This window comes from Rutidosis leptorrhynchoides, chromosome 3 (assembly GCF_046630445.1).
Source record: "Rutidosis leptorrhynchoides isolate AG116_Rl617_1_P2 chromosome 3, CSIRO_AGI_Rlap_v1, whole genome shotgun sequence".
Classification (NCBI taxonomy): domain Eukaryota; kingdom Viridiplantae; phylum Streptophyta; class Magnoliopsida; order Asterales; family Asteraceae; genus Rutidosis; species Rutidosis leptorrhynchoides.
Window position 1 is genome coordinate 459,785,770 of NC_092335.1, and position 72,089 is coordinate 459,857,858.

The following is a 72,089-nucleotide window of genomic DNA, read 5'->3' on the forward strand; positions in this document are numbered from 1 at the left end:
CAAAGATGATGTCATCAACATAAGCCTGCACAAGCATGAGATGCTGTCCCTTTTTCTTAATGAAAGGTGTCTGATCAATGACACCTCTCCTAAACCCATTTTCCAGCATGTAGTTGGAAGATGTAGCATACCACACCCTAGGGTCTTGATGAAGCCCATACAGTGCTTTATCAAGTCGATAAACCTTCTCGGGAAAATAAGGATCTTTGAAACCAGGCGGTTGCTCAACAAAAACCCTTTCATTAATTTCACCATATAAAAAAGCACTCTTAACATCCATATGATAAACTTTAAAACCCATGAACGACGCAAACGTCAAGAAAATTCTGATTGCCTCCAGTCTTGCTACTGGAGCAAACACTTCATCATAGTCAATCTCAGGGATTTGATGATATCCCTTCACCACCAGTCTTGCCTTATTTCTGATCACTATACCCTCTTCATCCTTCTTATTCTTCAGAACCTAACGAAGACCATAGGGTTGACAACCATGTGGTGAATTTTCAAACCTTCAGATGCTTAAATTGTAATAGCTCTTTTGCATAGCACTTACCCATTCATCATACTATAATGCCTCGTAGGCATCTTTGGGTTCAACTTGAAAATCATAGCAGGATTGCGCATGCACGAACACTCTCCCCGTCTTATTCAAGGAAGAATAGAAAGCTGTCACTACATTTGCCCTCAAAGTTTCTTCATCTTCTGACGTATTTGGACTTTCATTTGCAACTAGAACTTCTGATGTAGATTGAACTCCAGACGTCGACGCTTCATTTGTAAAAGCATGAGGAATACTGATATGAGGAATACCCGTTGGATCAACAAGATAATCGTCTAGACGTTTAGGATGAATGATAACATGGTTTGATCTACGAACACCTCCTGCTTTAGTAGACTATTAAGATACTGTCATAGTTGATGGCTGATTGAAAAGAGGATTAACATGTTCCTTATTCAACTGTGTTGGATTTACTTCCTCTAATTCGTCAAAGTCACTATCGTCATCAGTCTCATACACTATTTCCACATTAGGATCAGTATTACCTTGAACACTCTGCGGACTCGGATTTGAACTCGTAATCGGATTCTGAATCTGACTTGGAATAGTAACAACATTATCTATAGAATTCTGAGCATCATACAACATCTAAGTAATCACATCATCATCAGTAACTTCAGGTGGAAGATTAAAAGAGTCAAATAACTTATCATATTTAAAGTGCCATGTGAATCCTTTGCTAACACAAGCTGGAGTGTTGCGTATAACGTCCACTTCAAAATGCTCTTCAACACATTTAGATTTAGTATTGTATACTCTCTTGTTAGGATTCCCATACCCCAATAATACACCAGAGACTGCCTTCAGATGAAACTTCTTACCAGTGTCCCGTACCAAAATTGTACATAGAGCACCAAAGGGTTCTAGATGTTTAATGTTAGGCTTTCTCCTGTGCAACAGTTCATAACACGTCTTTCCATGTCTTTTGACTATCAACACTCTATTCATTACATAACAAGCTATACTCACAGCTTCACCCTAGAAAGTAATGGGCATACACGAATCAGCTAACATGGTTCTTGTAGTCTTGATCAACGTTTGTTTTTCCTTTCTGCAACACCATTTGACTGCAGAGTGTAAGCAGGACTGAACTGTTATTGTATTCCCTTTTTATTGCAAAAATTCAGCATCTGTTGATTCTTGAACTCCGTACCATTATCTGTACGTATCTTTCTCACCTTTAACTTGTATAAACTTTCAAGCTTCAAAATCAAAACTCTAATGTGCACAAAAGTATCTGATTTATTCTTTAACATCACAACCAAAGAGAAACGTGAATACTCATCAGTAACCACCAAGCAGTAAGCATCTCCAGAAATAGTTTTACGATTTATCAGACCGAAGAGATCTATGTGCAACAACTCTAGAGGAATATTAACAGAATGATGCTTCTTGGTAGCATGAGATTTTTTGGTCTGTTTCCCGTTCTTACACGGAAGACAGCCTTTAGAAATATGAGAACTCTTAATATTAACACCTTCAACTAGTCCATTGTGGACTAGAGTATTCATCTTCCTTAGATTAAGATGACCCATACGCTTGTGCCATAAGATAGACTCCTGTTCAGTAGCTTTAGAAATGAAAGCTTGATGGCCTGTAGCTGCTTTCACATTTGCCTTTCTCATATCAAGTATATAAAGATCTTTGCACCTTAAAGCAGTCATCAGAATTACGTCTTCTGGAATCACAAACTCTTTTCTCAAAGTATAACAAAACTTATCATCAAAAGCAACCGTATACTTTTTTGTCAGCAACCTGTGAAACTGAAAGCAGATTGTTCGACATCTACTCAACAAAATTAACCTTATCAAAACTGACATTCTCATTAGCAATCACCCCCTGAGCAGTAATATAGCCTCCTTCATTTCCTGCAAAAGAAACTGGTCCACCATCTAATGCTTTGACATTAGAAAGTAAAGACAAGTTCCCTGTCATGTGTCTGGATGCCCCACTATCAAAAATCCATGTACTATAGCGTGGATTGTAGTCGACCTGCACATGTAAAATAGGAGATTAGTTTGAGAGGGAGACCCATGCCCTAATGGCAGTGGGTTTCCCATCAACACCAACTACTGGAAACTCTACCTATTATCCTTAATATCCAGAAGGACCTTCAGAATTCTGGACACCCTTTACTTCTGACTTTCATCTCCAAACCATGTTTTTAGGTAATGGTTTCCTGTAATAATCATTGGTCTAAAAAACTTTAACTTCATTTGATTGAACAGAAGATGATTTTGACAAAGGTGAAGATGATCTCTTATTAAAAGTGCATTTAGGACTAAGATCAATCTTCATATGTGGTGTCTGATTAATAGGTTTGCAATTCACAGCCCTATGTCCCAACATTCCATAGTTAAAACATTTAACATTATCAAAATAATTAGAATTAAACACTTGACTCCTATAAGGTGAGAACTGTCTCCTAGGTAGTATGGTTGGCTGTCTAGTCGGTGAGGGTGTTGATGCTTGTTGCTTAAAATTCTGTCTACGACTAGGGGGAACATACTTCGGCACACTACTGGCATTTGAACTTTCACCCGTTGGTGGAGGTTCACTCTTAGGAACAACAATCTCTGCCTTTTCTCCATTACTTTCCTTTTGGAACTTAACAGGAGTCAGTGGAGTAGACTTACTTCTTTTCTTCCTAGTCTTCTCAACAGTTTTCTTTGGAGTTTTCTGACTGTCACTAACCCTACGAGCATTCTTAGGATTTTTCAAAATGGTAATGGGTTTAGTCACAAGTTAAAACAGTTTACTATCCTTCTCAGTGTCTATATCAGTATCTGACTATGTTTCATAGACACTCTCAAGCGGTTTCTTAACCTCTACTTCCTCACTCTTATTCTCAGGCTTAACAGATATCTCATTAGACTCACTATATTGCTGCTCAAGAATTTCATCCTTACACTTCTTAATAGGCTTTGAGATGTATTCATTCCTAAGAGGAGGTGCACACGAGTTGTAACACGACCCTACCTGATAAGGCTTGTACGGGCACATGACCCTACCTGATAAGGGTAGTGTCTACCGATAGTCCATCCTGCTGAATCAGTACACAAACAACAAGATATGGACCCAACTTTTCTAACTCGGTTGACCTCATACGAACCTTAACCTTTCTGACTCGGTGGGTCCTCAACCTTTCAGACTCAGTTGGTGTCAAACACAGTGCGAACATAATATCACACAATCACAATAAGAATGCAATCATCTAAATAGCATGAAAATCATTATCTAATCATGGCAATTGTTAGGGGAGAATGTTGGTTTATGCTTAACGGTAATATTAATCTTAACTGACGATAATAAGTGTTATGATGATGACACACACATAACCAAAAGTAATGATAGACATCTTGACATAAATATACAAGTTCACTAATCCATACTTACTTTAGTAAATGATCGAACCAAATGAAGCTTATAGTGAAAACATTAGGTAAGAAAAAAGAATATAAAACTCAGATAAGTGCACGGTTTGGGTCCATGATCGACCGCAGGTCTAACCGTGGGTGTCCTGTACCATAGCTTCTGAGAAACATGGTACACGGTCGACACCACGGCTGACCGTCATTCGACCACAGTTCCTCTGTACAAAATTCTTGACCAAGTAATGTTTAACCACTTCGGGGCATCTATAATTCACGAAACCTTTTTCGACATACTTAGAATAGTTGCCCCTTTCATATTAAAGAGAGTTTTGATCACTAGAACGCTAATCTTGGTTAATCACACCTAATGACATCTTAATGAAGTTTTAGCCTTGATTAAGGTTAACACATAAGTGTTACAAAATAAGTTGTGCTCCTAAAATGTATCTAGATATATTTAGGATGGTCATCAAGTCCCAACCAAGAGTTTCTATTCACTTGTACATGTGTTAGACATTAATGTATACTATTGGGGGAGAATGTGGGTTAATACGGGATTATGCTTAATGACTATACTAATCTTAACCCATAACAATAAGTGTTTTGATGATACCATATGCACATAACTAAAGTTGATGGTAGACATTTTGACATAAATATACAAGTTCACTAATCCACACTTACTCTAGCAAAAGACCAAAACCAAATAAAGCTTAAAAGGAAAACGTAAGGTACACAGTTAGGTCCACGTTCGACAGCAGGTCAGACCGTAGAGCCTTGCACCCTGATTTGCAAAATCAGGGGTGCAAGGTCGACCTCACGGTCAACCGTAAAAGGTTATGTCCTTAATCCCACCGATTTTAGTTCGACCACTTCGGGGCATCTATAATTTATGAAACCTGTTCAAACATGCTTTGAATAGTTGTCTCCTTAATACCCAAAGGAGTTTTGGTCACTAGAACACTAATCTTGGTTAATCACGCTTAATGACACCTTAATGATGATTAAACCTTAATTAAGGATAACACATAAGTGTTATATGAAAACATGTACATCTAAAATGTATCTAGACATACTTAGGATGGTCACCAAGTCCCAACCAAGAGTTGCTCCTTCCTTGTACATGTGTCGAACATTAATGTATACTTATACATTAATCTTGCAAATGCCACTTTACAAGTAAAACTTACATAGCCTTTGTTCAATACTATGTTACCACTATGTGTTTAATCCTAGATTAATTAGTTATCTCTTGCTACTCATTACATGAATATTACTTGACTACCTGCTATTAATACATGTGTATTATTTGACTAAGTGCTAAGTGCTAAATGCTAAGTAGTTACTTAATATGTATATGTATCAACCTTGTCTTGCTATGTGTTACAAGTTGGGATTTCACCAACTAGTATTTGGACTACTTCAATATATGCTTATGCTATTTGGATAATGCTTAATATGTCATAATCTAGCAATCTTAAAAGACAATGATTCATTAACACACATAGGATTGCATATTAAGTTTATGAATGGTTTAAACTTGATTTAACTTGATGTCTTGCCGCATGCTTAATTGATATTACTTGCTTAAATTGTCAAGACATTATTAACACACTTAATTACAAAGAAGTTCAATTTTGAATACTAGCATGCTGTGTGATTGAAGTGGGTGGTTGTCATCAATGACATGTTGACCAACCAATAGGGATTTAGCAAATGTGTTAATTACAAATAAAGGATTATGACAAAACTGAGATTGCCTCAAATGATTATCATAACTTGTATCCAAGAATGTTAGTCTTTCTACTTTGAGCATGACAAGTCACTATCAAGGCAATACATCTAAGGTAAATGAATATTTAATGCATATAGTACTTGTATAGGATGTTGGGCATCTTTTGCAGGTGTTAAATGAAGTAAAGAGTCCAAAGATTAATGTTCAAAACTGATTAAAACGGCTATACAACGGATAAGTGTTTTGGACTGGACCGCGTGCAGTCGACCCACGGTCGACCATGGTCCCAGCCTTAGCAACGACTACTTTTTTTTTTATCTCTCCATATAAATAGCAAGGAATGGAGAAGTTTGAAGACTTAGACCTGTTGCATGCTACAACTCAAAATCATCAGCGAATCACAAGAACATAACACTTATACATATGTTTGTGATTAGTAAGAGAAGTTCTATAATCTCATAGATTACAGAAGGGGTTGTAAACTTACTTTCAAATTACTATCTTTGTGAATTTACATAGTGTTGTAATAATCCTTAGAATTGTTTTAGGAGTGTCATCACTAGAAAAGGGTAAGTCTTTGTACTTTGTAATTAGAAGCATATGCTAGCTTAGCTATCATTTTCCTTAAAGGGAAATAGGGAGTTGATTAATCTCATTGGAGGTTAATACTTGTCTAAGTTGAAGACAAGTTGATCTAAGTTTGTAACAACCCTGCTATTTCCGTTAAGCTTCGTTAATTGACCGTTAAGTTATTTAACGAAACTTACTTGAATTTTGTATATTTAATCTAATTAAGTGCATACTTAGTTCTTTGAAGACTACTATAACTAATATGAGAATATATTAATCAGAAAACTTATTTCATGTTTTGAAATAATGAGAAAACGATACGGTTTTGAAAACTGCAACAGAGGTCCCGTGAGACTGCGAAACGCTCGATTTTTAATAAAATAATTATGTATAATAATTCTTAAATTTAAGAAAAACTTATTTAATTTATTATATATTTAATGAATTAAACTTGGTGGGATGCGTTTTTACGACCGGTTAACATTCCGGGAACTCGGTATGGTTAACGGCAACTAGAAATGAACCACACTTAGCGTACTAGCGAGCCAAAACATAACGTAATTCACTTTTAATAATTATTTGATATAATTATTTTGTTTTAAAATTACTTTCAATTTATTAGAAATTTTACAAATTAAAAATGCGAAAAATTAACGTTTAGCGATTCGATTTGCGTTTTTGGCTAACGACACTTAATGGGTACACTTAGGAAACTTTCCTAGCAAGTTTTTGAGCCCAAGGAGCCTCTCTTTCCAGCCTTGGTCGAATTTCTCAAGGGGGAGGCCCTTCTTTGATTAATTTTGGGCTAGTTGTATTTGAGTCCATCTAAATTAGGCCCTAACTTATCCCTAAACCTAATTTAATCAAAACAAAAGCTGCCATTTGATATCGGCTAAAAAGTCACGTTTTCACCCCGGTATTAAGGCCCAAAAAAAAGAAATATTCGAACTTTATTGGCAAAATACCCATTTCGTTGGTTAGAATTGAAGAGCAAGTAATTACGAAGACGTTGCAAAAAGAATCAAGAGAATCGGAGCTAAAACGAAGATTCTAGAGCGAAAACGGTGAAAGACAAGAAATCAAGTTACGATCCAGTGAATCAGCAAGCCAAACGGCCTGCCAAACGACTTGCCAAATGGCTTTCCTGGCTTCCAAATGGCCTGCCACACGCCCAAGTTAAACGGCCCCTGCAAACGGCCTGGCCTGGCAAACGGCCCCTGCAAACGGCCTGCCAAATGGCCTGCTAAATGGCCTGCCAGCTGTTTGCAGGCAAATTTCAAGCTTATTTAAAGGGTCTTTGTCATTCATTCCAACACACACTTCAATTAACTTCTTTCTCTCTCTTGTACAATATTAGTCATACTTTCAAGGTCTTCGACTCCGTGCTGGAAACCTAGTACCCGGAGAAGAACGCCGAAGATTGTATTAGGAGCGGTCTGGAGTTTGAAGTTGTCACTTTCGTATTTTGAACTCGTTTAATCTACTGGTACTTCTATTCTTTATCTTTATATAATGTCTTCTATCATTATGTTCTATGATGTTGCTGCCATGATTTGCGAGTAGTTATCTTTAGTGTATGCTATGATGTAACCAGTTATAATGCTGAAATAATGTTATGGTTTGTGTATGTTGTTAAAATGCTTTCCGATTATGCTTTAAACTCAATCGCTTTTCCAACTATAGAATGTAGTTATTGGCTCTGTTATTGGGAAGTCGCGAACCCCGATTCAGAGTACACTATCTGTGTCACCCCTTGGTAAGAGAAGTCTATTAGATACAATGTAAGATCGACTGAGGCACACCGGTTGTAGTAAGTCTATCAAGCTTTGTATTCCGACTGAGGACTTTTTCGTAGTGAAACATCTAACTAGACCCTTAGTACATTGTCGATCCCAGACCATGCTAGTGTAGTCACCAAGCATATAAACTTCGGACGTGCATGCTGAAGCATAACGGTTGTTGTAAGCTGTACCTCTGCTAAGTAAGGCCATGGAACCCGGTCAGTTTTGATCAGTACACTGCACCATAATGTGGTCTCAAGCATTGCACCCTGCTTGAGGGATTCTTAGTTAATTAAGGAACTGTTTGTTTAAACACAGAAAGGATTGGACCGTTAGGATAACCGAATGTGTTCATGGAAGTCAACCTGACTTGACCATGGTGTTCTTTATGGTTGAACTCTTTTTAAGTGCCTAACTACCCTTTAAAACCAATCATTAACGAAAGCATTTAAATACATCACGCCTCTCGGATATGGTAAACCCTGTATTCTATTATGTTTAAGAAAGTTTAGATCTTCGTGGAATGTTAATACGTCACCCAACCGAGTCGCTCAATTGGATGAGCCGTCTGAATGTGTATGCCTATACTCAGACTGCACGGGCGTCGGGGGTAAGGGACGTTGCTGTCTATTCAGAATCTTCAAGCCTATCTCATTGCCCAGTGACATGTCTTACGACAGGGGGGTTTAGGACCAGTGTAATGAATACAAGGCCTCTACCTATTCATGAGCCAGCATTCCATAATCTCGGCAGAATAACTGATGAAATCATAGTATGCACTTGTTTTAACCTTATTTGAATTACGAATTTTATTGCATTTACTTTATCTGTCTTATAAACTTGAAAACCCCAAAATTAGGTAACCACTACTCCTTCATAACTATCTTAAGCTTTAAATATAGGTTCGATTCTACTGATATCTTAAATATACGACTCTAGGTCATACTTCCCTTACTTATAATAAGGAGTAGTACGATTTAGGCCCCGCTAAATATAAATTTAAAATAGTACCCTCCTCTTGGTGGCTGATTCAACGTGTTGGGACCTAACGACACCGCACAAATAAAACTGTCTGTTTCGGCCATATCAAGGGGAAGTATAGTTTTTGGCGCCGCTGCCGGGGAACTGGTATCAGATAATACTTCTCTCTATCAAACTTATTCACAAGCATTTAGTGGTGTCTAAGAAAGACAATTATACACGGACTTGGTTGTTGGATTTTACGAACAGTCTCTAATTATATTAGAACTAAAAGGATCCTGCCTCTCCGTAGTCGGCCTGGCCACTTGGTTTGTTGAATAGTTCGTGCGGAGCTCTGTTATCGAAATATCAGGGAATCGGTAGCCAGAACCAAAAACATATTCAACCGTAGGATAGTTAGCTTATCTTAGACTAAATTAGATTACTTTAAATTAGACTACCTTAGATTAAGATTACCTTAGATTGCATTAGGATTATCTTAGAAATTTAGTTCATCTGTTTAAAATTAAAAACAAAAAGGCATACCCAGTGTATGACCCAAACCCGATCTAGACCAGGGCCGTTGTTATTTGTACTTGATCCATACGCAATAATCTCTAAAGCACGCAAGGAAACACAAATCAGAAATCAAATGGCATTATGTGTTACTTTAGCAGAAAATACCAAACCCTCGATTGAAGGTTGAGGAGGACCAATTAGATTTCCAGAGATTCAAGGACACTCGTTTGAGTTAAAACATCACATCATCTAGCTCATCCAAAATAGCTGTCAGTTTCATGGATTACTGAATGACGATCCTAATTCTCACCTTGATAAATTCACATCTCTTTCGAACTCCTACAAACAGCCAGGGATAGGACAAGATATAGTCCGGCTATACTTGTTTCCCTATTCTCGCACTCATCATGCTCAAACATGGTTCGAAGGACTGGAAAAATATTCCATCACGTCATGGACGGAGATGGTTACTAAATTCCTAACCAAATATTTCCCTCCTTCTAAACAAACCAAACTAAAGAATGACATCATTAACTTTAAACAAAGTTATGATGATTCTCTTTACACTGCATGGGAGCGATTCAAAACCCTGCTGAAGAAGTGCCCTAATCACCAGCTAGAATGGTCAGCTCAAATCTATACCTTCTACAATGGTCTTACGGTAAATCATAGGACGACGATCGATGCAGCAGCTCAAGGAAATCTGATGAACCAAACCGCAGACGAAGCATGGGAATTGCTCGAGAACATGACAATGCATCATCATGACTGGAACAGTGGTGAAACAACTTCATCATCTGCCCCACTCTCCGCACTTAACAATCAAACAAAGGCCATCAAATCCCTCACAGATGAGATGGAATATTTAGCTAAACTACTCGGAGAATTGAAGACGCAGCCGCAGCAGGTCAACCAAGGTCAGGCCTGTGTTAATTGTACCAACCCACAACCCACTGAAGAATATCAATTTGAGTACGAAAACCCTGAATGTTCAGTCTATTACGTTCAATACCCAGCTCGTCAACCAAATCCCGGATTCAATCAACAATCTAGGGTTAATCAATTTCAACGAAACAACCAGCCTTTTCGCTATCGCTACCCACCTTATCCAACCCAACAATCTCAATTGTCCCACGATCAACCACTTCCACTCACTGATCCATCAGTCGAGGAAAATTTCCAAGCTACCCAAATTATAAAAGTAACCAACCCCGCTCTCGGAGCTGATGATCAGTTGACTCAGTTCATTCAAGGACAACAACAGCTAAATCAGAGAACTGCATCCAGACAGGACCAGACAGAGATACTAATGAGAAATCAATTGGCTCTGTTCAAAAGTCTAGAGACACAGCTCGAACATTTATCACAACGCTTTGAAACCCGACCAAAAGGAAGGTTACCCAGTAATACTATCCAAAATCCCCACATAGAGGAAGCTAAGCAAATGGATTCCGTATCCCAGAGGAAGAACCACGGAGAAGGTTGAAATTTCCCGTTCTTATTGATTAAAAACGTTCCATATTAATTGATTTCGTTGCGAGGTTTTGACCTCTATATGAGACGTTTTTCAAAGACTGCATTCATTTTTAAAACAAACCATAACCTTTATTTCATAAATAAAGGTTTAAAAAGCTTTACGTAGATTATCAAATAATGATAATCTAAAATATCCTGTTTACACACGACCATTACATAATGGTTTACAATACAAATATGTTACATCGAAATCAGTTTCTTGAATGCAATTTTTACACAATATCATACAAACATGGACTCCAAATCTTGTCCTTATTTTAGTATGCAACAGCGGAAGCTCTTAATATTCACCTGAGAATAAACATGCTTTAAACGTCAACAAAAATGTTGGTGAGTTATAGGTTTAACCTATATATATCAAATCGTAACAATAGACCACAAGATTTCATATTTCAATATACATTCCATACATAGAGATAAAAATCATTCATATGGTGAACACCTGGTAACCGACATTAACAAGATGCATATATATAAGAATATCCCCATCATTCCGGGACACCATTCGGATATGATATAAATTTCGAAGTACTAAAGCATCCGGTACTTTGGATGGGGTTTGTTAGGCCCAATAGATCTATCTTTAGGATTCGCGTCAATTAGGGTGTCTGTTCCCTAATTCTTAGATTACCAGACTTAATAAAAAGGGGCATATTCGATTTCGATAATTCAACCATAGAATGCAGTTTCACGTACTTGTGTCTATTTTGTAAATCATTTATAAAACCTGCATGTATTCTCATCCCAAAAATATTAGATTTTAAAAGTGGGACTATAACTCACTTTCACAGATTTTTACTTCGTCGGGAAGTAAGACTTGGCCACTGGTTGATTCATGAACCTATAACAATATATACATATATATCAAAGTATGTTCAAAATATATTTACAACACTTTTAATATATTTTGATGTTTTAAGTTTATTAAGTCAGCTGTCCTCGTTAGTAACCTACAACTAGTTGTCCACAGTTAGATGTACAGAAATAAATCGATAAATATTATCTTGAATCAATCCACGACCCAGTGTATACGTATCTCAGTATTGATCATAACTCAAACTATATATATTTTGGAATCAACCTCAACCCTGTATAGCTAACTCCAACATTCACATATAGAGTGTCTATGGTTGTTCCGAAATATATATAGATGTGTCGACATGATAGGTCGAAACATTGTATACGTGTCTATGGTATCTCAAGATTACATAATATACAATACAAGTTGATTAAGTTATGGTTGGAATAGATTTGTTACCAATTTTCACGTAGCTAAAATGAGAAAAATTATCCAATCTTGTTTTACCCATAACTTCTTCATTTTAAATCCGTTTTGAGTGAATCAAATTGCTATGGTTTCATATTGAACTCTATTTTATGAATCTAAAAATAAAAAATATAGGTTTATAGTCTGAAAAATAAGTTACAAGTCGTTTTTGTAAAGGTAGTCATTTCAGTCGAAAGAACGACGTCTAGATGACCATTTTAGAAAACATACTTCCAATTTGAGTTTAACCATAATTTTTGGATATAGTTTCATGTTCATAATAAAAATCATTTTCTCAGAATAACAACTTTTAAATCAAAGTTTATCATAGTTTTTAATTAACTAACCCAAAACAGCCCGCGGTGTTACTACGACGGCGTAAATCTGGTTTTACGGTGTTTTTCGTGTTTCCAGGTTTTAAATCATTAAGTTAGCATATCATATAGATATAGAACATATGTTTAGTTGATTTTAAAAGTCAAGTTAGAAGGATTAACTTTTGTTTGCGAACAAGTTTAGAATTAACTAAACTATGTTCTAGTGATTACAAGTTTAAACCTTCGAATAAGATAGCTTTATATGTATGAATCGAATGATGTTATGAACATCATTAATACCTTAAGTTCCTTGGATAAACCTACTGGAAAATAGAAAAATGGATCTAGCTTCAACGGATCCTTGGATGGCTCGAAGTTCTTGAAGCAGAATCATGACACGAAAACAAGTGCAAGTAAGATCATCACTTGAAATAAGATTGTTATAGTTATAGAAATTGAACCAAAGTTTGAATATGATTATTACCTTGTATTAGAATGATAACCTACTGTAAGAAACAAAGATTTCTTGAGGTTGGATGATCACCTTACAAGATTGGAAGTGAGCTAGCAAACTTGAAAGTATTCTTGATTTTATGAAACTAGAACTTTTGGAATTTATGAAGAACACTTAGAACTTGAAGATAGAACTTGAGAGAGATCAATTAGATGAAGAAAATTGAAGAATGAAAGTGTTTGTAGGTGTTTTTGGTCGTTGGTGTATGGATTAGATATAAAGGATATGTAATTTTGTTTTCATGTAAATAAGTCATGAATGATTACTCATATTTTTGTAATTTTATGAGATATTTCATGCTAGTTGCCAAATGATGGTTCCCACATGTGTTAGGTGACTCACATGGGCTTCTAAGAGCTGATCATTGGAGTGTATATACCAATAGTACATACATCTAAAAGCTGTGTATTGTACGAGTACGAATACGGGTGCATACGAGTAGAATTGTTGATGAAACTGAACGAGGATGTAATTGTAAGCATTTTTGTTAAGTAGAAGTATTTTGATAAGTGTATTGAAGTCTTTCAAAAGTGTATAAATACATATTAAAACACTACATGTATATACATTTTAACTGAGTTGTTAAGTCATCGTTAGTCGTTACATGTAAGTGTTGTTTTGAAACCTTTAGGTTAATTATCTTGTTAAATGTTGTTAACCCAATGTTTATAATATCAAATGAGATTTTAAATTATTATATTATCATGATATTATCATGTATGAATATCTCTTAATATGATATATATACATTAAATGTCTTTACAACGATAATCGTTACATATATGTCTCGTTTAAAAATCATTAAGTTAGTAGTCTTGTTTTTACATATGTATGTAGGTTTTCCGTATGCCCGAGAGATATATATATCAAATTAATGTGGCTGACATGTTATGATCCAAGTCGGGTCATACCCAATAACAAGCTTACCGACACCTTATACGATTTAAACTTAACGATTGGTTCGTTAAATAAATTCGCGACACTTGGATTTTAGAAAATTGGGTTTCTGAAATATTATCACTTGGGATAAATTATTTGGATAATTTATATTTAATTATTTATTGGTTTAAATAATTAAGTTGTGTTATATTTTATAAAATGGTTTATAAAATAAAAGAAACTTAACAAAAGCATTATATTTATAACAAGTTTTATATAACTTTGAATAAGTTTTATAAATTTATTTTAAATATAAGTAATGGGCAGTTTTTTGGGACTCCAAGGACTTCACCCATGCTTGTTTCTTTGATGCTTTCAATTACACAATCCCATAGGTGCATGCTAGATACTTGTACCAAGACTTGACCACTTTCTTCCAAGTGAAAAATATAGATGCAATAGCTTAAAAAAACTGCTCAAAACAGTCTCCTTTTCCCAGCTGCTGGCCGTGGCCCTTTTGCTCAAAATAGGAGTTCAAATTTTGTTTTTGCAAGCTTGCATCTAGTGTCAATTAAATCCTAACTAATTACAAAGGTGTTGGGGTTATTGCTTGGGGTATGCAACACTTGAGGCTTCAAGTTAGAAGCTAATATTCATCACATTCATCATCATTTTGAGCTGCACCAGGCTGCTGCTGTTCGAATTTTATCAGGGCAGAAAACTGGTTTTCTAGCTTAGTTAACAAGGGTTTATTGGTTCCAAAGTATTGCCAAGATTAAGGGTGGTGTTGGAGTACAAGAGATTAGGGTTCTATACACTTGAAGGTTCAAGTTAAGAGCTCATTTCATCATCATCTCCTTCAAACTTTCTGCTCATTTTGAAGAACCCTCAAACTTGTTTTGAGGAGGTATAAACACTATCCTTTCTTGTAAATTAGTAAGTATTATTTCATAACTTGATCCATGGGATTTACATTTAAATGGTTGAATGATTAACAAGTTCTTAAACGGCTAAACATACTCATATTAACACGCTTCCGCAAGCTTACTAATAAATGGTTTTAAGGATATTGAAACTTGTTAAATCCCTACAATGGTATCTAGAGCCGAAGTTGTTCAAATATGCTTCGAATTGTTGTTTTAAAACCCATCAACTTTGCATTCTAAGTACATGCATGAAAGAAGAATGCAAAAATTGTTGGATTTGGGTGGGTTTATGTTTAATGCCGAATTGGTTAGGGTCCAAAAGTGGGTTTGGGCTCTTCCATTTGGTTCATATTTGGTTGCATGTTGAAGTTCACAATCTATGCCTTGACCTTGTGTTGATTGCATGCTATATTTGGTTGATTTGTTATATTCATTTGGTTTGTAATAATAATCATTCAATGGCATGTAATAATTGTTCAATTGGTTTGTAATAATTATTTCATTTGGTTATGTAATTCATTTAATATTTGGTATGTAAAATAGAATAGGTTGTAATTTCATTTTCTAGATAAAATGTATTAGGATACATATTTTGTAAAAATGAAGATACAAGGTGATGAAGACTTGAAGAACACAAGGAGCATATGGATGCAAGATTAAGTGGGAGATTTGAAATCTCCTACTTTGTATGATTAACCCTTACCCGGTGACATTTGTTTTCGGCTAAACAAATGTCCACCTAAATGGCTAGATTGTGAACATACTTATTTTGCATGTGTAGTTGTTTGTATGTTTATGGATTGTATGTTTGATTGCAACAAATTAATCACACAAATTAACAACAAACATAACGAAAATTTAATTGGTTAAATTAGACGTATTAACGACATGCAAAACGGCAATTTAAATGGTTAAATTGAAAAAGGCAACCAAAAAAACCTTAATAAATGGTTATTAAGAACAAGAAAAGGATAACGTATATAAAATGGTTTATATCAAGTAATTGGCTCAATTACAAGACATGAAATTGGTTTTTCATAAGTACCATACACTAAATGCATGTTGGTGTATGGCATAAAAGTTTTCCTCAAACTAAAATTAACGAAAACTTAAAATCCCTTTTACAAACAAGGTAAACAAGTTTAACGCCATCCTATTGTGTGACACTTAAAAGTATTAGGGAACTCATGATGGGATAAAGGTCACCTAACCGTTATGAGCAAACTAATATGATTAAGGTAAATTTCGCATGCTTGTGGGATAAAGGTCACCTAACCACTTGTATGTTAAATTTACAAGTCTATACAAATAGGACGACTTGATTTGGGAATCATGAACTTAGGGTCACCGAAGCATGAGGAACAAATAGGCGTTGATGGGATAAATATGCCATGCAAAAGGATTGCATGATCCCATACTCTAGAAGTTGCAAATGGATTGCAATTGTCATTTATTGACTACCTAGCTAAATCAAATTGCGGGATAAAGGTCACCTAACCGAAATTTGGTTTACCGTTGGATTCTAGAATTTAATAATTCAATTTGATTTAAAGGGTATTGAATGTTAAATTAAAATCGATACTTAAACGAACTTTGTTAATTTTGTAGATGGCCGCCAATAACAACAACAACATTCCAAACGCACCTATTAACTTGAACAACCTATCATTAAGGTCTCTCCTCGAGAAAGACAAACTCAACCATACGAACTTTATGGATTGGTTCCGCAATCTTAGAATTGTCCTCAAACTTAAGGATAAGGCGTATGTGTTGGAAGACCCCATTCCCGATCAACCCGACGAGGATGATACAGAAGGCATGGCTTATTGGGATAAGTATTGCGCCGATTCGGTGCAAGTCGCTTGCCTAATGCTTGGGACTATGATACCCGAACTCCAAAAGGATTTTGAACATCATAGTACATATGACATGATTACGCAATTGAAGGAGATGTTCCTTCAACAAGCACGTGTCGAGCGCTTCGAAACGGTTCGAGCGTTACATGCATGTCGTATGGATGACACCCAATCCGTATCCTCTTATGTCCTCAAAATGAAAAGCCTTATTGATCGCGCAAACCGTCTTAATCTCAACATATCTAATGAGCTAGCCACTGATCTTATCCTAAACTCCCTGTCAAAGAGGTTTGACCAATTTGTAATTAATTACAATATGAATGGGATGGATAAGACCATTGGTGAACTTCATGGCATGTTAAGGACGGCGGAAACTAGCATGGGTAAGAGGGCTTTACCCGTGCTAATGATCAATGATGGTGGGTCCAAAGGTTACAACACCTCTAAGCCAAAGGCGGCTAAGAGGAAAGGACCCGCCCATCAAGGCAAGGGAAAGGGGAGGATGGTTACCCCAACAAAAAACAAGAACAAGAAGCAAAAGGTTGCCAGACAAGCAAACCCCAAGGAAGACACGTGCTTCGGTTGCGGTGAAATAGGTCACTGGAAACACAATTGCCCGGTCTACCTTAAGGAGTTGAAGGAAAAGAGGGATGCGGGGCAATCCTCAGGTAACATATATATGGTATATATAGAGCTTAGTATTACTTCTTCTAATACATGGGTATTAGACACTGGATGTGGAACTCACATTTGCAATTCTTTGCAGGGGTTCAAAAGAAGTAGCAAGCAAATGGGAACATCAAGTCTCTTTATGGGTAATGGAGCCAAAGTGCAAGTGAAGGCTCAAGGAGACTTTGTATTAAAGCTTCCAAGTGGTTTGGAACTTATTTTGAACAATGTTTTGTATGCACCGGATTTATGTCGAAACATTATTTCAGTTTCCTGTTTAAAACAATGTGGTTTTTATCTTAATTTTGTTAATGATGATATCCACGTTTATTTAGATAATGTATTTTATTTTAAGGCTTCGCCTTCAAATGGAATTTATGAATTGGTTCACGATGACACATCATCTAGTAGCTCAATATACCATACTAGCACCAAGAAACTCAAAAGGGATTTGAGTGATTCCTACTTATGGCATTGTCGCCTTGGTCACATAAACAAGAATCGAATGCATACACTCCAAAAGAATGGCCTTTTGAAATTAAATGAACTAGAATCGTTTGATGTATGTGAATCTTGTTTACAAGGCAAAATGACTAAAGCACCTTTCAAAGGGACCTATGAAAGGGCTAAGGACTTATTGGGATTAATACATTCGGATGTATGTGGACCCTTTAAGCCCATAGCTAGGAATGGTGAAAGATACTTCGTTACTTTCATTGATGACTTCAGTCGTTTCGGATATGTCTACTTGTTAAGACATAAGGACGAAACTTTTGAAGCATTCAAAGAGTATCAAAACGAAGTACAAAATCAACTCAATAAGACAATTAAGGTACTTCGAACCGATAGAGGAGGTGAATACCTAAGCGATGCCTTCCAAGATCATCTTAGAAGTTGTGGGATTATCTCGCAACTTACTCCACCCGGGACACCACAGCTTAATGGTGTGTCCGAAAGGAGGAACCGAACCCTAATGGATATGGTTCGATCTATGATGGCTAGAAGCTCGTTACCTCTATCATTCTGGGGTTATTGTCTATGCTCAGCGGCTCGTATTTTAAATATGGCCCCAACCAAGAAAGTGGAACGAACACCTCATGAGATGTGGTTTGGAAAACCTCCATCTCTATCACTCTTAAAGGTATGGGGATGTGAAGCTTACCCTCAGCGTTACGTCCCTAATAAGTTGAATGCTCGATCTACGAAGTGTATCTTCATAGGATATCCCAAGGATGATATGGGATACTATTTCTATGATCCTTCCGAGCAGAATGTATTTGTTGCTCGGAAGGCTGAATTCCTTGAAACTAAGTTCCTAATGGAAGGCAAAAGTGAAAGGAAGATAGATCTTGAAGAGGTTCAAGATCAAGTAGATGATACACAATTGGCTGACACTAGCACTCAACATGAAAATGTTGAGAGTGATCAGATGGATGATCAAAATACACAAGACGTTCGCAGATCTGGTAGGATTAGTAATCCTCCTGAGAGATATGGGTTTCTCATGGATGGTTGCTATGTGGTTGATTTGGATGAACCAACAAACTGCCAAGATGCTTTATCAAGGATTGATAAAGATAAATGGCAGGAAGCCATGAATGCTGAGATGCAATCCATGTATGACAACCAAGTTTGGGAACTTGTTGCCCAACCTCCTGGCTCTAGGCTAGTTGATTGTAAATGGCTGTTCAAAATGAAAACCGACATACATGGAAACTTGGATACATATAAAGCTAGACTTGTAGCAAAAGGTTTCACTCAAACTCAAGGGGTTGACTATGATGAAACTTTTTCGCCTGTGGCGATGCTAAAGTCTATTAGGATATTACTTGCCATTGCTGCTCATTATGATTATGAAATATGGCAGATGGATGTCAAGACCGCTTTCCTAAACGGACATCTTGAGGAAGATGTCTATATGGTTCAGCCTGAGGGTTTTGTTGATCCGAAATATCCTAAAAAGGTATGCAAGTTAAAGAAGTCAATCTACGGATTGAAACAAGCATCTAGAATGTGGAATCATCGTTTTAATGAGGAGGCCAAGAAATTTGGCTTCATTAAAAATGGTGATGAAGCTTGTGTATACAAGAAAGCTAGTGGGAGCACTATCATGTTCCTTGTACTATATGTGGATGATATATTGTTATTTGGAAATGATATTCCGGCAATGCAAGGTGTTAAAACTTGGTTAAGCAAATGCTTCTCCATTAAGGATCTTGGAGAAGCACAATACGTTTTGGGGATTGGGATCTACAGGGATAGATCCAAGAAACTGATAGGTTTAAATCAAAGTGCATACATTGAAAAGATCTTGAAAAGGTTCAAGATGGAGAACTCTAAGAAAGGTTTGGTACCTTTTCAAAAGGGAACGCTCCTTAGTTCATCTCAGTGCCCCACCACGAAAGATGAACAGGAAAGAATGAAGAATGTCCCATATGCGTCTGCTATTGGGTCAATCATGTATGCAATGATATGCACTAGACCGGATGTGTCATGCGCTCTAAGATTGACAAGTAGATACCAGAATAACCCAGGAAACAGTCATTGGATTACTGTTAAAAGTATATTGAAATACCTTAGGAGGACTAAGGATATGTTTCTAATATATGGGTCTGGTGAGGAGGAACTCGCTGTAAAAGGTTACGTGGACGCGAGTTTCCAAACTGATCGAGACGATTCTCGATCACAATCCGGTTATGTCTTCACGTTAAATGGAGGTGCGGTCTCTTGGAAGAGTTCAAAACAGGATGTTGTTGCATTATCCACTACAGAGTCGGAGTACATTGCCGCCTCATTGGCAGCGCAAGAAGCTGCATGGATGAAGAAATTCATCGACGACTTAGGAGTAGTCCCTTCCATTCAGGACCCTCTTGAGATCTTTTGTGACAACAAGGGTGCGATTGCTCAAATCAAGGAACCTCGTGCTCACCAAAAGACCCGTCACATTGAGCGGAGATTCAACTACATAAGGGATGAAGTTGAAAAGGGAAAGATATGTATTCGCAAAGTTCACACAGATCTTAATATAGCGGATCCTCTCACGAAGCTCTTACATGGATCAAAACATGCAGGACATGTTTGTGCATTAGGGCTTCGATATTCTAGTGATTGGTCATGATCTGTTTTAAGTATTGTAATGGAACGAAATTATTCAAACTCATTAATATAATTATGGTTTAATTTATTTTGAGTTAGGTTCCTATTTTGCATATTTTATCCATGAATAAGCAATTATTCTAAATTCCGTAGTCGATCACATTTGTGGGAACAAGTGTGAGGTTTAGACTATTATGAACTTGGATTGGTATACATTCACGGACTGAATGTGGGGCAAGGTTGCGACCAAGGTTCATAAATATTTGTGGGATACAAATATTGGAAGACCCGCCCTCAAGATTTACTAAATGGAGCCTTTGTGGTTGATCATATGTAGTCTTGAGTAAAGGCGAAAATCATTGTATCCTCTGACCTGAGATACATATTGGGTTCAGATATTTACCAAGTATTTCGCCTTGATTCTTTCCTTCGCTATTCTGAAATATGGTAGTTCACAAGGAAGAGCTCAGGCATAATGCAAGGTACATATTTAGGACGTATGTAGTCAAGATGGAATTTGTCCCTCTTATTCGTTGAGAGTCAGATGTCTAAGGCCTGATAAAGTTAAATCTAGAAGAGAGTGATCACTCTGTATCTCTTGGATTTAACATGACATCTAGGATGAAAGGATATAATGAAAGATTCACCTATTCATATTCGAGATGGGACTCGAAAGGGATGATGTTATTGAATGGCACAAAGTCATAACATGTTGGGGGTGATGGACGGTAGTTAGGTGGTATCCATCACTTACATTAATTTCGTATGTTTCTCGTGCAAGTGGGAGATTGTAGGTTTTCCGTATGCCCGAGAGATATATATATCAAATTAATGTGGCTGACATGTTATGATCCAAGTCGGGTCATACCCAATAACAAGCTTACCGACACCTTATACGATTTAAACTTAACGATTGGTTCGTTAAATAAATTCGCGACACTTGGATTTTAGAAAATCGGGTTTCTAAAATATTATCACTTGGGATAAATTATTTGGATAATTTATATTTAATTATTTATTGGTTTAAATAATTAAGTTGTGTTATATTTTATAAAATGGTTTATAAAATAAAAGAAACTTAACAAAAGCATTATATTTATAACAAGTTTTATATAACTTTGAATAAGTTTTATAAATTTATATTAAATATAAGTAATGGGCAGTTTTTTGGGACTCCAAGGACTTCACCCATGCTTGTTTCTTTGATGCTTTCAATTACACAATCCCATAGGTGCATGCTAGATACTTGTACCAAGACTTGACCACTTTCTTCCAAGTGAAAAATATAGATGCAATAGCTTAAAAAAACTGCTCAAAACAGTCTCCTTTTCCCAGCTGCTGGCCGTGGCCCTTTTGCTCAAAATAGGAGTTCAAATTTTGTTTTTGCAAGCTTGCATCTAGTGTCAATTAAATCCTAACTAATTACAAAGGTGTTGGGGTTATTGCTTGGGGTATGCAACACTTGAGGCTTCAAGTTAGAAGCTAATATTCATCACGTTCATCATCATTTTGAGCTGCACCAGGCTGCTGCTGTTCGAATTTTATCAAGGCAGAAAACTGGTTTTCTAGCTTAGTTAACAAGGGTTTATTGGTTCCAAAGTATTGCCAAGATTAAGGGTGGTGTTGGAGTACAAGAGCTTAGGGTTCTATACACTTGAAGGTTCAAGTTAAGAGCTCATTTCATCATCATCTCCTTCAAACTTTCTGCTCATTTTGAAGAACCCTCAAACTTGTTTTGAGGAGGTATAAACACTATCCTTTCTTGTAAATTAGTAAGTATTATTTCATAACTTGATCCATGGGATTTACATTTAAATGGTTGAATGATTAACAAGTTCTTAAACGGCTAAACATACTCATATTAACACGCTTCCGCAAGCTTACTAATAAATGGTTTTAAGGATATTGAAACTTGTTAAATCCCTACAATGTAGTTCATTGTTAATATACTTAATGATATGTTTACTTATCATAGTATCATGTTAACTATATATATATCCATATATATCATCATATAGTTTTTACAAGTTTTAACGTTTGTGAATCACCGGTCAACTTGGGTGGTCAATTGTCTATATGAAACATATTTTAATTAATCAAGTCTTAACAAGTTTGATTGCTTAACATGTTGGAAACATTTAATCATGTAAATATCAATCTCAATTAATATATATAAACATGGAAAAGTTCGGGTCACTACAGTACCTACCCGTTAAATAAATTTCGTCCCGAAATTTTAAGCTGTTGAAGGTGTTGATGAATCTTCTGGAAATAGATGCGGGTATTTCTTCTTCATCTGATCTTCACGCTCCCAGGTGAACTCGGGTCCTCTACGAGCATTCCATCGAACCTTAACAATTGGTATCTTGTTTTGCTTAAGTCTTTTAACCTCACGATCCATTATTTCGACGGGTTCTTCGATGAATTGAAGTTTTTCGTTGATTTGGATTTCATCTAACGGAATAGTGAGATCTTCTTTAGCAAAACATTTCTTCAAATTCGAGACGTGGAAAGTTTTATGTACAGCCGCGAGTTGTTGAGGTAACTCAAGTCGGTAAACTACTGGTCCGACACGATCAATAATCTTGAATGGTCCAATATACCTTGGATTTAATTTCCCTCGTTTACCAAATCGAACAACGCCTTTCCAAGGTGCAACTTTAAGCATGACCATCTCTCCAATTTCAAATTCTATATCTTTTCTTTTAATGTCAGCATAGCTCTTTTGTCGACTTTGGGCAGTTTTCAACCGTTGTTGAATTTGGATGATCTTCTCGGTAGTTTCTTGTATAATCTCCGGACCCGTAATCTGTCTATCCCCCACTTCACTCCAACAAATCGGAGACCTGCACTTTCTACCATAAAGTGCTTCAAACGGCGCCATCTCAATGCTTGAATGGTAGCTGTTATTGTAGGAAAATTCTGCTAATGGTAGATGTCGATCCCAACTGTTTCCGAAATCAATAACACATGCTCGTAGCATGTCTTCAAGCGTTTGTATCGTCCTTTCGCTCTGCCCATCAGTTTGTGGATGATAGGCAGTACTCATGTCTAGACGAGTTCTTAATGCTTGCTGTAATGTCTGCCAGAATCTTGAAATAAATCTACCATCCCTATCAGAGATAATAGAGATTGGTATTCCATGTCTGGAGACGACTTCCTTCAAATACAGTCATGCTAACTTCTCCATCTTGTCATCTTCTCTTATTGGCAGGAAGTGTGCTGATTTGGTGAGACGATCAACTATTACCCAAATAGTATCAAAACCACTTGCAGTCCTTGGCAATTTAGTGATGAAATCCATGGTAATGTTTTCCCATTTCCATTCTGGGATTTCGGGTTGTTGAAGTAGACCTGATGGTTTCTGATGCTCAGCTTTGACCTTAGAACACGTCAAACATTCTCCTACGTATTTAGCAACATCGGCTTTCATACCCGGCCACCAAAAATGTTTCTTGAGATCCTTGTACATCTTCCCCGTTCCAGGATGTATTGAGTATCTGGTTTTATGAGCTTCTCTAAGTACCATTTCTCTCATATCTCCAAATTTTGGTACCCAAATCCTTTCAGCCCTATACCGGGTTCCATCTTCCCGAATATTAAGATGCTTCTCTGATCCTTTGGGTATTTCATCCTTTAAATTTCCCTCTTTTAAAACTACTTGTTGCGCCTCCTTTATTTGAGTAGTAAGGTTATTATGAATCATTATATTCATAGATTTTACTCGAATGGGTTCTCTGTCCTTCCTGCTCAAGGCATCGGCTACCACATTTGCCTTCCCCGGGTGGTAACGAATCTCAAAGTCGTAATCATTCAACAATTCAATCCACCTACGCTGCCTCATATTCAGTTGTTTCTGATTAAATATATGCTGAAGACTTTTGTGGTCGGTATATATAATACTTTTGACCCCATATAAGTAGTGCCTCCAAGTCTTTAATGCAAAAACAACCGCTCCTAATTCCAAATCATGCGTCGTATAACTTTGTTCGTTAATCTTCAATTGTCTAGATGCATAAGCAATCACCTTCGTTCGTTGCATTAATACACAACCGAGACCTTGCTTTGATGCGTCACAATAAATCACAAAATCATCATTCCCTTCAGGCAATGACAATATAGGTGCCGTAGTTAGCTTTTTCTTCAATAACTGAAACGCTTTTTCTTGTTCATCATTCCATTCAAATTTCTTCCCTTTATGCGTTAATGTAGTCAAGGGTTTTGCTATTCTGGAAAAGTCTTGGATGAACCTTCTGTGGTAACCAGCTAGTCCTAAAAACTGGCGTATGTGTTTCGGAGTTTTCGGGGTTTCCCACTTTTCAACAGTTTCTATCTTTGCCGGATCCACCTTAATACCTTCTTTGTTCACTATGTGACCGAGGAATTGAACTTCTTCCAACCAAAATGCACACTTTGAAAATTTAGCGTACAATTCTTCCTTCCTCAATACTTCTAAGACCTTTCTCAAATATTCACCGTGTTCTTGGTCATTCTTTGAGTAAATAAGTATGTCATCAATGAAAACAATGACAAACTTGTCAAGGTATGGTCCACACACTCGGTTCATAAGGTCCATGAACACAGCTGGTGCATTAGTTAAATCAAATGGCATGACCATAAACTCGTAATGACCGTAACATGTTCTGAAAGCAGTCTTTGGAATATCATCTTCTTTCACCCGCATTTGATGATACCCGGAACGTAAGTCAATCTTTGAATAAACAGACGAGCCTTGTAGTTGATCAAATAAGTCGTCGATTCTCGGTAGTGGGTAGCGGTTCTTGATGGTAAGTTTGTTCAACTCTCGGTAGTAGATACACAACCTGAATGTACCATCTTTCTTCTTGACAAACAAAACAGGAGCTCCCCACGGTGACGTGCTTGGTCGAATGAAACCATGCTCTAAAAGTTTTTGTAATTGGCTTTGCAGTTCTTTCATCTCGCTGGGTGCGAGTCTGTAAGGAGCACGAGCTATTGGTGCAGCTCCTGGTACAAGATCTATTTGAAATTCAACGGATCGATGTGGGGGTAATCCCGGTAATTCTTTCGGAAATACATCGGGAAATTCTTTTGCGACGGGAACATCATTGATGCTCTTTTCTTCAGTTTGTACTTTCTCGACGTGTGCTAGAACAGCATAGCAACCTTTTCTTATTAGTTTTTGTGCCTTTAAATTACTAATAAGATGTAGCTTCGTGTTGCCCTTTTCTCCGTACACCATTAAGGGTTTTCCTTTTTCTCGTATAATGCGAATTGCATTTTTGTAACAAACGATCTCTGCTTTCACTTCTTTCAACCAGTCCATACCGATTATCACATCAAAACTCCCTAACTCTACTGGTATCAAGTCAATCTTAAATGTTTCACTAACCAGTTTAATTTCTCGATTCCGACATATATTATCTGCTGAAATTAATTTACCATTTGCTAATTCATGTAAAAATTTACTATCCAAACGCGTCAATGGACAACTTAATTTAGCACAAAAATCTCTACTCATATAGCTTTTATCCGCACCCGAATCAAATAAAACGTAAGCAGATTTATTGTCAATAAGAAACGTACCCGTAACAAGCTCCGGGTCTTCCTGTGCCTCTGCCGCATTAATATTGAAAACTCTTCCGCGGCCTTGTCCATTCGTGTTCTCCTGGTTTGGGCAATTTCTAATAATGTGGCCCGGTTTTCCACATTTATAACAAACTACATTGGCATAACTTGCTCCAACACTACTTGCTCCGCCATTACTTGTTCTGACACCATTTGTTCCTTTCGTTCTATTAACCCCTGGTCCATAGACCTCACACTTCGCCGTGCTATGACCATTTCTTTTACACTTGTTGCAAAATTTGGTGCAGAACCCCGAGTGATACTTTTCATACCTTTGGCATAGCTGCTTCTGATTGTTGTTGTTGTTGCGGTTATTATTGTTGTTGGGATGATTGTTGTAGTTGCTGTTGTTGTTGTTGTTGTTGTTGTTGTTTTTGTTGTTGTTATTGTTGTTGTTGTTGTTGTTGGGCCGTTTGTTGTAGTTGCGATTGATGTTGCGATTGTTGGGATAATTGTTGCGATTATTGTTGTAATTACTGTTGTTGTTGTATTGGTGATTCTTATCACCGTTTTCCTCCCACTTTCTTTTGACTTGCTTCACATTGGCCTCTTCAGCAGTCTGTTCTTTAATTCTTTCTTCAATCTGGTTCACTAGTTTGTGAGCCATTCTACATGCCTGTTGTATGGAGGCGGGCTCGTGTGAACTTATATCTTCTTGGATTCTTTCCGGTAATCCTTTCACAAACGCGTCGATCTTCTCTTCCTCATCTTCGAATGCTCCCGGACACAATAGGCACAATTCTGTGAATCGTCTTTCGTACGTGGTAATATTAAATCCTTGGGTTCATAACCCTCTAAGTTCTGTCTTGAGCTTATTAACCTCGGTTCTGGGACGGTACTTCTCGTTCATCAAGTGCTTGAATGCTGACCACGGTAGTGCGTACGCATCGTCTTGTCCCACTTGCTCTAGATAGGTATTCCACCAGGTTAACGCAGAACCTGTGAAGGTATGCGTAGCGTACTTTACTTTGTCCTCTTCAGTACACTTACTTATGGCAAACACTAATTCGACCTTCTCGGTCCACCGTTTCAATCCGATCGGTCCTTCGGTTCCATCAAATTCCAAAGGTTTGCAGGCAGTGAATTCTTTGTAGGTGCATCCTACACGATTTCCTATACTTCTAGATCCAAGGTTATTGTTGGTATGTAGCGCAGCCTGTACTGCGGCTATGTTTGAAGCTAGAAAAGTACGGAATTCCTCTTCATTCATATACACGGTGTGTCGAGTAGTCGGTGCCATTTCCTTCAAAATAGTCAAATGGAACAAGTTAATCATACAGAATATTAAGAGTAGTTAATAGTATTTTGTAGCATAATATGAACTCATTTATAAAAGCTTTTTCTTCATATTAGCGTTTTATAAGTTTAAATTCGGGTAGTACCTACCCGTTAAGTTCATACTTAGTAGCTAATATACAATTCAACTACTACAATTCTATATGAAAAACTGATTATAATAATATTTCGCGTTCAAACTTTTATACAATATTTTACAAACTTACAATACCGCTTATTTTACATAAAGCATGAAATATAGCACACAATAACTTTGATACAAGATAGTTGTGAAGATAATTCTAGCTAGTACACAAGTCGTTCAGCAAAGGCAATAAAGACACGTAATTCATACGTCCAGAAACAAGTCATGCATTCTGGTTTTACTAGGACTACTTCCCATCCTTGGTCTTGTGGAACATAACCGTTATGGCCGTTGATAAGACAGCGTGTTGTAACGTCGTCAAAGAGACGAGGGTTACGTAATGTCCAACCGTCCCGTAACAATCTAAAAACCTCATTTCTTACCCCAATTACCGACTCCGTTACTTGTGGGAACGTTTTGTTTAATAGTTGTAGGCCGATGTTCTTGTTCTCACTTTGGTGAGAAGCGAACATTACTAATCCGTAAGCATAACATGCTTCTTTATGTTGCATGTTAGCCGCTTTTTCTAAATCACGAAGTCCAATATTCGGATATATTGAGTCAAAATAATTTCTTAACCCATTGCGTAAAATAACATTTGGGTTCCCCGCAATATATGCGTCAAAGTAAACACATCGTAACTTATGGATTTCCCAATGTGATATCCCCCATCTTTCGAACGAAAGCCTTTTATAAACCAAGGCATTCTTGGAACGTTCTTCGAATGTCTTACAAACTGATCTCGCCTTAAATAGTTGTGCCGAAGAATTCTGACCGACTCTAGACAAGATTTCATCAATCATGTCTCCGGGTAGGTCTCTTAAAATATTGGGTTGTCTATCCATTTTGTGTTTTCATACTGTAAAATAGACAAGAGTTAGCTTCATAAAAAAAATACTTATTTAATACAAGCAATTTTTACATATATCATAAAGCATAAGCACACTATATTACATATATTACACCACACGAATACAACTATCTTATTCCGACTCGCTTGTTTCTTCTTCTTCGGTTTTGGTTCGTTTTGCCAAGTTTCTAGGGATATATGATGTTCCCCTAATACGAGCCGTAATTTTCCACATTGGTTTAGAAAAACCTGGTGGTTTAGAGGTTCCCGGGTCATTGTTACAACTTAAGGACTTCGGGGGTTGACGATACATATAAAGTTCATCGGGGTTGGAATTAGATTTCTCTATTTTTATGCCCTTTCCCTTATTATTTTCTTTTTCCTTTTTAAATTCAGTTGGGGTAATTTCTATAACATCATCGGAATTCTCGTCGGAATCCGATTCATCGGAGAATTGGTAATCCTCCCAATATTTTGCTTCCTTGGCGGAAACACCATTGACCATAATTAACCTTGGTCGGTTGGTTGAGGATTTTCTTTTACTTAACCGTTTTATTATTTCCCCCGCCGGTTCTATTTCTTCATCTGGTTCCGATTCTTCTTCCGGTTCCGATTCTTCTTCCGGTTCCGACTCTTCTTCCGGTTCCTCTTCGGGAACTTGTGAATCAGTCCACGAATCATTCCAATTTACATTTGACTCTTCATTATTATTAGGTGAGTCAATGGGACTTGTTCTAGAGGTAGACATCTATCACATAATATCAAACGCGTTAAGAGATTAATATATCACATAATATTCACATGTTAAAAATATATAGTTTCCAACAAAATTTGTTAAGCAATCATTTTTCAAGTAAACACGGTCGAAGTCCAGACTCACTAATGCATCCTAACAAACTCGATAAGACACACTAATGCAAAATTCTGGTTCTCTAAGACCAACGCTCGGATACCAACTGAAATGTCCCGTTCTTATTGATTAAAAACGTTCCATATTAATTGATTTCGTTGCGAGGTTTTGACCTCTATATGAGACGTTTTTCAAAGATTGCATTCATTTTTAAAACAAACCATAACCTTTATTTCATAAATAAAGGTTTAAAAAGCTTTACATAGATTATCAAATAATGATAATCTAAAATATCCTGTTTACACACGACCATTACATAATGGTTTACAATACAAATATGTTACATCGAAATCAGTTTCTTGAATGCAATTTTTACACAATATCATACAAACATGGACTCCAAATCTTGTCCTTATTTTAGTATGCAACAGCGGAAGCTCTTAATATTCACCTGAGAATAAACATGCTTTAAACGTCAACAAAAATGTTGGTGAGTTATAGGTTTAACCTATATATATCAAATCGTAACAATAGACCACAAGATTTCATATTTCAATATACATTCCATACATAGAGATAAAAATCATTCATATGGTGAACACCTGGTAACCGACATTAACAAGATGCATATATATAAGAATATCCCCATCATTCCGGGACACCCTTCGGATATGATATAAATTTTGAAGTACTAAAGCATCCGGTACTTTGGATGGGGTTTGTTAGGCCCAATAGATCTATCTTTAGGATTCGAGTCAATTAGGGTGTCTGTTCCCTAATTCTTAGATTACCAGACTTAATAAAAAGGGGCATATTCGATTTTGATAATTCAACCATAGAATGCAGTTTCACGTACTTGTGTCTATTTTGTAAATCATTTATAAAACCTGCATGTATTCTCATCCCAAAAATATTAGATTTTAAAAGTGGGACTATAACTCACTTTCACAGATTTTTACTTCGTCGGGAAGTAAGACTTGGCCACTGGTTGATTCACGAACCTATAACAATATATACATATATATCAAAGTATGTTCAAAATATATTTACAACACTTTTAATATATTTTGATGTTTTAAGTTTATTAAGTCAGCTGTCCTCGTTAGTAACCTACAACTAGTTGTCCACAGTTAGATGTACAGAAATAAATCGATAAATATTATCTTGAATCAATCCACGACCCAGTGTATACGTATCTCAGTATTGATCACAACTCAAACTATATATTTTGAAATCAACCTCAACCCTGTATAGCTAACTCCAACATTCACATATAGAGTGTCTATGGTTGTTCCGAAATATATATAGATGTGTCGACATGATAGGTCGAAACATTGTATACGTGTCTATGGTATCTCAAGATTACATAATATACAATACAAGTTGATTAAGTTATGGTTGGAATAGATTTGTTACCAATTTTCACGTAGCTAAAATGAGAAAAATTATCCAATCTTGTTTTACCCATAACTTCTTCATTTTAAATCCGTTTTGAGTGAATCAAATTGCTATGGTTTCATATTGAACTCTATTTTATGAATCTAAACAGAAAAAATATAGGTTTATAGTCGTAAAAATAAGTTACAAGTCATTTTTGTAAAGGTAGTCATTTCAGTCGAAAGAACGACGTCTAGATGACCATTTTAGAAAACATACTTCCACTTTGAGTTTAAGCATAATTTTTGGATATAGTTTCATGTTCATAATAAAAATCATTTTCTCATAATAACAACTTTTAAATCAAAGTTTATCATAGTTTTTAATTAACTAACCCAAAACAGCCCGCGGTGTTACTACGACGGCGTAAATCCGGTTTTACGGTGTTTTTCGTGTTTCCAGGTTTTAAATCATTAAGTTAGCATATCATATAGATATAGAACATATGTTTAGTTGATTTTAAAAGTCAAGTTAGAAGTATTATCTTTTGTTTGCGAACAAGTTTAGAATTAACTAAACTATGTTCTAGTGATTACAAGTTTAAACCTTCGAATAAGATAGCTTTATATGTATGAATCGAATGATGTTACGAACATCATTACTACCTTAAGTTCCTTGGATAAACCTACTGGAAAAGAGAAAAATGGATCTAGCTTCAACGGATCCTTGGATGGCTCGAAGTTCTTGAAGCAGAATCATGACACGAAAACAAGTTCAAGTAAGATCATCACTTGAAATAAGATTGTTATAGTTATAGAAATTGAACCAAAGTTTGAATATGATTATTACCTTGTATTAGAATAATAACCTACTGTAAGAAACAAAGATTTCTTGAGGTTGGATGATCACCTTACAAGATTGGAAGTGAGCTAGAAACTTGAAAGTATTCTTGATTTTATGAAACTAGAACTTTTGGAATTTATGAAGAACACTTAGAACTTGAAGATAGAACTTGAGAGAGATCAATTAGATGAAGAAAATTCAAGAATGAAAGTGTTTGTAGGTGTTTTTGGTCGTTGGTGTATGGATTAGATATAAAGGATATGTAATTTTGTTTTCATGTAAATAAGTCATGAATGATTACTCATATTTTTGTAATTTTATGAGATATTTCATGCTAGTTGCCAAATGATGGTTCCCACATGTGTTAGGTGACTCACATGGGCTGCTAAGAGCTGATCATTGGAGTGTATATACCAATAGTACATACATCTAAAAGATGTGTATTGTACGAGTACGAATACGGGTGCATACGAGTAGAATTGTTGATGAAACTGAACGAGGATGTAATTGTAAGCATTTTTGTTAAGTAGAAGTATTTTGATAAGTGTATTGAAGTCTTTCAAAAGTGTATAAATACATATTAAAACACTACATGTATATACATTTTAACTGAGTCGTTAAGTCATCTTTACTCGTTACATGTAAGTGTTGTTTTGAAACCTTTAGGTTAACGATCTTGTTAAATGTTGTTAACCCAATGTTTATAATATCAAATGAGATTTTAAATTATTATATTATCATGATATTATCATGTATGAATATCTCTTAATATGATATATATACATTAAATGTCTTTACAACGATAATCGTTACATATATGTCTCGTTTAAAAATCATTAAGTTAGTAGTCTTGTTTTTACATATGTATGTAGGTTTTCCGTATGCCCGAGAGATATATATATCAAATTAATGTGGCTGACATGTTATGATCCAAGTCGGGTCATACCCAATAACAAGCTTACCGACACCTTATACGATTTAAACTTAACGATTGGTTCGTTAAATAAATTCGCGACACTTGGATTTTAGAAAATCGGGTTTCTGAAATATTATCACTTGGGATAAATTATTTGGATAATTTATATTTAATTATTTATTGGTTTAAATAATTAAGTTGTGTTATATTTTATAAAATGGTTTATAAAATAAAAGAAACTTAACAAAAGCATTATATTTATAACAAGTTTTATATAACTTTGAATAAGTTTTATAAATTTATTTTAAATATAAGTAATGGGCAGTTTTTTGGGACTCCAAGGACTTCACCCATGCTTGTTTCTTTGATGCTTTCAATTACACAATCCCATAGGTGCATGCTAGATACTTGTACCAAGACTTGACCACTTTCTTCCAAGTGAAAAATATAGATGCAATAGCTTAAAAAAACTGCTCAAAACAGTCTCCTTTTCCCAGCTGCTGGCCGTGGCCCTTTTGCTCAAAATAGGAGTTCAAATTTTGTTTTTGCAAGCTTGCATCTAGTGTCAATTAAATCCTAACTAATTACAAAGGTGTTGGGGTTATTGCTTGGGGTATGCAACACTTGAGGCTTCAAGTTAGAAGCTAATATTCATCACATTCATCATCATTTTGAGCTGCACCAGGCTGCTGCTGTTCGAATTTTATCAAGGCAGAAAACTGGTTTTCTAGCTTAGTTAACAAGGGTTTATTGGTTCCAAAGTATTGCCAAGATTAAGGGTGGTGTTGGAGTACAAGAGATTAGGGTTCTATACACTTGAAGGTTCAAGTTAAGAGCTCATTTCATCATCATCTCCTTCAAACTTTCTGCTCATTTTGAAGAACCCTCAAACTTGTTTTGAGGAGGTATAAACACTATCCTTTCTTGTAAATTAGTAAGTATTATTTCATAACTTGATCCATGGGATTTACATTTAAATGGTTAAATGATTAACAAGTTCTTAAACGGCTAAACATACTCATATTAACACGCTTCCGCAAGCTTACTAATAAATGGTTTTAAGGATATTGAAACTTGTTAAATCCCTACAATGGTATCTAGAGCCGAAGTTGTTGAAATATGCTTCGAATTGTTGTTTCAAGAAAAAGACTGACAAAGTTGAGGTTAAAGATATAGAAATTGACCCTACAAGTACCAAAGTAGAGAACCAGAATACTGAAGAAACCCGTTCATCAGATGAATCCTCAGAAGAACATTATGCCGATGTTGACGAGGAAGAGCAACATGAAGACATTCTGGATAACTCACACTCTCTAACTGAACCAGATCAAGGGGAGCTGGACTCTTTTTTAGATTGGATTCCGGTCATATCTACACACACAGACATGATTACCTTCATCAATGATACCGATGAATTTGAAGATATCCTCGAAGCCATACATAAATCAACAATTGATTTCACGCTACGCTTAACGGAATGAATTATGGCCATCCGAGAAGAATACAACCTCTATCTCCAAAAAGAAAACAATGATGTTGAAATCCTAGAAGAACGCATTCAAGACTTTATCAACACTCTTCACAATCATATCTACTGAGAAGAAAGGCAACGAGAGCACAATTCAGTGGTTCGCACTATTCTTGAGACAAGAATCTGTCGAGATCAGAAGATCATTTACTCTAAGGTTTACAACGCCTTAGCCAGATCTGCACTTCCGTTCTCAGCAAACCAACGTGCACTACTGACTTTCATTCGAAAGCACATGGATCTTTCCACCGGACGCCGTACTTATCACTTTGATTTGCAAATGATAAAGGATATTCACAACTTTTTCGCTCTCTTGGAAAGAGATAATTTAGAAAGCACACCAGACAGGCTAGTGATTTACGTAATAATTGATCACCATGCTGATCTGATTATCAAAGAGTTACGAGACGCAGTTACAGAGGAAGTAAGGCGCAACAATCCGTTCTCTCATCTTAAACCAGATCGAGTAAACATTGCCGCCTACGTTAAGAAGCAGATAGCACGTATCTTCCACGAATCCATGGATCCAAGTTTCACATTTAAAGCCGGATGTCGGGAGATATAGTTAAAAATGGCGATGTTGATGCTAGGGTCAGGATTGCTGTTCACTTCTTTTTAGCTTCACCTTTTGACTAATCTGTGCAAAGCTACAGACTCTTACTGTGGAGATCACCATTCCGAAGATTTTGAGATACTAAAGATACAATATCTAACATTGCATGAAGACCTCCGAAATGAGCATCCCATCAGAGAAATAATCACCACCAGCACTGCCTCTATGATTGATATTCATGGATCAACCAGCAGAGCCGTGGATCATATTCTCATCAGACATCAAGATTTATCACGAGCCGAAACTGCACACTACCTATCTTTTAGAAGATCTTCAAGAGAAGTACCGGATCTACTACCACTATTGGTCCGACACTTTCTCAGGATTTACCCACCAAGACTCACATTCCCTCGAAAGACCAAGATTACAACCATCAGCAAGGAATGTTTGCTTTTTAAGGCAACACTATGGTCGAGCCAACGACCTTAAACAAAAGCGCTTCTCGGGAGGCAACCCGTGCAATAGAGTAGAGTAGAAGAATAAAGGATGACAAATGAGCCGATCAATAAAGGACGCAAGGATTGAAAGCCAGCTAGTATCGTCACAAGCAACATCTACTAGGGGTACTTCTTTCTTCCCGCTACTAGCTCAAACATTAAATTATGCCACATCCTAGCTTATCACTAAGTGTGGGATCCCAACCCAAATAAACACTAGATAAATACTCCCAAATCTTCAACTAAAACTCCTAAGTGTAGGATACACTAGGAACATTGAGGACAATGTTCGTCTAAGTGTGGGATGTTGGTATAATCTTTTTATGATGTATTAAAATAACCCATTACAATGATTCCAAGTTCTTAAGCCAAATTTCAAAATTTTTAACAAGAGAAAGCCTTTCCGAAAAAGTATTTTTGAAAACCTAAAACGTTTGTAAATATAAGTAAGGCTTAAGTAAGGTGGAAATCTTGTTAGATTGAACCAAATCTCTAATATTTCAATGCATGAATAAGGCATTATCGACCTAAATTGATTATGGTGAGGCACCCAAATATATAACAACCCTCATTTTTCCATTCAAAAGTGACTAAAATGCCCTTAGGGTTTCACGAGGTTGTTTTGTATATTTGAGTTAGGGTTGTTATCCGTTCATAATTAATGATCTTAATTAATACTTTAATTTATTAATTAAAACCTAAACCCTAATATAATTTAAAACCCTAATCTTGTTGGTGTGCGCAGAGGTGTATACGAAATATACTATATTTTTACTACGAAATACTACGAAATATGATACAAGTTTTTAATTAATTTACGGATGGGATATACTTAAACCTTGCTACAACACTTATAGGCAGTGTACCTAATCGTAGAGTAGTGTAGTTTTTAGTAAGTCCGGTTCGTCCACAGGGAACTAGCCAAGTTTAACGCTATATATTTTTAACAACTTATATTTGTATATATATATATATATATATATATATATATATATATATATATATATATATATATATATATAAGTCGTATTATTATTAGTATTATAAAAGGGGGGTTTTTTTTACCGTTTAATGACCGGTTTGTCGGTTTTAAATAAAGCATAAAGATAAATGACGATAATATAAATGACAGAATTTAAATTGCGATAAAGTAAATTGCAGTAATTAAAATGACAGTAAATAAAGGTACGATGAAATATGAAATAAAATTATTATGCTTATTTAAACTTCCGTAATCATGATGTTTGACGTTTTGATTAGTTGTTACCCGGGTTAATTGTCCTTTGTCCTGGTTTATTTGATACCTATCTGGTTTTTGTCCATAATAGTCCATCGGTCATAATTATAAAATGCTCGTCAAATTAACCTTATTCCCGAAGTCAAATATTCCAACTAATTAGGGATTCGAACTGTAACAAGGTTTTAATACTTTGTTAATAATTACACCAGGTTATCGACTGTGTGTAATCCAAGGTTTTAATACTTTGTTAACAATTACACCAATTATCGTTATATGTAATCTACTCATGTTTTAATGAGATATGAATATTAATTTATCCAATTGTTCAGTTTGAATAATCAATTACCCAACCCGAATAATTAATTAAATGATTGTAAAGGATGTCGTATAAACGTCACTAAATAGGACATTTGTAATCATTTTAATAATTATTAGATTAACTAATTTGAAGATAGGTTCGACAGATTCCAATGAGTTGTCGCTCAATTAGACAATACCCCCCATCTATTAATAGTCATAGTCCAATGTCCACAAGTGTTGGTCTTTTGTCCAAACCTTAATTATGGTACAAAATCCAATAACCCAATCTTAATTTTTAGTCTAACATCACGATTACTTTGGCTTAAATAAGCATAATAATAACTTAGTTACGAGACATTAATTTAAAAAGGAAGAACATAGCTTACAGTGATTATTTATCGCGTAGCGTTACACGGACAGAGTTCCGACTTTAAAACCCGTAAAGCATTCTTACAATAACCTTATTATTATTAACTTAAAATTAAAATTAAAATTATAATTATAAAATATAAATATAAATATAAATATAAACTGAGATAGATAGATAGAAATGGGGTGTGGAGTTCGGCAGAATTAGTTGGCTTTTATAGGGGAAATTGTGTCAGGGCTGCTCCGTGATCGTGGAGTTTTAAGCCTTCACAGCTCCGCGATCGTGGAGATTCTGATTCCAGCTCACAAACTTTTGGCCATTTGCTTGTCGACATAATTTAATAAATATATATAATTTATATAATTATTTATATATTATATTATATTCTTGTGCATAGTTGACTTGTACTTTTAGCTCGGTTGACTCGCGCATTGATGCTCGGTTCATGTCTCGGTTCCGGATTTTTGAACGTCCTTTAGTACGCTTAGATATCTTGTACTTTGCGTTTCGCGGCTTGTACTCTTGTCAATTTTACACGTTTCTTATCAATAAGTTGAACCACTTGGATTGTACTTTGTACTTTTTAGCTTTTTGGTCATTTGCGTCTTCAAATCGTCATTTTCTTCTTTTATCTTCGCACTTATTTATTTAAACGAATATTACATAAAAATAGAACAATTGCAACTAAAAGCTTTACATATTGGAAGGATATTGCTATGAAATATATGTTTCTTTTTAGCATTATCAAATATTCCCACACTTGAACGTTGCTTGTCCTCAAGCAATATAGTACTTTGAATAAAAACATACTTGAATCACTTCTTTATTCTTCACACTTTGTACATCAGTGATTTCAATACGGCGGTATGAACAATGATAGTAACGATGTGGTTTACAGTCCCACATGACTATGAAAATTTAGATCCGTTAGGAAATTGGATCTTTATGAAAATATTTGATCTTTTGAAAATTTAATCTAGCTTTTACCTTAGATAAGTTTTTCGGAATAACCCTTCACCGGTGTTTGCAAAATATTTTTGTGGGTTTCAGAGTTGAAAAATTTAGCTCAATACTTATGGTTTTGTGTCAGCCACTTGCTAACCTTGTATTAGGAAAGCAACACGTCCAGTATACTTGCTCCGTATATTACCTTTCGGTAAACTACCGTCCGGTTGTAAAGGAAAGCATTGAACAAGCAACTGTTAAGGCAATGTCCCGTGACAAGCTTTTGATTATGGTCTATATCGTGTCGGATGCAATTACTATCCTTTGTAGGAGCAATATTAAAGATCACCCTATAATTTTTCGGTCTAGCACAAGGTCCTGTCTTCGACCATGCTATGCAACCACCGTTCTTACGGTTGACACCCGATTTAGTTCAGGTGACCTAATGAATTCTGGTGAATTCTCAGGATTTTACGTTCAATGGTAATGAACGCATTAAAAATGGGTTTCCAGAAAACAAATCGGTTTTAATTTGATCAAAATATTTTCTCGTTCAAGCTCGAGTTTAGATATCATCGAATTCCATGAGTTTGTAATTCTCAATCTTTAAAGTCAATCTCAAGGATTGAGTAATATCAGGCTTAAAAGCTGATTTTTAATCTTTAAGGAGATTATCCTTTCTGGAGGTTTGATTCATTAGTCTTATCAAGCTAATTTGCACGGTGAAATGTCCCGTTCTTATTGATTAAAAACGTTCCATATTAATTGATTTCGTTGCGAGGTTTTGACCTCTATATGAGACGTTTTTCAAAGACTGCATTCATTTTTAAACAAACCATAACCTTTATTTCATCAATAAAGGTTTAAAAAGCTTTACGTAGATTATCAAATAATGATAATCTAAAATATCCTGTTTACACACGACCATTACATAATGGTTTACAATACAAATATGTTACAACAAAATAAGTTTCTTGAATGCAGTTTTTGCACAATATCATACAAGCATGGACTCCAAATCTTGTCCTTATTTAAGTATGCGACAGCGGAAGCTCTTAATAATCACCTGAGAATAAACATGCTTAAAACGTCAACAAAAATGTTGGTGAGTTATAGGTTTAACCTATATATATCAAATCGTAACAATAGACCACAAGATTTCATATTTCAATACACATCCCATACATAGAGATAAAAATCATTCATATGGTGAACACCTGGTAACCGACAATAACAAGATGCATATATAAGAATATCCCCATCATTCCGGGACACCCTTCGGATATGATATAAATTTCGAAGTACTAAAGCATCCGGTACTTTGGATGGGGTTTGTTAGGCCCAATAGATCTATCTTTAGGATTCGCGTCAATTAGGGTGTCTGTTCCCTAATTCTTAGATTACCAGACTTAATAAAAAGGGGCATATTCGATTTCGATAATTCAACCATAGAATGTAGTTTCACGTACTTGTGTCTATTTTGTAAATCATTTATAAAACCTGCATGTATTCTCATCCCAAAAATATTAGATTTTAAAAGTGGGACTATAACTCACTTTCACAGATTTTTACTTCATCGGGAAGTAAGACTTGGCCACTGGTTGATTCACGAACCTATAACAATATATACATATATATCAAAGTATGTTCAAAATATATTTACAACACTTTTAATATATTTTGATGTTTTAAGTTTATTAAGTCAGCTGTCCTCGTTAGTAACCTACAACTAGTTGTCCACAGTTAGATGTACAGAAATAAATCGATAAATATTATCTTGAATCAATCCACGACCCAGTGTATACGTATCTCAGTATTGATCACAACTCAAACTATATATATTTTGGAATCAACCTCAACCCTGTATAGCTAACTCCAACATTCACATATAGAGTGTCTATGGTTGTTCCGAAATATATATAGATGTGTCGACATGATAGGTCGAAACATTGTATACGTGTCTATGGTATCTCAAGATTACATAATATATAATACAAGTTGATTAAGTTATGGTTGGAATAGATTTGTTACCAATTTTCACGTAGCTAAAATGAGAAAAATTATCCAATCTTGTTTTACCCATAACTTCTTCATTTTAAATCCGTTTTGAGTGAATCAAATTGCTATGGTTTCATATTGAACTCTATTTTATGAATCTAAACAAAAAAAAATATAGGTTTCTAGTCGGAAAAAATAAGTTACAAGTCGTTTTTGTAAAGGTAGTCATTTCAGTCGAAAGAACGACGTCTAGATGACCATTTTAGAAAACATACTTCCACTTTGAGTTTAACCATAATTTTTGGATATAGTTTCATGTTCATAATAAAAATCATTTTCTCAGAATAACAACTTTTAAATCAAAGTTTATCATAGTTTTTAATTAACTAACCCAAAACAGCCCGCGGTGTTACTACGACGGCGTAAATCCGGTTTTACGGTGTTTTTCGTGTTTCCAGGTTTTAAATCATTAAGTTAGCATATCATATAGATATATAACATGTGTTTAGTTGATTTTAAAAGTCAAGTTAGAAGGATTAACTTTTGTTTGCGAACAAGTTTAGAATTAACTAAACTATGTTCTAGTGATTACAAGTTTAAACCTTTTTAAGATAGCTTTATATGTATGAATCGAATGATGTTATGAACATCATTACTACCTTAAGTTCCTTGGATGAACCTACTGGAAAAGAGAAAAATGGATCTAGCTTCAATGGATCCTTGGATGGCTCAAAGTTCTTGAAGCAAAATCATGACACGAAAACAAGTTCAAGTAAGATCATCACTTGAAATAAGATTGTTATAGTTATAGAAATTGAACCAAAGTTTGAATATGATTATTACCTTGTATTAGAATGATAACCTACTGTAAGAAACAAAGATTTCTTGAGGTTGGATGATCACCTTACAAGATTGGAAGTGAGCTAGCAAACTTGAAAGTATTCTTGATTTTATGAAACTAGAACTTTTGGAATTTATGAAGAACACTTAGAACTTGAAGATAGAACTTGAGAGAGTTCAATTAGATGAAGAAAATTGAAGAATGAAAGTGTTTGTAGGTGTTTTTGGTCGTTGGTGTATGGATTAGATATAAAGGATATGTAATTTTGTTTTCATGTAAATAAGTCATGAATGATTACTCATATTTTTGTAATCTTATGAGATATTTCATGCTAGTTGCCAAATGATGGTTCCCACATGTGTTAGGTGACTCACATGGGCTGCTAAGAGCTGATCATTGGAGTGTATATACCAATAGTACATACATCTAAAAGCTGTGTATTGTACGAGTACGAATACGGGTGCATACGAGTAGAATTGTTGATGAAACTGAACGAGAATGTAATTGTAAGCATTTTTGTTAAGTAGAAGTATTTTGATAAGTGTATTGAAGTCTTTCAAAAGTGTATAAATACATATTAAAACACTACATGTATATACATTTTAACTGAGTCGTTAAGTCATCGTTAGTCGTTACATGTAAGTGTTGTTTTGAAACCTTTAGGTTAACGATCTTGTTAAATGTTGTTAACCCAATGTTTATACTATCAAAAGAGATTTTAAATTATTATATTATCATGATATTATCATGTATGAATATCTCTTAATATGATATATATACATTAAATGTCTTTACAACGATAATCGTTACATATATGTCTCGTTTAAAAATCATTAAGTTAGTAGTCTTGTTTTTACATATGTAGTTCATTGTTAATATACTTAATGATATTTTTACTTATCATAGTATCATGTTAACTATATATATATCCATATATATGTCATCATATAGTTTTTACAAGTTTTAACGTTCGTGAATCACCGGTCAACTTGGGTGGTCAATTGTCTATATGAAACCTATTTCAATTAATCAAGTCTTAAAAAGTTTGATTGCTTAACATGTTGGAAACATTTAATCATGTAAATATCAATCTCAATTAATATATATAAACATGGAAAAGTTCGGGTCACTACAGTACCTACCCGTTAAATAAATTTCGTCCCGAAATTTTAAGCTGTTGAAGGTGTTGACGAATCTTCTGGAAATAGATGCGGGTATTTCTTTTTCATCTGATCTTCACGCTCCCAGGTGAACTCGGGTCCTCTACGAGCATTCCATCGAACCTTAACAATTGGTATCTTGTTTTGCTTAAGTCTTTTAACCTCACGATCCATTATTTCGACGGGTTCTTCGATGAATTGGAGTTTTTCGTTGATTTGGATTTCATCTAACGGAATAGTGAGATCTTCTTTAGCAAAACATTTCTTCAAATTCGAGACGTGGAAAGTGTTATGTACAGCCGCGAGTTGTTGAGGTAACTCAAGTCGGTAAGCTACTGGTCCGACACGATCAATAATCTTGAATGGTCCAATATACCTTGGATTTAATTTCCCTCGTTTACCAAATCGAACAACGCCTTTCCAAGGTGAAACTTTAAGCATGACCATCTCTCCAATTTCAAATTCTATATCTTTTCTTTTAATGTCAGCGTAGCTCTTTTGTCGACTTTGGGCGGTTTTCAACCGTTGTTGAATTTGGATGATCTTCTCGGTAGTTTCTTGTATAATCTCCGGACCCGTAATCTGTCTATCCCCCACTTCACTCCAACAAATCGGAGACCTGCACTTTCTACCATAAAGTGCTTCAAACGGCGCCATCTCAATGCTTGAATGGTAGCTGTTGTTGTAGGAAAATTCTGCTAACGGTAGATGTCGATCCCAACTGTTTCCGAAATCAATAACACATGTTCGTAGCATGTCTTCAAGCGTTTGTATCGTCCTTTCACTCTGCCCATCAGTTTGTGGATGATAGGCAGTACTCATGTCTAGACGAGTTCCTAATGCTTGCTGTAATGTCTGCCAGAATCTTGAAATAAATCTGCCATCCCTATCAGAGATAATAGAGATTGGTATTCCATGTCTGGAGACGACTTCCTTCAAATACAGTCGTGCTAACTTCTCCATCTTGTCATCTTCTCTTATTGGTAGGAAGTGTGCTGATTTGGTGAGACGATCAACTATTACCCAAATAGTATCAAAACCACTTGCAGTCCTTGGCAATTTAGTGATGAAATCCATGGTAATGTTTTCCCATTTCCATTCCGGGATTTCGGGTTGTTGAAGTAGACCTGATGGTTTCTGATGCTCAGCTTTGACCTTAGAACACGTCAAACATTCTCCTACGTATTTAGCAACATCGGCTTTCATACCCGGCCACCAAAAATGTTTCTTGAGATCCTTGTACATCTTCCCCGTTCCAGGATGTATTGAGTATCTGGTTTTATGAGCTTCTCTAAGTACCATTTCTCTCATATCTCCAAATTTTGGTACCCAAATCCTTTCAGCCCTATACCGGGTTCCGTCTTCCCGAATATTAAGATGCTTCTCCGATCCTTTGGGTATTTCATCCTTTAAATTTCCCTCTTTTAAAACTCCTTGTTGCGCCTCCTTTATTTGAGTAGTAATGTTATTATGAATCATTATATTCATAGATTTTACTCGAATGGGTTCTCTATCCTTCCTGCTCAAGGCATCGGCTACCACATTTGCCTTCCCCGGGTGGTAACGAATCTCAAAATCGTAATCATTCAATAATTCAATCCACCTACGCTGCCTCATATTCAGTTGTTTCTGATTAAATATGTGTTGAAGACTTTTGTGGTCGGTATATATAATACTTTTGACCCCATATAAGTAGTGCCTCCAAGTCTTTAATGCAAAAACAACCGCGCCTAATTCCAAATCATGCGTCGTATAATTTTGTTCGTGAATCTTCAATTGTCTAGACGCATAAGCAATCACCTTCGTTCGTTGCATTAATACACAACCGAGACCTTGCTTTGATGCGTCACAATAAATCACAAAATCATCATTCCCTTCAGGCAATGACAATATAGGTGCCGTAGTTAGCTTTTTCTTCAATAACTGAAACGCTTTCTCTTGTTCATCATTCCATTCAAATTTCTTCCCTTTATGCGTTAATGCAGTCAAGGGTTTTGCTATTCTGGAAAAGTCTTGGATGAACCTTCTGTAGTAACCAGCTAGTCCTAAAAACTGGCGTATGTGTTTCGGAGTTTTCGGGGTTTCCCACTTTTCAACAGTTTCTATCTTTGCCGGATCCACCTTAATACCTTCTTTGTTCACTATGTGACCGAGGAATTGAACTTCTTCCAACCAAAATGCACACTTTGAAAACTTAGCGTACAATTCTTCCTTCCTCAATACTTCTAACACCTTTCTCAAATGTTCACCGTGTTCTTGGTCATTCTTTGAGTAAATAAGTATGTCATCAATGAAAACAATGACAAACTTGTCAAGGTATGGTCCACACACTCGGTTCATAAGGTCCATGAACACAGCTGGTGCATTAGTTAAACCAAACGGCATGACCATAAACTCGTAATGACCGTAACGTGTTCTGAAAGCAGTCTTTGGAATATCATCTTCTTTCACCCGCATTTGATGATACCCGGAACGTAAGTCAATCTTTGAATAAACAGACGAGCCTTGTAGTTGATCAAATAAGTCGTCGATTCTCGGTAGTGGGTAGCGGTTCTTGATGGTAAGTTTGTTCAACTCTCGGTAGTCGATACACAACCTGAATGTACCATCTTTCTTCTTGACAAACAAAACAGGAGCTCCCCACGGTGATGTGCTTGGTCGAATGAAACCACGCTCTAAAAGTTCTTGTAATTGGCTTTGCAGTTCTTTCATCTCGCTGGGTGCGAGTCTGTAAGGAGCACGAGCTATTGGTGCAGCTCCTGGTACAAGATCTATTTGAAATTCAACGGATCGATGTGGGGGTAATCCCGGTAATTCTTTCGGAAATACATCGGGAAATTCTTTTGCAATGGGAACATCATTGATGCTCTTTTCTTCAGTTTGTACTTTCTCGACGTGTGCTAGAACAGCATAGCAACCTTTTCTTATTAGTTTTTGTGCCTTCAAATTACTAATAAGATGTAGCTTCGTGTTGCCCTTTTCTCCGTACACCATTAAGGGTTTTCCTTTTTCTCGTATAATGCGAATTGCATTTTTGTAACAAACGATCTCCGCTTTCACTTCTTTCAACCAGTCCATACCGATTATCACATCAAAACTCCCTAACTCTACTGGTATCAAATCAATCTTAAATGTTTCGCTAACCAGTTTAATTTCTCGATTCCGACATATATTATCTGCTGAAATTAATTTACCATTTGCTAATTCGAGTAAAAATTTACTATCCAAAGGCGTCAATGGACAACTTAATTTAGCACAAAAATCTCTACTCATATAGCTTCTATCCGCACCCGAATCAAATAAAACGTAAGCAGATTTATTGTCAATAAGAAACGTACCCGTAACAAGCTCCGGGTCTTCCTGTGCCTCTATCGCATTAATATTGAAAACTCTTCCACGGCCTTGTCCATTCGTGTTCTCCTGGTTCGGGCAATTTCTAATAATGTGGCCCGGTTTTCCACATTTATAACAAACTACATTGGCATAACTTGCTCCGACACTACTTGCTCCGCCATTACTCGTTCCGACACCATTTGTTCCTTTCATTCTATTAGCCCCTGGTCCGTAGACCTCACACTTCGCCGCGCTATGACCATTTCTTTTACACTTGTTGCAAAATTTGGTGCAGAACCCCGAGTGATTCTTTTCACACCTTTGGCATAGCTGCTTCTGATTGTTGTTGTTGTTGCGGTTATTATTGTTGTTGGGATGATTGTTGTAGTTGCTGTTGTTGTTGTTGTTGTTGTTGTTGTTATTATTGAGCCGTTTGTTGTAGTTGCGATTGATGTTGCGATTGTTGTTGTTGTTGTATTGGTGATTCTTATCACCATTTTCCTCCCACTTTCTTTTGACTTGCTTCACATTGGCCTCTTCAGCAGTCTGTTCTTTAATTCTTTCTTCAATCTGGTTCACTAGTTTGTGAGCCATTCTACATGCCTGTTGTATGGAGGCGGGCTCGTGTGAACTTATATCTTCTTGGATTCTTTCCGGTAATCCTTTCACAAACGCGTCGATCTTCTCTTCCTCATCTTCGAATGCTCCCGGACACAATAGGCACAATTCTGTGAATCGTCTTTCGTACGTGGTAATATCAAATCCTTGGGTTCGTAACCCTCTAAGTTCTGTCTTGAGCTTATTGACCTCGGTTCTGGGACGGTACTTCTCGTTCATCAAGTGCTTGAATGCTGACCACGGTAGTGCGTACGCATCGTCTTGTCCCACTTGCTCTAGATAGGTATTCCACCATGTTAACGCAGAACCTGTGAAGGTATGCGTAGCGTACTTCACTTTGTCCTCTTCAGTACACTTACTTATGGCAAACACCGATTCAACCTTCTCGGTCCACCGTTTCAATCCGATCGGTCCTTCGGTTCCATCAAATTCCAAAGGTTTGCAGGCAGTGAATTCTTTGTAGGTGCATCCTACACGATTTCCTGTACTGCTAGATCCAAGGTTATTGTTGGTATGTAGCGCAGCCTGTACTGCGGCTATGTTTGAAGCTAGAAAAGTACGGAATTCCTCTTCATTCATATTCACGGTGTGTCGAGTAGTCGGTGCCATTTCCTTCAAAATAGTTAAATGGAACAAGTTAATCATACAGAATATTAAGAGTAGTTAATAGTATTTCGTAGCATAATATGAACTCATTTATAAAAGCTTTTTCTTCATATTAGCGTTTTATAAGTTTAAATTCGGGTAGTACCTACCCGTTAAGTTCATACTTAGTAGCTAATATACAATTCAACTACTACAATTCTATATGAAAAACTGATTATAATAATATTTCGCGTTCAAACTTTTATACAATATTTTACAAACTTACAATACCGCTTATTTTACATAAAGCATGAAATATAGCACACAATAACTTTGATACAAGATAGTTGTGAAGACAATTCTAGCTAGTACACAAGTCGTTCAGCAAAGGCAATAAAGACACGTAATTCATACGTCCAGAAACAAGTCATGCATTCTGGTTTTACTAGGACTACTTCCCATCCTTGGTCTTGTGCAACATAACCGTTATGGCCGTTGATAAGACAGCGTGTTGTAACGTCATCAAAGGGACGAGGGTTACGTAATGTCCAACAGTCCCGTAATAATCTAAAAACCTCATTTCTTACCCCAATTACCGACTCCGTCACTTGTGGAAACGTTTTGTTTAATAGTTGTAGCCCGATGTTCTTGTTCTCACTTTTGTGAGAAGCGAACATTACTAATCCGTAAGCATAACATGCTTCTTTATGTTGCATGTTAGCCGCTTTTTCTAAATCACGAAGTCCAATATTCGGATATATTGAGTCAAAATAATTTCTTAACCCGTTGCGTAAAATAGCATTTGGGTTCCCCGCAATATATGCGTCAAAGTAAACACATCGTAACTTATGGGTTTCCCAATGTGATATCCCCCATCTTTCAAACGAAAGTCTCTTATAAACCAAGACATTCTTGGAACATTCTTCGAATGTCTTACAAACTGATCTCGCCTTAAATAGTTGTGCCGAAGAATTCTGGCCGACTCTAGACAAGATTTCATCAATCATGTCTCCGGGTAGGTCTCTTAAAATATTGGGTTGTCTATCCATTTTGTGTTTTTAAACTGTAAAATAGACAAGAGTTAGTTTCATAAAAAAAATACTTATTAATACAAGCAATTTTTACATATATCATAAAGCATAAGAACACTATATTACATATATTACACCACACGAATACAACTATCTTATTCCGACTCGCTCGTTTCTTCTTCTTCGGTTTTGGTTCGTTTTGCCAAGTTTCTAGGGATATATGATGTTCCCCTAATACGAGCCGTCGTTGTCCACATTGGTTTAGAAAAACCTGGTGGTTTAGAGGTTCCCGGGTCATTGTTACAACTTAAGGACTTCGGGGGTTGACGATACATATAAAGTTCATCGGGGTTGGAATTAGATTTCTCTATTTTTATGCCCTTTCCCTTATTATTTTCTTTTGCCTTTTTAAATTCAGTTGGGGTAATTTCTATAACATCATCGGAATTCTCGTCGGAATCCGATTCATCGGAGAATTGGTAATCCTCCCAATATTTTGCTTCCTTGGCGGAAACACCATTGACCATAATTAACTTTGGTCGGTTGGTTGAGGATTTTCTTTTACTTAACCGTTTTATTATTTCCCCCACCGGTTCTATTTCTTCATCCGGTTCCGATTCTTCTTCCGGTTCCGATTCTTCTTCCGGTTCCGACTCTTCTTCCGGTTCCTCTTCGGGAACTTGTGAATCAGTCCACAAATCATTCCAATTTACATTTGACTCTTCATTATTATTAGGTGAGTCAATGGGACTTGTTCTAGAGGTAGACATCTATCACATAATATCAAACACGTTAAGAGATTAATATATCACATAATATTCATATGTTAAAAATATATAGTTTCCAACAAAAATGTTAAGCAATCATTTTTAAAGAAAACACGGTCGAAGTCCAGACTCACTAATGCATCCTAACAAACTCGATAAGACACACTAATGCAAATTTTCTGGTTCTCTAAGACCAACGCTCTGATACCAACTGAAATGTCCCGTTCTTATTGATTAAAAACGTTCCATATTAATTGATTTCGTTGCGAGGTTTTGACCTCTATATGAGACGTTTTTCAAAGACTGCATTCATTTTTAAACAAACCATAACCTTTATTTCATCAATAAAGGTTTAAAAAGCTTTACGTAGATTATCAAATAATGATAATCTAAAATATCCTGTTTACACACGACCATTACATAATGGTTTACAATACAAATATGTTACAACAAAATAAGTTTCTTGAATGCAGTTTTTACACAATATCATACAAGCATGGACTCCAAATCTTGTCCTTATTTAAGTATGCGACAGCGGAAGCTCTTAATAATCACCTGAGAATAAACATGCTTAAAACGTCAACAAAAATGTTGGTGAGTTATAGGTTTAACCTATATATATCAAATCGTAACAATAGACCACAAGATTTCATATTTCAATACACATCCCATACATAGAGATAAAAATCATTCATATGGTGAACACCTGGTAACCGACAATAACAAGATGCATATATAAGAATATCCCCATCATTCCGGGACACCCTTCGGATATGATATAAATTTCGAAGTACTAAAGCATCCGGTACTTTGGATGGGGTTTGTTAGGCCCAATAGATCTATCTTTAGGATTCGCGTCAATTAGGGTGTCTGTTCCCTAATTCTTAGATTACCAGACTTAATAAAAAGGGGCATATTCGATTTCGATAATTCAACCATAGAATGTAGTTTCACGTACTTGTGTCTATTTTGTAAATCATTTATAAAACCTGCATGTATTCTCATCCCAAAAATATTAGATTTTAAAAGTGGGACTATAACTCACTTTCACAGATTTTTACTTCATCGGGAAGTAAGACTTGGCCACTGGTTGATTCACGAACCTATAACAATATATACATATATATAAAAGTATGTTCAAAATATATTTACAACACTTTTAATATATTTTGATGTTTTAAGTTTATTAAGTCAGCTGTCCTCGTTAGTAACCTACAACTAGTTGTCCACAGTTAGATGTACAGAAATAAATCGATAAATATTATCTTGAATCAATCCACGACCCAGTGTATACGTATCTCAGTATTGATCACAACTCAAACTATATATATTTTGGAATCAACCTCAACCCTGTATAGCTAACTCCAACATTCACATATAGAGTGTCTATGGTTGTTCCGAAATATATATAGATGTGTCGACATGATAGGTCGAAACATTGTATACGTGTCTATGGTATCTCAAGATTACATAATATATAATACAAGTTGATTAAGTTATGGTTGGAATAGATTTGTTACCAATTTTCACGTAGCTAAAATGAGAAAAATTATCCAATCTTGTTTTACCCATAACTTCTTCATTTTAAATCCGTTTTGAGTGAATCAAATTGCTATGGTTTCATATTGAACTCTATTTTATGAATCTAAACAAAAAAAATATAGGTTTCTAGTCGGAAAAAATAAGTTACAAGTCGTTTTTGTAAAGGTAGTCATTTCAGTCGAAAGAACGACGTCTAGATGACCATTTTAGAAAACATACTTCCACTTTGAGTTTAACCATAATTTTTGGATATAGTTTCATGTTCATAATAAAAATCATTTTCTCAGAATAACAACTTTTAAATCAAAGTTTATCATAGTTTTTAATTAACTAACCCAAAACAGCCCGCGGTGTTACTACGACGGCGTAAATCCGGTTTTACGGTGTTTTTCGTGTTTCCAGGTTTTAAATCATTAAGTTAGCATATCATATAGATATATAACATGTGTTTAGTTGATTTTAAAAGTCAAGTTAGAAGGATTAACTTTTGTTTGCGAACAAGTTTAGAATTAACTAAACTATGTTCTAGTGATTACAAGTTTAAACCTTTTTAAGATAGCTTTATATGTATGAATCGAATGATGTTATGAACATCATTACTACCTTAAGTTCCTTGGATGAACCTACTAGAAAAGAGAAAAATGGATCTAGCTTCAATGGATCCTTGGATGGCTCAAAGTTCTTGAAGCAAAATCATGACACGAAAACAAGTTCAAGTAAGATCATCACTTGAAATAAGATTGTTATAGTTATAGAAATTGAACCAAAGTTTGAATATGATTATTACCTTGTATTAGAATGATAACCTACTGTAAGAAACAAAGATTTCTTGAGGTTGGATGATCACCTTACAAGATTGGAAGTGAGCTAGCAAACTTGAAAGTATTCTTGATTTTATGAAACTAGAACTTTTGGAATTTATGAAGAACACTTAGAACTTGAAGATAGAACTTGAGAGAGTTCAATTAGATGAAGAAAATTGAAGAATGAAAGTGTTTGTAGGTGTTTTTGGTCGTTGGTGTATGGATTAGATATAAAGGATATGTAATTTTGTTTTCATGTAAATAAGTCATGAATGATTACTCATATTTTTGTAATCTTATGAGATATTTCATGCTAGTTGCCAAATGATGGTTCCCACATGTGTTAGGTGACTCACATGGGCTGCTAAGAGCTGATCATTGGAGTGTATATACCAATAGTACATACATCTAAAAGCTGTGTATTGTACGAGTACGAATACGGGTGCATACGAGTAGAATTGTTGATGAAACTGAACGAGAATGTAATTGTAAGCATTTTTGTTAAGTAGAAGTATTTTGATAAGTGTATTGAAGTCTTTCAAAAGTGTATAAATACATATTAAAACACTACATGTATATACATTTTAACTGAGTCGTTAAGTCATCGTTAGTCGTTACATGTAAGTGTTGTTTTGAAACCTTTAGGTTAACGATCTTGTTAAATGTTGTTAACCCAATGTTTATACTATCAAAAGAGATTTTAAATTATTATATTATCATGATATTATCATGTATGAATATCTCTTAATATGATATATATACATTAAATGTCTTTACAACGATAATCGTTACATATATGTCTCGTTTAAAAATCATTAAGTTAGTAGTCTTGTTTTTACATATGTAGTTCATTGTTAATATACTTAATGATATTTTTACTTATCATAGTATCATGTTAACTATATATATATCCATATATATGTCATCATATAGTTTTTACAAGTTTTAACGTTCGTGAATCACCGGTCAACTTGGGTGGTCAATTGTCTATATGAAACCTATTTCAATTAATCAAGTCTTAAAAAGTTTGATTGCTTAACATGTTGGAAACATTTAATCATGTAAATATCAATCTCAATTAATATATATAAACATGGAAAAGTTCGGGTCACTACACACGGCGCCCTCCCCATTTTACGAGACAGATCCTCTCATGGTTAGGATAAGTCTGACCACTTGGCGACCCTATTTGATGCTGAGGTCCGTGGATTTCCTGCTGATTTTAGAGATGACTTTTCTAGATTTTTCGTCAACCTACAGCTGGTCTGGACGACAACTTCCTGACCTAAATCAAGAAGCGCGTGTCTTTTTCGGAAGACTTTACTTCCTTTTAATGATGGAATTGATTCATCGTGTAGATCCATCTTTCTTTCAAATATATTACAGTAAATCTGGTAAAACTGATTAAAATCGTCCAAAACAAAAGTACCTGTAATAATCTTGTACAAACATATGTGATATGTGTTTTAAATAACTTGGTAAATTCTTCCCACACTTAGCTTTTATTTATTTTTTCTTTGCCTTTTTATTCTCCTCTATTCCACTTTAAATGAATTCTAACGTTTTGGGTTGTTTTTCCATTTATGTTCTCTCAGAGGTAACAATAATTTCGGCATTAATACCTAGTTTTATTGTTCATAAATATGTATAAACATGATTTTGAATTCATTTAGTTGAAATTTTTTCAAATTTTCACAAAATTTGGCAATTATACTAAGTGTAAACCCGAGAGAATTTATAACCCTTCCCCACACTTGAGATCATGCAATGCCCTCATTTGAATGAAATCAGACTATAATTATAAATTCATGAGGGTGATTAGTGTAGAAAAGTGATTAAAAATACCCAATTTGTAATTACTAAGGTCGTCGAATGATAGATGGCGCGCCTCATCGTTCATTCATTTTGTTGTAATTTCACACATGTTTTGCGTCTTATCGTCAAAATTAGTAGCTTTTGCTGAACTTTAATGCCACTCTTTGAAAATGCGCTGTTTTACCCTGTTTTATACATAAGATAAACTACAAACATATATATATATATATATATATATATATATATATATATATATATATATATATATATATATATATATATATATATATATATATATATATATATATATATATATATATATATATATATATATATATATATATATATATATATATATTTGTATATAAAAACCTTTATTTATTAAAACAATTTAAATGAATAATTTTTTAAAATTTTGTTTCCTTTTACTTAAGGTAGTTTCGGTATGTTTACCTAGTCCGTCCGTCGACAAAATTTAAAATTTGTCATTTTTAAAGCGATTGTTTTAAAAGCAAAGATTTTTGGGTTTTTTTTAATTTTTTTTTTGTATACTTTAGATCAATAAAATTAAAAATAATGATAACAAAATTTTTCACCCCGCACTCGGGTAAAGCAATTTCGGTTCCATGACCTAGTCTTTAACTTACGACGAATTTTAGAAATCATTTTCTTAAACTTAATGAAATAAAGTAAATTTTTGTTTTTAAATTCACACAAAAAATTAATTTTAAAAAGCGTATTAATTTCATACAAAACCTACAAAACAAAAATTCAGAATGGGGGGAGAAAACTAGTTCTTTAGTGTCTGCTAGTGAAAAAGACCAATCGGATTCCATTATCGGAACTACACAAGAACAGAACAACTAACTCTAGACAACATTTTCTTTTTAGAACATTTGAATCTCCCCACACTTAGGTAGCTGTGGTTTTGAAATTGTGATTAACTTCATTGTCAATTTCTCTTGGACCATAATCAACTTGCATATCTGTAACTTTTGCTTTAAGCCATTGGTCAGATTCTTGTGTAATATCCACAAATTCAACTAGTTTCGCCTTTTCTTTAGGCGATAGATTGGATACTAACCGGTTACATAACTTAAAGTTCCCCTTAATTCTAGCATCGCGAATCCGTTTAATAAGTTTCTTCATTGAACTATTAATAACGGGGTCATTTAATTTCGTATCAACAACGGGGTTCTTTGTTATCAAGTCATCATTAGGTGTCACTTCATCTTCCCCACACTTAGGCGTTTTATTATTGTTAAGCACTATCGTTGGAGTTGGTAAAATAATATGGTTCTTATCAATCATTTTTGTTGATTCAACGGTTTTGGTTGGTGGAGATTTAGACTTTCGACTCACAAAGGTGATCGATTTTTCATCATTACTAAGTGTCATTCTACCCTTTCTTACATCAAATAACGCTTCGGTGGACGCTAAGAATGGTCGACCTAAAATTAGAGGAATGTTTGGATCCTCTTCTATGTCAATGACAATGAATTCGACTAGAAAGGTTAAATTACCCACTTGAATGGGTAAGTTGTCAGCAATTCCAACTGGGTGCCTAATGGTTTGATCAAAGAGTCGGACACTCATCTCTGTTGGACTTAACTCACCTACTCCTAATCTCTTATATAATGAAAGAGGCATAACACTCACACTCGCACCTAAATCTGCTAGTGCATCATACATGACACAATCACTAAGTAGACAAGGAACAATAAATTCACCCGGATCACCCAACCTGGGTGGAGGTTTTGGTGGAACTGTCTTCACCGGGTTTATCTTTATGGTTTTTGTTTCTTGTACTTTCTTATTCTTCTTCTTCTTTCCAGAGATATCACAAACTTTATTACCTATCATTTGCTCATATTCAACTCCTTTTCTTGGAAACGGGATGGGTGGTCTGTAGGGTGCCACCACTGGCTTTACATACTCGAGTGGTAGTGGTGGTGTTGTAACTTCTTTATTGTTACTCACATCAAAAACCTTCCCATCCTATGGAGCTGATTTTTCAGAATTTGTTGATACCATATTAACATTCTCATTCCGAGAATTTACTTCAGTATTACTTGATAGCTTTCCTTGTTCCCTCTCACTCATCATGCTAGTAAGAGTACCTACGTGTTTTTCTAGATTTAAAATGGAAGCTTGTTGAGTTCTTAGTGACTGATCAAACCTCTCATTTGTTTGGGTTTGAGATGTAATAAATTGTGTTTGAGATTCCATTAGCTTTGCTATCATTTCTTCCAGATTTGACCTTTTCTCTTCGGTTTGTTGTGGTGGTTTATACAAGCCAGGTCTTTGTTGATTGAAAGTGTTGTTTTGAGTTGGTTGCTTATTCAGACCTTGTTGGTTGTACGAGTTATTGTTAGGTCCATTTGGATTGTAAAGAATGTTTAGATTTCGATTGAAGTTTGGCCTTGGCGGTGATAATTATTTTGATAATTATTTTCCCGGCCTTTGGTTCATGTAGGAAACATTCTCTCGTTGTTCCATGGTTTGTTCAATGTGAAAATCTTTCGTTAAGTGTGGTCCACCGCATTGCTCACAACTGATTCATATTGCGTGAATATCTTTATTCATCTTTTCCATTCGTCTCTCAAAAGCATCTATTTTTGCGGAAACGGAATCAAAGTCATGGCTAGAATCGGCTCTAGCCGCTTTAGATGATCTAAAGATATCTATTTCTTGGTGCCACTCATGTGAGTGGGAAGCAGTGTTATCAATAATCTTGTAAGCTTCAGTTGCGGTTTTCTTCATAATGGAACCACCAACTGTTATGTCGATGTCTTTTCGTGTAGCAATGTCGCATCCTTGGTAGAATATTTGTACTATTTGATAAGTGTCTAAATCATGTTGCGGACATCCTCTCAACAACTTTCCAAATTTTGTCCATGCCTCATATAATGCTTCATTTGGCTTTTGCGCGAATGTAACAATTTTTCCTAGAAGTCTCACGGCTTTAGATGCCGGAAAGAATTGTTTAAGAAAATTTTCAACTAAAACGTCCCATGTATCAATCGCCCCTTCAGGTAACGATTCTAACCAATCTTTGGCTTCTCCCTTTAAAGTCCAGGGAAATAACATGAGATAAATCTGTTTATCCTCCACTTATCGGATTTTAAATAGAGTACATATCTTATTAAAGGTACGAAGATGTTCATTTGGATCTTCTTTTGGCGTACAACTATATTGACATTGATTAGTTACCACATGCAGGATTTGTCCTTTGATTTCATAATCTGGCGCATTAATATCTGGCTTAATAATGGCGTGTCCTTGGCCCGTGCGTGTGGCTCTCATTCGGTCTTCCATACTTAGAGGTTCAGTTACTTCCATAATTGAATTTGTTGAATACAAATCACTAGAAGATTCTGATTGAACGGTTTGTGGTTCAGGAGGAATGATTAGTGGTTCTGGATCTTGGAATTATCCTTGAATATCCCCCGGGTTTTCAATTTTGAATTCGGGTTCAAAAAATGGATTATCAAAAATTTGAATTGGAGTACTTGGTTGACTAGATGACGATTCTAAAGAAAAATCAACGGCGACAATATTGGCTAGATGTCTTGATCGAGTTACAGGTGGTGAACGTATGAAAGGTGATGAACGTTTTGCTCGGTGCATTCACTGAATATCCTATTAGTTATAAAAGATAAAAATTATATAAGTTATCAAATTAATAGACTTTTCTGATTTTGCTCACGTTTTGAATAGCCAATAGATGCAGCAGGTAGCCAGGACCCTTTAAATCGGAAGCCCACAACTCGCCACTAACAAATCCAACTATTACTACGAACCAGAAAATTTTGGATGTCTATCAATTTAACCGTTTAAAATAATTTTTCGTTTTGAAATTTTAGAGAAGAAATAGAAAATTCTATGTCCTAAAAACTAGAGCGTCGAGAAATAAGAAAGAAAAAGAGCGCGTCGAAAAACGTCGAAAAATAAAAGGTCGAAAAATAAAAATAAGAAAGAAAATCGTCGAAACTTAAAAGTCTAAAAACTAAATCTAAAAAGTTGTGCCTAAAGGTATTAAAGCTTAAAAGGAATTCTATATCCAAAACGGCAATAACTTAAAAAGTACTAAAATCTTAAAACGGCGTCGCAAAATTCTAAAGCACCTAAATCTTAGTCTAAAGAAAAAGCACTTAAGGGATTTTACGGCAAAGCCTAAAAATCTAGAAATACTACGGCAAAATACTAAGCTTAAAATTATATATTACGAACGATAATTATAAAGACTACGTACTAAATAATAAAAAGATACAAATTGTAAAAGGATATAATCTAAAAATGATAAAAATAAAATTTTATAAAAATAAAATTTTTATATTATTTTTATAAAAATATTAATCTATATAAATAATAATAATAATAATTAAACTTAATATTACAAATTATAATTAAAACTAATTACAAATTAATAATATTTAAATTAAAACCCTAAATTAATTAAATAATAATTATTAAACCCTAATCGTGTAATTAATGCAGTCCAAGGTTGCAGTCTGGAAAAGCTCCGCGACTGCGGTGTTCTGTTCCTGAGGAGCTCCGCGCCTGCGGAGATTAATAGTAATGGGTTCGGTATTGGGCTAAAACAGTTCGGCCCAGTCACGATTAGTTTTATGTTTATTTGTTTTTTAAGTTTTATAAAATAATATATAGAAAATTTATAAAAAATAAACTTATATTTTCAAAATCTAAAAAAAAATACTTATTAATTTTATAGAATCTTAAAAATATATATTTTTATTTTTTTATACTTTTTTAAACACTTATTATATAAATACAAAATGAAAATAAGAAATTATATATTTTTACAAAAATATAGATTGCAAAAATATAGCGTTTTTTTTACGGATTCCCCGGCAGCGGCGCCAAAAACTTGGTGTGCGCAGAGGTGTATACAAAATATACTATATTTTTACTACGAAATTCTACGAAATATGATACAATTTTTTAATTAATTTACGGATGGGATATACCTAAACCTTTCTACAACACTTATAGGCAGTGTACCTAATCGTAGAGTAGTGTAGTTTTTAGTAAGTCCGGTTCGTCTACAGGGAACTAGCCAAGTTTAACGCTATATATTTTTAACAACTTATATTTGTATAAATATATATATATATAAGTCGTATTATTATTATTATAAAAGGGGTTTTTTTACCGTTTAATGACCGGTTTGTCGGTTTTAAATAAAGCATAAAGATAAATGACGATAATATAAATGACAGAATTTAAATTGTGATAAAGTAAATTGCAGTAATTAAAATGACAGTAAATAAAGGTACGATGAAATATGAAATAAAATTATTATGCTTATTTAAACTTCCGTAATCATGATGTTTGACGTTTTGATTAGTTGTTACCCGGGTTAATTGTCCTTTGTCCTGGTTTATTTGATACCTATCTGGTTTTTGTCCATAATAGTCCATCGGTCATAATTATAAAATGCTTGTCTTATTCCCGAAGTCAAATATTCCAACTAATTAGGGATTCGAACTGTAACAAGGTTTTAATACTTTGCTAATAATTACACCAGGTTATCGACTGCGTGTAATCCAAGGTTTTAATACTTTGTTAACAATTACACCAATTATCGTTGTATGTAATCCACTCATGTTTTAATGAGATATGAATATTAATTTATCTAATTGATCAGTTTGAATAATCAATTACCCAACTCGAATAATTAATTAAATGATTGTAAAGGATGTCGTATAAACGTCACTAAATAGTACATTTGTAATCATTTTAATAATTATTAGATTAACTAATTTGAAGATAGGTTCGATAGATTCCATTGAGTTGTCGCTCAATTAGACAATACCCCCCATTTATTAATAGTCATAGTCCAATGTCCACAAGTGTCGGTCTTTTGTCCAAACCTTAATTATGGTACAAAATCCAATAACCCAATCTTAATTTTTAGTCAAACATCACGATTACTTTGGCTTAAATAAGCATAATAATAACTTAGTTACGAGACATTAATTTAAAAAGGAAGAACATAGCTTACAGTGATTATTTATCGCGTAACGTTACACGAACAGAGTTCCGCCTTTAAAACCCGTAAAACATTCTTACAATAACCTTATTATTATTAACTTAAAATTAAAATTATAATTATAAAATATAAATATAAATATAAACTGAGATAGATAGATAGAAATGGGGTGTGGAGTTCGGCAGAATTAGTTGGCTTTTATAGGGGAAATTGTGTCAGGGCTGCTCCTCGATCGTGGAGTTTTAAGCCTTCACAGCTCAGCGATCGTGGAGATTCTGATTCCAGCTCACAAACTTTTGGCCATTTGCTTGTCGACATAATTTAATAAATATATATAATTTATATAATTATTTATATATTATATTATATTCTTGTGCATAGTTGACTTGTACTTTTAGCTCCGTTGACTCGCGCGTTGATGCTCGGTTCATGTCTCGGTTCCGGATTTTTGAACGTCCTTTCGTACGCTTAGATATCTTGTACTTTGCGAACACGTCTTCAAATTAGTGTATACACGTCTCAGGCTAGATCACAGCTCAAAGTATATATATTTTTGGAATCAACCTCAACCCTGTATAGCTAACTCCAACATTACTGCATATAGAGTGTCTATGGTTGTTCCAAATAATATATATAGATGGGTCGATATGATATGTCAAAACATTTGCATACGTGTCTATGGTATCCCAAGATTATATAATATATTAGAATACATGTATAATACAATATAAGTTAGCTAGGATATGATTAATATAGATTTGTTACCAATTTTCACGTAGCTACAACAAGCAAAAATATCCAATCTTGTTTTACCCATAACTTCTTCATTTTAAATCCGTTTTGAGTGTTTCAAGTTGCTGTGGTTTCATATTGAACTTAAGTTTATGAATATAAACAGAAAAATTATAAGTTTATAGTCGGAAATAAGGTTACAAGTCATTTTTGTAAAGGTAGTCATTTCAGTCGAAAGAACGACGTCTAGATGACCATTTTGGAAAACATACTTCCACTTTGAGTTTAACCATAATTTTTGGATATAGTTTCATGTTCATAAGAAAAATCATTTTCCCAGAAGAACAAATTTTAAATCAAAGTTAATCATAGTTTTTAATTAACTAACCCAAAACAGCCCGCGGTGTTACTACAACGGCGTATATCCAGTTTTACGGTGTTTTTCGTGTTTCCAGGTTTTAAATCATTAAGTTAGCATATCATATAGATATAGAACATGTGTTTAGTTGATTTTAAAAGTAAAGTTAGAAGGATTAACTTTTGTTTGCGAACAAGTTTAGAATTAACTAAACTATGTTCTAGTGATTACTTGTTCAAATCTTCGAATAAGATAGTTTTATATGTATTAATCGAATGATGTTATGAACATCATTACTACCTCAAGTTTAGTAGGTAAACCTACTGGAAGTGACAAGAAATGATCTAGCTTCAAAGGATCTTGGATAGCTTGAAAGTTCTTGAAGTAGAATCATGACACAAAAACAAGTTCAAGTAAGATTATCACTCGAATTAAGATTGTTATAGTTATAGAAATTGAATCAAAGTTTGAATATGAGTATTACCTTGTATTAGAAAGATATCTTACTGTAAATAAGAAAGATTTTTTGAGGTTGGATGATCACTTTACAAGATTGGAAGTAAGCTAGCAAACTTGGAAGTATTCTTGATTTTATGGAACTAGAACTTATAGAATTTATGAAGAACACTTATAACTTGAAGATAGAACTTGAGAGAGATCAATTAGATGAAGAAAAATGAAGAATGAAAGTGTTTTTAGGTGTTTTTGGTCATTGGTATATGGATTAGATATAAAGGATATGTAATTTTGTTTACATGTAAATAAGTCATGAATGATTACTCATATTTTTGTAATTTTATGAGATATTTCATGCTAGTTGCCAAATGATGGTTCCCACATGTGTTAGGTGACTCACATGGGCTGCTAAGAGCTGATCATTGGAGTGTATATATCAATAGTACATACATCTAAAAGCTGTGTATTGTACGAGTACGAATACGGGTGCATGCGAGTAGAATTGTTGATGAAATTGAACGAGGATGTAATTGTAAGCATTTTTGTTAAGTAAAAGTATTTTGATAAGTGTCTTGAAGTCTTTTAAAAGTGTATAAATACATATTAAAACACTACATGTATATACATTTTAACTGAGTCGTTAAGTCATCGTTAGTCGTTACATGTAAGTGTTGATTTGAAACCTTTAAGTTAACGATCATGTTAAATGTTGTTAACCCAATGTTTATTATATCTAATGAGATATTAAATTATTATATTATCATGATATTATGATATATTAATATATCTTAATATGATATATATACATTAAATGTCGTTACAACAATAATCGTTACATATAAGTCTCGTTTCGAAATCATTAAGTTAGTAGTCTTGTTTTTACATATGTAGTTCATTGTTAATACACTTAATGACATGTTTACTTATCATTTATCATGATTAAACATAATGTAACAATATCTTAATACGATTCTTATGTAATTAGTAAGACGTTGTTATAACGATAAGCGTTATATATATCGTTTCAAGTTTCTTAATTCAATAAACACAATTTTATGTATATAACTCATTGTTAAAATACCTAATGAGATACTTACTTATCATAATATTAGGTTAGCTATATATATAATCATATATATGTCATCATATAGTTTTTACAAGTTTTAATCGTTCGTGAATCACCGGTCAACTTGGGTGGTCAATTGTCTATATGAAACCTATTTCAATTAATCAAGTCTTAACAAGTTTGATTGCTTAACATGTTGGAAACACTTAATCATGTAAATAACAATTTCATTATATATATATATATATATATATATATATATATATATATATATATATATATATATAAACATGGAAAAGTTCGGGTCACTACAGTACCTACCCGTTAAATAAATTTCATCCCGAAATTTTAAGCAGTTGGAGTTGTTGACGTATCTTCCAGAAATAAGTGCGGGTATTTCTTCTTCATCTGATCTTCTCATTCCCAGGTGAAGTTGGGTCCTCTACGAGCATTCCATCGAACCTTAACAATTGGTATCTTGTTTTGCTTAATTCTTTTAACCTCACGATCCATTATTTCGACGGGTTCTTCGATGAATTGAAGTTTTTCGTTGATTTGGATTTCGTCTAACGGAATAGTGAGATCTTCTTTAGCCAAACATTTCTTCAAATTCGATACGTGGAAAGTGTTACGTACAGCCGCGAGTTGTTGAGGTAATTTAAGTCGGTAAGCTACTGGTCCGACACGATCAATAATATTGAATGGTCCAATATACCTTGGATTTAATTTTCCTCGTTTGCCAAATCGAACAACACCTTTCCAAGGTGCAACTTTAAGCATGACCATCTCTCCAATTTCAAATTCTATATCTTTTCTTTTAATGTCAGCGTAGCTCTTTTGTCGACTTTGGGCGGTTTTCAACCGTTGTTGAATTTGGATGATCTTCTCGGTAGTTTCTTGTATTATCTCCGGACCCGTAATCTGTCTATCCCCCACTTCACTCAAACAAATCGGAAACCTGCACTTTCTACCATAAAGTGCTTCAAACGGCGCCATCTCAATGCTTGAATGGTAGCTATTGTTGTAGGAAAATTCTGCTAACGGTAGATGTCGATCCCAACTGTTTTCGAAATCAATAACACATGCTCGTAGCATGCCTTCAAGCGTTTGTATCGTCCTTTCGCTCTGCCCATCAGTTTATGGATGATAGGCAGTACTCATGTCTAGACGAGTTCCTAATGCTTGCTGTAATGTCTGCCAGAATCTTGAAATAAATCTGCCATCCCTATCAGAGATAATAGAGATTGGTATTCCATGTCTGGAGACGACTTCCTTCAAATACAGTCGTGCTAACTTCTCCATCTTGTCATCTTCTCTTATTGGCAGGAAGTGTGCTGATTTGGTGAGACGATCAACTATTACCCAAATAGTATCAAAACCACTTGCAGTCCTTGGCAATTTAGTGATGAAATCCATGGTAATGTTTTTCCATTTCCATTCCGGGATTTTGGGTTGTTGAAGTAGACCTGATGGTTTCTGATACTCAGCTTTGACCTTAGAACACGTCAAACATTCTCCTACGTATTTAGCAACATCGGCTTTCATACCCGGCCACCAAAAATGTTTCTTGAGATGCTTGTACATCTTCCCCATTCCAGGATGTATTGAGTATCTGGTTTTATGAGCTTCTCTAAGTACCATTTCTCTCATATCTGCAAATTTTGGTACCCAAATCCTTTCAGCCCTATACCGGGTTCCGTCTTCCCGAATATTAAGATGCTTCTCCGATCCTTTGGGTATTTCATCCTTTAAAATTCCCTCTTTTAAAACTCCTTGTTGCGCCTCCTTTATTTGAGTAGTAAGGTTATTGTGAATCATTATATTCATAGATTTTACTCGAATGGTTTCTCTGTCTTTTCTACTCAAGGCGTCGGCTACCACATTTGCCTTCCCCGGGTGGTAACGAATCTCAAAGTCGTAATCATTCAACAATTCAATCCACCTACACTGCCTCATGTTCAGTTGTTTCTGATTAAATATGTGTTGAAGACTTTTGTGGTCAGTATATATAATACTTTTGACCCCATATAAGTAGTGCCTCCAAGTCTTTAATGCAAAAACAACCGCGCCTAATTCCAAATCATGCGTCGTATAATTTTGCTTGTGAATCTTCAATTGTCTAGACGCATAAGCAATTACCTTCGTTCGTTGCATTAATACACAACCGAGACCTTGCTTTGAGGCGTCACAATATATCACAAAATCATCATTCCCTTCAGGTAATGACAATATAGGTGACGTAGTTAACTTTTTCTTCAACAATTAAAACGCTTTTTCTTGTTCATCCTTCCATTCAAATTTCCTCCCTTTATGCGTTAATGCAGTCAAGGGTTTTGCTACTTTGGAAAAATCTTGGATGAATCTCCTGTAATAACCAGCTAGCCCAAAAAATTGGCGCTGAGTTTTCGGGGTTTCTCACTTTTCAACGGTTTCAATCTTTGCTGGATCCACCTGAATACCTTCTTTGTTCACTATATGACCGAGGAATTGAACTTCTTCCAACCAAAATGCACACTTTGAAAACTTAGCGTATAGTTTTTCTTTTCTCAGCAACTCTAGCACTTTTCTCAAATGTTCTTCGTCCTCTTGATCATTCTTCGAGTAAATAAGTATGTCATCGATGAAAACAATGACAAACTTGTCAAGATATGGCCCACACACATGGTTCATGAGGTCCATGAACACAGCTGGTGCGTTAGGCAATCCAAACGGCATAACCATAAACTCGTAATGACCGTAACGCGTCCTAAAAGCAGTCTTTGGAATATCATCCTCCTTCACCCGCATTTGATGATATCCAGAACGTAAATCGATCTTTGAATAAACAGATGAGCCTTGTAGTTGATCAAATAAGTCTTCGATTCTCGGTAGTGGGTAGCGGTTCTTGATGGTAAGTTTATTCAACTCTCGGTAGTCGATACACAACCTGAATGTACCATCTTTCTTCTTGACAAACAGAACAGGAGCTCCCCATGGTGTTGTACTTGGTCGAATGAAACCACGCTCTAAAAGTTCCTGTAACTGACTTTGTAATTCTTTCATTTCACTGGGTGCGAGTCTGTATGGAGCATGAGCTATTGGTGCAGCTCCTGGTACAAGTTCTATTTGAAATTCAACGGATCGATGTGGGGTAATCCCGGTAATTCTTTTGGAAATACATCGGGAAATTCTTTTGCGACGGGAACATCATTGATGTTCTTTTCTTTGGAATTTACTTTCTCGACGTGTGCTAGCACAGCATAGCAACCTTTTCTTATTAGTTTTTGTGCCTTCAGGTTACTAATAAGATTTAACTTCGCGTTGCTCTTTTCTCCGTACACCATTAAGGGTTTTCCTTTTTCTCGTATAATGCAAATTGCATTTTTATAACAAACGATCTCTGCTTTCACTTCTTTCAACCAGTCCATACCGATTATCATATCAAAACTCCCTAACTCTATTGGTATCAAGTCAATCTTAAATGTTTCGCTAACCAGTTTAATTTCTTGATTCCGACATATATTATCTGCTGATATTAATTTACTATTTGCTAATTCGTGTAAAAATTTACTATCCAAAGGCGTCAATGGGCAACTTAATTTAGCACAAAATTCTCTACTCATATAGCTTCTATCTGCACCCGAATCAAATAAAACATAAGCAGATTTATCGTCAATAAGAAACGTACCCGTAACAAGCTCCGGGTCTTCCTGTGCTTCTGCCGCATTAATATTGAAAACTCTTCCATGACCCTGCCCATTAGTATTCCCCTGATTCGGGCAATTTCTAATAATGTGGCCCGGTTTTCCACATTTATAACAAACAGCGTTGGTATTACTTGCTCCGACACTATTCGTTTTGGCATTACTTGTTCCGACATTATTTGTTCCTTTAGTTCTGTTAAACTTTGGTGCGTAGACCTCACACTTTGTCGCGCTATGACCATTTCTTTTACTCCTGTTGCAAAATGTCGTGCAAAATCCCTGATGATTTTCTTCACACCTATGACATGGCTGTTTTTGGTTTTTGTTGCCGTTGTTGTTATTGAGGTTGTTGTTGGGATTGTTATTGTTGTTGAAACGGTTGTTGTAGTTGTTGTTGTTGTTGGAATGTTTGTTATAGTTATTGTTAGGATTGCGGTTATTGTTGCGATTGTTGTTGCGGTTGTTGGAATAGTTGTTGCGATTGTTGTTGTAATTATTGTTGTTGTTGTTGTACTGGTGACTCTTGTCATCATTTTCCTCCCACTTCCTCTTGAGTTGTTTCGTGTTGGCTTCTTTGCCGCCTGCTCTTTAATTCTTCCCTCAATCTGATTTATGAGTTTATGAGCCATTCGACTTGCCTTCTGTATAGAAGCGGGCTCGTGTGAACTCACATCTTCTTGAATCCTTACTGGTAACCCTTTTACAAATGCGTTGATCTTCTCTTCTTCATCTTCGAATGCTCCCGGACACAATAGGCACAACTCTGTGAATCGTAATTCATATGTTGTAACGTCGAACCCTTGTGTTCTTAACTCTCTAAGTTCTGCCTTGAGTTTATTGACTTCGTTTCTAGGACGGTACTGCTCGTTCATCAATTGCTTGAATGCCGACCACAGTAGTGCGTAAGCAGCATTTTGTCCTACTTGTTCAAGATAGGTGTTCCACCACGTTAACGCAGTACCTGTGAAGGTATGCGTAGCATACTTAACTTTGTCCTCTTCAGTACACTTACTTATGGCAAACACCGATTCGACTTTCACGGTCCACCGTTTCAATCCAATTGGTCCTTCGGTTCCATCAAATTCCAAAGGTTTGCAGGCAGTGAATTCTTTGTAGGAGCTCCTACACGATTTCTTGCGCCGTTAGCTGCATTGCTAGATTCAGAGTTATTGTTGGTATGTAGCGCAACCTGTACTGCGGCTATGTTTGCAGCAAGAAAGGTACGAAATTCCTCTTCGCTCATATTCATGGTGTGTCGAGTAGTCGGTGCCATTTCCTTCAAAATAGCCAACTGAATCGAGTTAATCATACAGAATATTAAGAGTAGTCAATAGTATTTCATAGCATAATATGAACTCATTTATAAAAGCTTTTTCTTCATATTAGCGTTTTATAAGTTTAAATTCGGGTACTACTTACCTGTTAAGTTCATACTTAGTAGCTAATATACAATTCAACTACTACAATTCCATATGAAAAACTGATTATAATAATATATCACATATAAATATTCTTTAAACTTACAACATCGCTATATTACATATAACATGAAATATAGTACACTTTGATACAGGACAGTTTTGAAGATAAATCTAGTTAATACGCAAGTTGTTCAGCAAAGGAAATAAAGACACGTAATTCATAAGTCCAGAAACAAGTCATGCATTCTGGTTTTACTAAGACGACTTCCCATCCTTGGTCTTGTGGAAAATAACCGTTATGACCATTGGCTAGGCAGCATGTTGTAATGTCGTCAAAAGGATGAGGGTTTCGTAATGTCCAACAGCCCCGTAATAATCTAAAAACCTTGTTTCTCACCCCAACTACTGAATCCGTCACTTGTGGTTAGGTTTTATTTAAAAGTTGCAATCTGATGTTCTTTTTCTCACTTTGGTAAGAAGCGAACATCACTAACTCGTAAGCATAACATTCTTCTTTATGTTGCATGTTAGAAGCTCTTTTTAATTCACGAAATCCTATGTTGGGATATGTTGAGTCAAAATAGGTTCTTAACCCGTAGCGTAAAATTGCATTTGGGTTCCCCGCATTTAACGCTTTAAAGAAAACACGGCATAACTTACGGTCTCCCCAATGTGATATACCCCACCTATCAAAGGAAAGCCTTTTATAAACTAAGGCATTTCTGGAAAGTCTTTCAAATGTTTGACAAGTTAATTTCGCCATAACTAAATGTGCTGATGAATTCTGACCGACTCTAGACAAGATTTCCTCAATCATATCCTCTGGTAGGTCTTCTAAAATATTCGGTTGTCTACCCTTAACTCTATTTTATTTTTATACGGTAAAATAGACAAGGATTAGATTCGTAAAAGATAATTAACAAACAATACAAGCAATTTTTACATAGAACATAAAACTACAAGCACACTACAATACATATAATACTGATGTTATGCGAGGTGTATATAAAATAGTTATTAATTTTAGCAGAAAATACTATTAAATACGATACAATTTTACACAAGATATTTATTTATTTATAGAATGGATATACTTAAACCTTGCTACAACACTTATAGGCAGTGTACCTAATCGTACAGTAGTGTAGTTTTTAGTAAGTCCGGTTCGTTCCACAGGGAAATCTTTAAACAAAGCTCAACGCTATATTAGTTTACTTTTATTAAAAATACAAATATATATATAAGTAATATTATTATTATAAAGGGGGATTTTTACCGTTTAATGACCGGTTTGTCGATTTTAAGACTTTAGTCGCAGTTAAAACCTAATGTAAAATATAAAATAAATACAAAACTTAAATTAAAGCGTAAAGTAAATAACGATAATGAAATTGCGAATAATAAAAAATGCGATAAAATAAAATTGCGATAATTAAAAAGTACGATAATTAAAAGTGCGATTAAATAACAATAAATAAAAGTGCGATAATTAGAAGTGCAATTAAATATAAAATAAAGGAAATTAAATATGAAATAAAAGAATTATGCTTATTTAAACTTCCGTAATCATGATGTTTGACGTGTTGATTTTAGTTTTATGCCCATGGGTTAATTGTCCTTTGTCCTGGATTATTTAATATGTCCGTCTGGTTTTTGTCCATAACAGTCCATCAGTCATAAATATAAAGTGCGAGTGTCCTCATCAAATTATTATTATACCCGAAGTTAAATATTCCAACTAATTGGGGATTCGAATTGTAACAAGGTTTTAATACTTTGTTTAATGAATACACCAGGTTATCGACTGCGTGTAAACCAAGGTTTTACTACTTTGTTAACAATTACACCAATTACCCTTGAATGTAATTTCACCCCTGTTTTAATTATTCTAGTGGCTATTAATCCATTCCCGTGTCCGGTTAAATGAACGATTATTCGTACATATAAATACCCTGCCCATCGTGTCCGATCGAGTGTATATGGTAATTTATAGGGACGCCCAATTGTAAATCTTTATATTAACATTAACAAACTTTCATTTAGTTAAACAAATATAAAGCCCATTAATAGCCCATGGTCTAATTTCCACAAGTGTCGTTCTTTTGTCCAAACCCCAATTATGGTACAAAGCCTAATTACCCAATTTTAGTAATTAGCCCAACATCATGATTACTTCGTTTTAAATAAGCATAATAATAACTTAGCTACGAGACATTAATGTAAAAAGGTTGAACATAACTTACAATGATTAAAAATAGCGTAGCGTTACACGGACAGAATTTCGACTTACACCCTTACAACATTCGCTAACATACCCTTATTATTAGAATTAAAATTAAAATTAAAATATAAATTATATATATATATATAAGTTTTACGTATGAAGAGGAAGAAAAAGATGATGATTTTTGATCAGAATTCGGTTGGCTTTATAGCCAGAGTTGATTTTTGGGGCTCCGCGACTCGCGGCAAAAACCCCTTCAAACTCCGCGAGTCGCGGAGATACAAAATTACAGCTCAGTCCTTGGAGTTTTCTCTGCCGACGGTTTTTAATATATTTATATAATATATATATATATAATTAATATAATTAATTATATATTATATTATATTTATATACATAGTTAACTTGTAATTTTTAGTCCGTTGCGTCGAGCGTTAAGAGTTGACTCTGGTCCCGGTTCCGGATTTTCGAACGTCCTCGCGTACAATTTAATATCTTGTACTTTGCGTTTTGAATCTTGTACTCTTGTGATTTCGAGACGTTTCTTATCAATAATTGGAACCTTTTTGATTGTCTTTTGTACTTTTGAGCTTTTTGGTCGTTTGCGTCTTCAATTCGTCGAATCTGTCTTTTGTCTTCACCTTTTATTATTTAAACGAATATCACTTGTAAATAGAACAATTGCAACTAAAAGCTTGTCTTTCTTGAGGAATAATGCTATGAAATATATGTTCGTTTTTAGCATTATCAAATATTCCCACACTTGAGCGTTGCTTGTCCTCAAGCAATATTGTCTTGAAATACTAGAATCACTTCTTTATTCTTCACACTTTGTACATCAGTGATTTCTATACAGCGGTATAAACAATGGTAGTAACGATATGGTTTACAGTCCCACATGACTATAAAAATTTAGATCCATTAAGGAAATTGGATCTTTATGAAAACATTTGATCTTTTGAAAATTAAATCTAGTTTTTACCCTAGATAAGTTTTCCGGAATAACCCTTTACCGGTGTTTGCAAAATATTTTTGTGGGTTTGGTGGGTTTCAGATTTGAAAATTTTAGCTCAAACTTGCGGGTTTGTGTCACCCACTTGCTAACCTTGAATTTGGAAAGCAACACGTCCAGTTTACTTGTTCCGTATATTACCTTTCGGCAAACTACCGTCCGGTTGTAAAGGAAAGCGTTGAACAAGCAACTGTTAAGGCAATGTCCCGTGACATGCTTTTGATTATGGTCTATAACGTGTCGGACGCAATTACTATCCTTGGTAGGAGCAATAGTAAAGCTCACCCTTATAATTTGTCGGTTTGGCACAAAGTCCTGTCTTTGACCATGTTATGCAACCACCGTTCTTACGGTTAACACCCGATTTAGTTCAGGTGACCTAATGAATTCCAGGTGAATTCCTAGGATTTTACGTTCAATGGTAATGAACGCATTGAAAATAGGGTTTTCAGAAAACAAATCGGTTTGTAATTTTGATCAAAATATTTTCTCGTTCAAGCTCGAGTTTAGATATCATTGAATTCCATGAGTTTGAATTCTCAATCTTTAAGGTCAATCTCAAAGATTGAGTAATATCAGTCTTAAAAGCTGATTTTTAATCTTTAAGGAGATTATCCTTTCTGGGGATCTGATTCATTAGTCTTATCCAGCTAATTTGCATGGTGCCCCTCCATTATACGAGATAAATCCTTCTCATGGTTAGGATAAATCTGACCACTTGGCGACCCTGTTTAATGCTGAGGTCCGTGGATTTCCTGCTGATTTTAGTGATGACTTTTCTAGATTTTTCGTCAACCTACAGCTGGTCTGGACGACAACTTCATGACCTAAATCAAGAAGCGCGTGTCTTTTTCGGAAGACTTTACTTCCTTTTAATGATGGAATTGATTCATCGTGTAGATCCATCTCTTCTTTTCTTTCATCGGGTAAAACAGTTTAGTTTAGTTCAAAGCAAAAGTATTTTCAGTTATTTGTTACAGATATATGTGACATATGTTTAAGATAACTTGGTAAATTTTCCCACACTTGGCTTTTTATTTTTCTTTTTATCGTCCTCTATTCCATTTTAAATGAATTTTAACATTTTGGTTTGTTTCTCAATTTATGTCCTTTCCGAGGTAACAATAATTTCGGTGTTAAAACCTAGTTTTATCGTTCATAAATATGTATAAACATGATTTGAATTCATTTAATTGAAAAATTTTACTAGAATTGGGTAGTCAGTATATAAGACTAGGGCTGTTCTTTTTTATCAGAGAGCACTAGATTCTAATACAACTACTGCTTTACTAGTATTTTTAATGGTAACCAAGTGTATAAAGTAAAAAATTTTAAAATCCGAAAGAATTTAACCCCTTCCCACACTTAAGATCTTGCAATGCCCTCATTTGCAAGAAATCAGTAACAATTTAAATTATTGAGGGTGATTTGTGTGAAAATGATTAAATTTTTACCAAAGTTTCCAAATATATTGGCTTTTGTTTGCTGAATGATAAATGGTGCACGTCATTTGTTCATTCCGTCTTGTTGTTATTTCACATATATTTTGCATCATTGTCGTCAAAATTAGTTGCTTTTGCTGAACTTAATGCCAGTCTTTGAAAATGCGTTGTTTTACCCTGTTGTGTACATAAGATAAACTGCAAACATATATACATATTTTTGAAGTTTGGTATATTACCCCACATTCAAAAATTATTAAAATCTAAGAATAAAAGTTAGACAATTATAAAAATGATTACAATATTAACAAAAATATTAAATGTATCAATAATTACAAATTACAAAATAATAAAAAAAAATAATAAGTAAACTAAGGATGATATTGGTACCAATAGGGGTTCCAGGCATAACCATACGTGCTATAGAATGCTTCGGCAGGATCATACGTAGGATATGGTGGCTGCATCTCTATCGACCAAGGAGGGAAGACGGGTTTCGGTGTAGGAATATAGTTTCTACCTATATGTTGGCAATGCGCTATGATCTGGTTCTGATGAACTTGCCAATCTTCAAATGCTCTCTGTCTAGCATTTTCGTATTCCTGAGAAGCTATAAACCTATGCATTTCTTGCATCTCATTCCCCCCTCCTACATTACCTTGCTCCTGGTTTCTCTCCACCTGTGGATGTCTACCATGGTATCGTACTGCGGCGTTATTTCGCCGCTTCAAAACTTTCGCACCATGGTATACATTTAAACCTATAGTATCGCGGGGTTCCGGCTCTTCTAGTAATAATCCCCCCCGACTTATATCCACACCGAGATATTCACCAATCAAAGTAATAAAAATACCACCTCCTATTATGCTATGTGGACGCATCCCCCGAACCATAGCTGATAAATAATAACCCACACAATATGGTATACTTACAGCGCTCTGTGGGTCTCGAATACACATATGGTAAAACAAATCTTGTTCATTTACTTTTTCTTTGTTCTTACCCCTCTGTGTAATCGAATTAGCTAAAAACCTATGTATCACTCTTAATTCGGCTCTATCTATATCCAAATAAGAGTAGTTTCCCCCTTTGAAACGGTGATGGCTTGTCATTTGACTCCACACACCGTGTGTATCAAAATTTTCATCTATCTTTCTACCGTTTAGTATCAATCCTCTACAATCGGCAGACGCTAACTCCTAAGGCGTATATATACGTAAAGCCTGAGCCATGTCCAGTAAAGACATGTGGCGCATCGAACCGCCTAACAAAAATCTAATAAAAGAACGATCGGTTAAACTAGCTACCCGATCATTCAACTCTATACTACAT